At 34.9% G+C, this 72,089-nt stretch overlaps 2 protein-coding genes and 1 pseudogene across 2 annotated transcripts; 1 reads left to right on the plus strand and 2 right to left on the minus strand.

The window, feature by feature from the left end:
* Positions 1-1,127: 1,127 nt before the first annotated feature.
* On the minus strand, positions 1,128-7,343 carry LOC132313475 (LRR receptor-like serine/threonine-protein kinase GHR1). Its single transcript, XM_059812258.1, has 4 exons — positions 6,523-7,343; positions 5,101-6,332; positions 3,300-4,850; positions 1,128-2,096 (listed from the first exon to the last, which is right to left on the minus strand). The coding sequence occupies exons 2-4, from the start codon at positions 6,161-6,163 to the stop codon at positions 1,513-1,515; spliced, it is 3,198 nt and encodes a 1,065-aa protein (XP_059668241.1). The 5' UTR covers positions 6,164-6,332; positions 6,523-7,343; the 3' UTR covers positions 1,128-1,512.
* Positions 7,344-9,839: 2,496 nt separating this feature from the next.
* Positions 9,840-33,549, minus strand: LOC132313512 (obg-like ATPase 1). Its single transcript, XM_059812311.1, has 12 exons — positions 33,371-33,549; positions 32,920-33,087; positions 30,585-30,708; positions 28,634-28,725; positions 24,288-24,386; positions 22,344-22,457; positions 18,820-18,884; positions 16,518-16,634; positions 14,441-14,516; positions 12,001-12,093; positions 11,247-11,297; positions 9,840-10,199 (listed from the first exon to the last, which is right to left on the minus strand). The coding sequence occupies exons 1-12, from the start codon at positions 33,455-33,457 to the stop codon at positions 10,101-10,103; spliced, it is 1,185 nt and encodes a 394-aa protein (XP_059668294.1). The 5' UTR covers positions 33,458-33,549; the 3' UTR covers positions 9,840-10,100.
* Positions 33,550-63,787: 30,238 nt separating this feature from the next.
* LOC132313480 (LRR receptor-like serine/threonine-protein kinase GHR1) overlaps positions 63,788-72,089 on the plus strand; it is an 11,201-nt pseudogene continuing 2,899 nt past the window's right edge.

Raw genomic sequence — 72,089 nt, forward strand, 5'->3', positions numbered from 1 at the left:
ATACTTATCAAGTTAATTTAAACCCGTGACCCACCATTTAACTTAGTTATGGAATGTTTAATTTTACATTGTTTTTTAATATTAAATTATAATTTATAATTATTATTTTAAAATTAAAAAAATATACCTTTATAATCATATTATTTAATGTTAGATGAGTTCTTATCTTACTAGCTAAAATTTGACATTTCACAACTCATTTAACGGTTACGTTAAGAGTTTACGAGATAATTTGATGAGTTTTGTTATTTTAGGACTATTTTAAATTTTATTGGGATTTTATGCATGATTTTAAAAGTAAGGAGGATTTTTATGATTTTTAACTATTATATTTATTTATATATCGTGTTCAATGTTTGGTTCATATTTTCGGTTTGACTAGTTTTGTACGGCTTGGACTTCGGTTGCGCGACATAATAGCTAGAGTCCGATCCAAAATAAATCGGGTTTCTAATTTTCAACCAAGCCTAAACTGAATTGCAATTTACGCCATCCAAAACCAAAACCAAAAATATTATGCGCTCAAGTTGGATTCGCCAGAATTGCAACCCTAACAAAGAGCACCCATGCAATCACATTAAATCAAGAATATAATAACAATGTAAAATTGCTAAATTTTTTTATTTAATAGTATTATAATGTGGCAACCGGATCAAGTATATTGCATCAGCTTTGCATCCTCATAATAACCATGTTGCATTAATGTTGGATCCAAATCCAGTGTCAATACCATTTCCCTTGTTTAGCTATATTTTTTATTTTCTTAATTTTAAGATCCACTTCTATTGATTGTCATGGTGTCATTTGTACAATGTTAAAGAAGGTTCATGTAACATTTTTCTAAGTGGACTGTGTTATTGAAACTCAATCATGTTTCAGAATTTTAAAAATGTAAGGAAAAATATTAGGTTTTTGATCAGTGGTGGTTTTAAAAATAGAGAACGAGGCAGCCATCCTAACAACAATTGAGGAGCCAAAAGTTGGATAATCATGTTGAATATTGGGTGAAATTTCATAGCAACTAAATTAAACTATCATCTTTAATCCTAGAAGATAAATAAAGAATAAACCGAAAAATAAACCGAATTGAGGAGGTGAATAATTTAACAAAAAAATAATAAACAGAATTGAGGAATAATTATTTTTTTAATAAAAAAAAAATAATTAGAAATGAGGAGGTGAATGCTCCCCATCTAGTTGATGAACTGAAGGCTCTGCTAATATGCAACCAATAAGGAATACCAAGAGAATGATATATCTGAAGAAACAACCATTTTCTTGGCCAAGCTCCAAACACAATTTAGACAGTCATAGCCATTTTGAAGCATTGATCAAAGCTTGTCAACAAAGGGTGAAAGTTTGTTTACACTGAAATATGCCCAAACTTTACAACATTGGTTAATAAAATTAGCCCATCAAACTAGATGCTAAACTAAACTACTCTAAAAGGGAGGCCAATGAACTACTTGATTCCCACATAAATCTAAAGCCCAGCAAAATGAAATCAACAAATCATATTGAGGAAAGATCTTCATATATAGTCTTGATACCTGGCCTCTCAGATACACAGCGTATACATCGCAGTGCTATCCCAAGGACCTCCTTCATTCCCTTCTCCGATGCTGGAATCCTCCTCTCTGGGATCAATGCAGCATCAAAACAGTCTGATCCACGACCTTCAGTTACTCTCAACCGCACCCAATCCGCTAAATCTACCACTCCATCTTCACCAGAAACCACATCACCAGCACATTTTCCAGTCAAGAGTTCCAACAGAATTACTCCAAATGCATAAACATCAGACTTGAAGGAGGGCTGTGGCTTCTTGGAAGCAGCCAACTCTGGTGCACGGTAACCTAACACGCCAGTATCAAGGATCTGCTCAATGGTGCCAGCCTGAGTCATTAGGCGATGAAGGCAGTAATCAGCAACACGGGCATTAAGATCAGGGCCATCTAAGAGTATGTTGGTCGCTTTGAGGTTGCCATGTGGAATGGCACGGTCAAAATGGAGATAATTCAGGCCACGTGCAACATCAACTGCTATTTTGAGCCTTTGGGCCCAGAATAATGGTTGACCCTTTCTTCCAGGACGATCTGCAGGAATTGGTTTATCAGATATGCAAATAAAAGCTACCCAGAAACAACTATACTGTAAACTTGGTGGAAAGAATCACCATATGAGCACAAGTATGGATGAATATGGATTTTTACGTCTTCCTATAGTGTTACAAAAGCATGACAAATGCATTGATTAGAGCAAGAAACATGTAAGACCGATAAAGTATTTGCATAGCAATGGACAAGAGAAAAGCAATAATAAAAGCATGAAAATTTATGTTACGCTAATGCATTTTTTAAAAAAATTGCTTGTTGAAGTAAAAAATGGATAGGGAAGGGGGTGGTGTTTCTATCTTTGATCAGGGGATAAAATGGAATTCTTGTGGAAGCTTGTATAGCACCCCATATGATTGCCTTACAAAACAATTGCCTATAAAGCATAATATCTTAGATATCCCACTAAAGAATCATAAAATTTCGACCAGGGCATAAAAGAGCATTACTAGATTTAGTCTACATATTCGCAGCATATATTCAGTCAATTTGTTTGAGCAGAATACCTAATTGTAACTGCTCAATTATATAAAAGGGCAATAATTGATCCGTTACATTCTGTCATTTTATATCACCCAAATGATGATCTTGCATGCCATGATAATAAAAGGCTAGAAGAAATTTTTTCATTGACTGAATGATCCTCCAATTGCAACATAAGATTTTAAAGCCCTACTTCCAGTAGTGTTGACTGGTCATACTATTATGTTTTACCGGAAGTGTCCAAACAGAAAGAAATGGAAAACTCAGCTCCACAGAAAAGATCATGAAGCTAGAACAGCAAATATTATCAATATGATGAGCGTAGTTGACAAAAACACTAATCTGAGGTCCTAATGCAGTTTACCCTAACATTTAGTCAAATTCAAATTACCATCTCGTGAATCTGGCAAACCACAAAACAGATGGAGAATTCAAAATCCAGTTTGTGCCTTCAGGCCAGATAATAGAAAAATAGATGGTACTAAAATCAAATATAAACGTATACGTATCACTGTAATGGTTTAAGATTGAAATTTGTCCAACTCCTAAAGATCTCATTCTACAAGTTCTCCATTTTTTCTGGACATCTTGCAGGACTTTGAATCTATATATTTCTTTACTTTGTTGGGACCCACATTCATCGATTTTTCAGTGTAGAAGCAAAATCGTAGGGTTGAAAGAATGAGAAGGGAAAAATATTACCATAAAGAAAGCTTGCAAGACTTCCGGGTGAGATGTAATCTGAAAGAATGAGCTTCTCATGCTGTGTGGGACCCCAGTAGTACCCTCTCAATCCCACGACATTCGGATGCCTGAGATTTGAAAATTTCTTAGCTTCCTTAGCAAAATCCTTTTTCTGTTTTGCCACCCCTTCTCTCAACCATTTCACAGTCAAGAACATACCATTATCAAGTACAGCCCTGTATGAAGTCCCGTGACTACTTCTCCCCAACACTTCAGCTGGAGCTTTAGATAGTTCGTCAGGTGTAAATGAAAGTGTATCATCAAGAAAATACAGCTCACCAGGCAATTGATCTGGTGACCTGACAACATCCAATCTCGCAAGGTTTTCTGCAGTATAAGACTGCCCAGATTCTGGTGACCAAGAGAATTGACTGTTCTTTGTTGGGGAGAAGCCAGTTATGGATGCCATTTTCTCATCAGGACTTATTATCTCAGATGAAGATCCTTTCCGTGAAGTCATAAGATCCTCAGCGGAAACAACTAAAGCACCAGCACTGTCCCTTCCCCTGAAGACAGAAGGATTTGGTAGGGCCCGCCTGTGTATATCTTTGTTTGAAGCGTGCTCTGGAAGAGATCTCCTTGATATGCGAATGTAATGAATGAAGGTGGCAAGCAGGATCAGAATTAAGATAGCAAGCACACATGCAATTATCACCGCCACTTTGACTATAGTCCTGATTGGTTTCCTCTTGGGAATTCCAGGTGGAGAATGGCTCAGTCCAGGAGGACCATTCGGAAACTGTAATCCAGAATTTCCAGGGTAGAAAGAAGATAGTGGAAACTTTCTTAGATTCTCTGGGACAACCCCAGATAGATCGTTATACGACACATTAAAGCTTTGAATAAGGTTTGAAAAGTTACTTGGTAACGAACTTGTGAAATGATTCAGAGAGATATCTAATGAACTTAGGGAACTCATGTCAGCCATGGAAGTTGGCAGAGAACCAGAGAAATTATTGCCAGCTAGACTGAGCACTTGAAGGTCACTCAATAACCTAAATCCATCCGGAAAATAGCCACTAAGCCTGTTATGAGAAAGATCAAGAACCCGAAGATTGGGTTCAATGGAGGGAGGAGCAGAGAACTCAATACTTCCAATAAGAAAATTGTTTCCGAGGTGAAGTTCTAGCAATGTGGGCGATGTTAGCAGAGTAGTTAAAATAGGTCCATCTAACTGGTTGAAACAGATATCAAGGACTGAAAGTTTAGGAAATTGTGAAATCGCTGTTGGGAGAGTGCTAATAAGGGAATTATGGGAGAGGTTGAGGTAATTTAAACGCAGAAATTGTGAAGTTACCTCAGGAATGGATCCTGTTAAACGGTTCTGGCTGAGATCGAGGAATTCAATGTTACCCCAATCCTTTAACCTGGTTAAATTTCCTCTGAATTGGTTTTTTGACAGATCAAGTACTGCACAGCTTCCAGTCACCAATGGCAATTGACCAGAAAGCCCATTTGAGGAAAGATTAAGGATGTTCAAAGTAGTTGACGTTATCATGCTTATTGGTCCTGAAAGATGAACTAGATGTGAGACGCATAGCAAATCAAACCACACCGGACTAGTTATTGTGGCAGTGGCCAAAGAGCATTATTTCCTATGTAAATGACATTTTCAGTTATATGTTGCAATGTCACAACATTTACCTTTCAAAAATATTATGATACTTCTATGCTAGGTGTAGATAAATGTTAACTGAGAAATTAAATAAATTCAAGAAATACGGGAATTTCTAAAGAGAAATTCTGCTTAAAGAAGTACCTGTAAGGTTGTTTCTGCTCAAATCCAATTCAGTTAGAACCAAAGAATCCCCTTTCAGAAGGCCATTAGGAATCAAACCAGAAAACATGTTGTTACTGAGCTTGAGGACCTGAAGCTCATAGACAAAATTAAATCCAGGTAATTCTCCAGACAGCTGGTTGTAGCTTAAATCCAACACCTTCAAGTTCCCAAATATCTGTTGTTCACCCCCACTCACCAGTGAACCTTTGAGCTGGTTGTGGCTAAGATTTAGATACTTAATAGTCTCTGAAATGCCCGGTAGAAATTTCTGCTGCTGTGATGCAGAATTCAATAGCAAATTCCCACTAAAATCAACATGAATGGCACTTGAAAGAAGCAAGAATTCCACATCTAGATTTCCGTCAAGCATGTTACCGTGCAAGTCAAGCACCTCAAGATTTGTCATCAGCTCAAAGCCTTTTGGGATTTTCTTTGTGAACGCATTAAGAGACAGATTTAGAAATACCAAACTCGTCAACTTAGTCAATGATGATGGCAGTAACCCAGAAAAGGAGTTGCGACTCAAGTCCAAAGACTGGAGAGAGGCAAGCCCTGAAATTGATTCTGGAATAAAGCCAGAGAAGTTGTTTCCGGCCAACGAGAGGTTCTGTAAGCTCCTCAACTTACCAATATCTGATGGTAATGATGAAATGAATAAATTGTCCGAAATATCCAGATACTCAAGGCTTTTGAGGCCACCTACATTGTTGGGAACTTTTCCAGTCAACGAATTGTTGGACATGGAGAGTTTCACAAGCTTTGTGAGGTTCAAAAACACACTCAAATCAGCTTTCCCGGACAAACCCAGATTATTAAGGACAACCCCTGCAACATTTCCACCATTGCACACAATCCCATTCCAAGAGGAGGGGCACCCATTGAAGTCGATGGACTCCTCATTCCAAGAACCAAGCACAAAACCCGTGGGGTCACGCTCGATCCCCTTCTTGAATTCAAGCAGTGCCAAGATGTCCGGTGAAGGAAGCTGTGCAATGGCAGAGACCAAAAAAAGGGATACCACCAAAATCCTAAAGCAATTCATACTAAAACCACCAAAAAATGGCTTCACCCAAATATGATAGAAGCTTAATGTCAAGAACCAAAGTAATCTTTCAAGCCCTCAAATCCCCTATTCAAAGAAACCCAGTTGACTCACACACCATTCAACAGCCACAACAACATTTTCTTCAATAAAATGACCAATGGCAACCCTATAGAATGAACTATAAGAACTAAGATTCACATTTTCAACCAAAAAAAAAAAAAAAAGAAAACTCATTTATTTCAACACATAACACTTGTAACAACACAAACTGAGAGAAAGCAATAAATGAGTGATATAAACTTTACAGTGTGTCACATTCAAAGATCTAACCATGGAAAGTTCAGCATTTTACTTACCACACCATCTCCACATGAACAGAGCGAATCTGGGTAAAATGAGCCTCTCAAAGATCAATCTTTACAGCAAACAAAGCCTCTGTTGCACAAATTAGAAGTTCGAACAATCTGAAAGTACAGATTTGCAGAGCACATGAACTTCATTTTGCAGGTCCTTCTGTGACACAGCTCAAAACCGTTCAGGCATTAAAAAGAAAATGTGCAATGCATTAAATACAATGGACCCAGAAAAGTTTTTGGCTTTGGAAACTTTAATTACAACAATTTAGTTTCCGAAAGACCAAAAACTTCTGGCAGTTACAGTACAAAACCCTAGTCTCTCATGTTAAATAACAAAGGAAACAAACCCAAAAAGGAAATTACTCTCTTCTCTTAACTCGTCCTCTTTCTCTCTCTGGTGATAGAAGACATGAGACCCAACAAACCCTAACTTGTTCTTTTTGTTTGTTTCGATGAACACCTAAAGAAACCCTAATTTTTGTCCATTCTTTTGAGGGTTCTTCATGATTATTTTAAGCAGAGTCTGCAAATAACAGAGAGAAAAAGCGGGAACTAATGTGGTTTTTGCAAGTTTTTGCCGGTAAATGAGCTTTACCCGCCAAAGAAGGGAATTTCATAGTGGACGTGAAATGATTTGTTAAATCTAGGAAAGATTTTTGGGGGGAGTAGTCAGATTTTACAACTCATGAAGTCTGGGCGGACAGGATCAGCCCAGCTTGGAGCGAACCCACATTTGCCCTTTGACTAGTCTTACGTGTTACCATGGTGTGTAATGGGGGTGTATATATATACTCATATATCTAATTGTATAAAATAGGAGGTGAAGTGGGTGAGGGAATAACTGTAGAGTTAGTGGTGGAAGTGTGAACCAATGCATATCTATGCTGAGGATCATCAATTGGAAGATGAGGAGCTATGGTTTAAGTGGTCCATACAGTGTACAACTACAACACATTGTTATCTCTAAGTATATTATGGAGGAAACAACAACTTCCTCTAATTTATTTATTTATTCATGAAAAGAGAGTGCATGGTGGAAAACAAGAAAAAGAAGAAGTGCATTAAGTTTCAGAAAGTTTTTCTTCGATCATCTGTTAAGAGAAAGTGAATTGAGTAATAATTATTTTCCTTTTTAATTTAAGAAAAAGAAAAGGATGGATTTTGAATATTTTTTATTCCCACGTCTTGTCTCCATCCAAACACATTAGTAGCTGCCAATTACCCTAATGGAGTCAAGAAGAAAAATATCCGCTATGGCACACACCCAAACCATGGAAAAACTTGGTCAAAATTTGTTTTTGGATTTTCAATGATTTTTTGTGCGAATGGCTATCCTCACATATATTGCTATTTTCAAATTTTATTAGGTTAGGAAATTTAATTTTTTAGAATTTAGTTTATATATAGACTGGAGTAACATTCTCCAGAATATTTTTAGGTTGCATACTGCTCTCTAAATTACTCTAGCATTATATATATATTTGTTTAACCATTTTAGAACCCAATTCTAAAATAATTTAAACATTTGTGCATATCATAGCCTTTCATCACAAGCCACTTCCTACAAATAAGGATAATACACGCGCTCAAACTCTTTTTCGGGCACTCGTACTTTCTTGTACACCCTCTCTTTCTCTTCTTCAAGTATATATACAATTTTTTCATTCTAAATGTTTTGTTGTTAATCGATTAGATGTTGATGAATAATAATCACAATTGCGACAACCTTCAAATTGTGATTGCTTATAGAAAATATGAAATGAATATATAGAAGTTATGTTTATATCTATGTGAAAATCATCTTCGGGTTTCGATTCTAAATTTTCTGAATAAAATCATAAAATACTTATTTTATAATATCGCATGATTTTCGAATAAAATCGGAAATGATTTTGGTCTAACTTTGACTGTTTTGTAATAACAATGTTGATACACAAACATATTCGCCAGCTTGTATATGGTTAGTTACTCTCATTTTCTCATTCATGTTGCGCTCATAAGGGGATTATGATTTGCAACTTTCTCTAGACCTCCCGTAAAAGCATGAAGGTTAAAAAAAAAAAACGGCTGCAATATTTTTTTTTTTTTATTTTTTTTTTTTTTGGGTAAGTTAAAGTTTATTAAAAGAAAACCAGAAACTAATACAAAAGAAGGGCCATAACCCAGCAAGCCCAAAGGCAAAATACCACCCAAAAGGGCAACACGCAGAACAAAAGAAACCCCACAACATAATGGAATGTTACGATCCTGCATCACAACATAATGAAAGAGACGAACTCTTAGTTCTTCGTCGGTGAAGTTCATGTTCTTCAATTAATCACGTTCACCAAAGTCACATTCATACATTATCTCCTCTAATCGTCTCTTTCCATGGTCAATACAGTGAGTGCACAACACAATAAGCGTATATTGTGTAGAGAGATGAAAAGAGTTCCGGCCACCAATTCCAAAATTCTAATTTCACGCCAAAATTCTAATTTCACGCAAAAGTTGTTGATCAAAGAAACAATGAAGCCTCTCAAAACAGGCGATAATTCAAAACCTCAAAACTCTCCATGTACAAGAGTGTAAATTTTAACTTCCAAAAAACAAAAGTAAATTTCCCACCAAAAAATAAATAATAAATAAATAAAATAACAAGTCTATTAAATTTCAAGAACTCTCTCTATGTGATGATTCGTGTAAATTTCCAATATAAATATATATATATATATATATATATATATAGGTAAGCAACAAGTGTGTCAGTGAACTGTAAATACCACACATTATGCATGAGCTGCTAGGCAAGATAATGCTTGAATTGAGATGGTGATCGGAATCAATGAGGATAATGGAGAAAAGAAAGAAGAAAAGCTGGTTTGACAATAAGATAGAGATTGCGACGAGAGAGATTACATAATACTTGGGATTCTGAGATCGTATATGTTATGTTTGAGAGCACCAAATTGGTGCCTTACATTTAGAACTGAAGGAAGTTTAGTTCAACAATTGTACTAAATTTTCCTTTTTGTTTATCGTCCTTTCATCACACAATCAATCAAAATACAACAATCCTGATATACAGGAAATTGAGCTATAGTAGCAAATTAGAACATGTTGAGGCAGATGTAGCAAATTTAAAAAAGATTCCAAGCTACAAAATACAAGTTGCAGTATCCATTAGACCATCAACTGCAAAAAGACTAGGGCTAGTGAGCAGTGACATCATGATGTCATACTTGTTTCTCTCTCGTGAGTAAGAAAACCAATCTTTTGTTTCCAGGGAAGATGAAAACACCATCAAGTATAAGTTTGTCCAGCAAGTATAAGTTCCATTTTCAAATGGTAAAATACCAGCATAACTTTGTGATCATTCTAGGAAAATGATAAGAGTCATAAATCAATTGGTTTGCAGTTGTTCTCCATTGACATTTAATATAGTTAAGACTCATCAAAACTAATCAACTTAACTAAACTTTATACAACAGAAAAACAAGATACAGATCTTCCCACAAAAAAAATAACAAAACGTTATAATGAACTTCTTAGAATCTCCCCATCAAGAAATTCACCTTAAAACTTATAATGGGAATGGCTCACTTCTTCCCGCCCCCAGAAACATTGAACTTGAAAAATATAACGTCTGCATCTTGCACCACATACGTCTTTCCCTCCTGTCTATACTTACCAGCAGCCTGAGATAAATTCAAGCATATCATATATCAAACTAATGAAAAAAAAAAAAGACGACACCTAATATAGTTTGAGAAAGAAATTAAAAGAAATTTGATTAACAAGATGCCAAAAATGAGGGTAGGGCCACTCAGTAGCGGCACCAAGAGGACCCTCGTGCATCTAACGGACAAAGACCCGTAAATATATTAATCGCCCAAGTCAATGCTTTGTCATCCACCATAAACCAACAAGAGTACAAACAATTGTTGTATTATATAAATATTAACTGCATAAAAATGATACAGAAGGCTAAGTGGCAAAAGAGTAATGTCCATTTTGCACTAAACGTACTAATTTCATCATTTTAAGAAACTAGTAAATACACAATGGCTTTGCAACTGAAAATTATTAAATGAGAGCAACAATTTCTTTCACCATGGATGAAAATCAAATTATTACTCCATAAATATAAAATGAAGTCTCAAGTCTTAGTTTCAATTCTATATTTGGAAGCAGTATCGATATATAGCATGTTTACATCAAATACTCCTTCAAAACATATTATTTTGAGCTGACATTACATTTTATTTTTAAAAAGATCCAGAAGACAAAGATGTTAATCTAGAACGTGTATGGGATTTCCAGACAAAAATGTATGAAAGGAATCAGATTGGCATGAAGATCACTTATATTTTTATTGAATTTTTTTCTTAAGTTAACCTTAATTTAACTTGGAAAATTCAAAACTAGGTAGGAATTTGTTTCCAGATGTATACAAGTTTATTCACACAACGTAATATTGCCGAATAGACAGTTAAAACTACTTACGACTTGCGAAGTTTCTTTCCTCTAGTACGCAAATATAGATTTCTTATAGCAGAAGGAAGGATTTTAATAAAGGCATTATAAAAATTTCGCCATTTGAATTCAAGAAGGTGGAACTCCAATGGCTAATCTAAAGCACCACTATATCTCAAAAGGTGAAACCTGCTAATTCACCTAGTGATAAATTTCGAATGCCATATACAATAATTACCATTTATTGGCAAATCAGATAAAAATCATACCTTAACAGCTGACTCGGTACCAAGTTCCTTCAGATCATCAAATTTCATTACCTGATCATTATCATGACATCCAAGTCAGCACTTTCTGGTTCCATAGAAATAACAGATAAGAAAATGAAAAGTGAAGACAGCACAAATATTAGTTTTATGTATGATACTAAGAACTTAATTTTCTGAGACTGTAAAGTTCTTCATAGTTATGAGCTTGGAAATTACAAGAAATATGACCATTTTAGCTTTCCAGTTGCAGAGTAATAGTAAACAACACGTTTAGTGAGTTGCAGAGTATCAATTTCACTGAAAACAAGAAAACACTACATGCAGTGTGATTTATACAAGTAAAAGTGGCTGTGAAGGCAATGCTGGACAATAGCGATGATTTTTTTTATTGTGAGGTAACATTTGGAATGGTATTGTGACCTATAAACTACAAGAAGATCTACATAACTAGTTCTAAATGAAACTACAAATAACAAAAATAAAGGTGAAATAGGATTATAGGAGTAATGGAGGAGAATATAGATATGAACAAGTTTGATATTACACAACAAGATCTTTTTCTGGGGAAGCTTGAGCTCAAACAGATCCAATTGTAAACAAATTAGAATTTTTATTCAGATAATGAAATAATTATTTTAAAAAATAACAGATTTGCTAGTCAAAATGCCAACACAACTTTAAAATGTTTGGAAAAAGAAACAAATGATAGGCCAAATGAAAGCAATATTAATCAGAAAAATATGCAAGGAATAACCTCAGCACAAATGAACCCTCTTTCAAAATCAGTATGAATAGTTCCTGCAGCTTGAGGAGCCTTTGTCTGCCGTCGGATTTGCCAGCACTTCACCTGCATCAAAAAGACAATATGATCATCAAAATAGAGTTCAGAAACGTGTAAACCATACAAACAAGTTAATCAAAAGGAGGAAGGACATTGAAACGTAAGAAAATAAACACTAGGGGAAAAAAATGGGCACCATCAGTGCAATGAAAGCGCCATAAGCAATTTCAGTCACTCAAGTTCAAGTTAAGTAACAGGTTTGATTTCATCTAAAAAAGAATAAATATCACTCATAGGATAACATTATCTTAGCAACTAAACAATATTCTTGACACGTCTATCCTCAAATTTGTGAACTCTAATCGTTCAGAACCACCTCAAGATCAGAACTTAAAATAATCCCATTTCTCATCAAATCAGATATATATAGGATATGTAATTATACAGCAAGTTTCTAAGTTATCTAACAATACTATGACAGAAAAGGACAATTGCAACCTTAAGAATCCCAGGTCCACTAGAACAAAATAATTAGCACAATTAAAAATTAAAATCATGTGGTAAACTTGAGGAATTCAGAGGATTGTCATCAGGTTTAAAATTTTTCACTACTCAGCTTTAAGAATTACTCCTTCCGTCCCACAAAAAGTGTCCACCTTTCCATTTTTTGCTGTCCCAAATAGTGATCCCAATTCAAAAACCAATGTACTATTTTTTTTGTACTCCTACTTTACCCTCCTTGCCTTGAAGTTATAAAAGCAATTAAAGTTTGAAATATTCTCATGTGGACCCGCCATTGAAGGGTATATTTGGAAATTCATTCCCTACCACTGTAATAAAAAATAAAAATAATAAAAATAATAAAAAACTACACTCTTAAAAAGTTAGGTTACCAAAAAAGGGGCTCTTTTTGTGGGACAGAGGGAGTATATGTTAAAATATCTGATCATGAAATTATTTTATTTTTTCGTTTTTATTCATGATAAAATAAGAAACAACTTTATTAGAAAATGAAGGAATGCAGAGAAGTGTCCTATAGCAGAAAGCTCTGAGAATGAGCAAGACAAGATCACAAGAAAACAAAGAATAAATCATGAAAGATAAAATATTCCACATGGGTCTCTCTTCCAATTTAGCCCGACAATTTGCAAGAAAATGGCTGCAACACTTGTCATCCAGTGCACCCAAGAAAAGTCAACAGAAATCTCTGCCAAGCCCAAAATTTCTTGTCCAGTTTTGCCATATCATCATTTTTGAAGCACCGCGTCAGCATTTCCAAGAGCCATGTCAGTGTTTTGGACTTTTCAAATTTTGGCTAGCGAAGGTGCCACAATGGTGTGCTTTCGCTCTCCAAAAATAATACTCCCTCCGTCCCAATATAAGTGTCTTCATTAGGAACTGTGACTCACAAAATAGTTCCCAATGAAGACACTTATATTGGGACGGAGGGAGTAATTTTTAAAATTAATATTTTTAGGGAAAAGAAATTTGAAAAAAAAAACTTTTTTTTGGCGTCATTAGGCACTGGTTGTGTAACGTCTCTTATTTCAGTCAAGTGCAGGAAAAAAAATTTTAATTTGAAATTTTTTTGGCCAAAAAAAAAGTTTAGGCACTGTTGCCTAACGGCTCTTATTTCAGTCTTGTACAGGGGAAAAAAAAAAAGGCCAAAAAACCAGTTTTCGAGTTTCGATCTGGGCCAAACAAACCCTTAAGACCATTGCCCAATTTAAACTAATTGGACAGTCGAACAAGAACAAAAAAAAGGGGGGGCCCGCGCTCATGGGCCTGCTTTAAAACTTGGCAATCCATTCCACGAGGCACTGTTTTCGGGCCCACTTTCCGCAATTGGGTTGGACCATGCCCGGATCGAGGAAAGTGGACTTTGGGCCCGCGGAAATGGATTAATGGAGACGCTCTTAGCATACCCAACGCCCGTGCTTTTTGTCAATGACCAAATAGATTGCACTCCTTTGAAATGGTGGGTACCATCTCAGGGGGTAAGCAGACTTTCCCGGGTTCTAATTTCCAACCCATCAGGTCAGATTAACAACCCAGCCTTAGTTTACTAGTTCACTGGTTCGAGCGCCAGGGCAGGGGCCAGGTTTAACACTGCATCCAATCAACTTTCAAAGAATAGACAAGATATGGATGATCCATTCAAACAGGTACGGTCACACTTTTTTTTGGAAGGTCTACAAATATAGTTGTGATAGTGAAATTATTATGCCTGTCAAAATTTTGTAATATAAATAAGACACACCACAGTCAAAAACAAGTATACACCACAGAAACATTATCATATTTATGCAAAACATTTTACAGCAGGAAAATCAAAGCAATGCTTGCACAAAGCTTAATAAAATAAGGAAGAAAAAGAGAAAAAAGGAAACAAGGCATCAACTGAAAAAAATACCTCATCAGGGCCTGCAGTGAAAAAGTATATGAGATTAATTGCTGAGAAGCCGGTCTTTATGATCTTCGGAAGGGCACTGTAACGAAGTAAATCTAAATTAGCCTAGCAATTTATTAGCTACACAACTACCTTTCATTCTTTATTGCATGATCGCAGACTCCTGCCATCAGAACTATAACTACAATAAAATCAACTGAAAATAAGCAAATAATTAATAATGCAGTACAAAAATAAAATGGAAATCAGGGGAAAAAATAAAATAAAATAAGAAGCAATCAGACATTGAATGTAGTAATGAATACATATAACGTAACTGCAGCCCTATAAATTATTGATCTAGATGGTGAAGATGCAAAAGAAGTCTTTACTATTTATGAGTCAGCAATTTTCTGTAAAGAGGGAATACAATCATGCACTTAGTTATGTTAAGTGGGTTTTTTTTTAAATAAAACATAAAAAAATTAAATTAAATTAACAAAGTACAATGTTGGACAACACAAGGACATGGGTATGGGATATATGTCTGAAACGTCTGGTTGAACAAATTTGCTACAAGCATGTTTGATAATATAAGTAATTATTTAATTGCACATCAAAAATTCCTAGGGACCATTACTTGGTGTAGTGACTAAATGCTCGGACTGTCAAGCAAGAGAACACAAGTCCAATTTTGAGAGCAGCCAATTTCGCAAATAATGCTAAATGTTAGGTCTGTGTCCAATATGTCCCTCCCAGAAGCCAACTTTACTGGAGACCAAACAAGGTAATGATATAAAACTATCTAACTATGTTGCTTTTGTATTATAGTTTCAAAGCAAGTGAAATGTGTAATTCTGTTTTTCATAAAAGTATAATTTTCCTCTATGAAATAAGACAAAAATATTAATATGAATATTGAGCCATGTACCCAACACCTAGCCTCATAAACCCGACACATACCCAAGTCCATGAAACATAGATTCTGGTGTCTAGGGCTCATAGCCAAAAGAGTATATAAGGAACTTTGGATAGTTTAATAATAATTCTTGATCCCATAACAGTAGCTGTGAATCTGCTCATACATTTAAAATTCATAATAACCAGGCTTCACTAACTGCACCAAAATTTATCACATCATGTCTTATGCTAAAAGATCAACATATTTCATGCATATGCACATTGTGTACATCTAAAAGAATATATAAATACAATATAGACATAGAAATGAACACACACAACCTATGCATGCTGAAACAGAAGCTCGAGGAAAAAGACCTTCCAACTTGGTTGTTCAGTCAACTTCAAATTTTGTTCCTACGAGATGAGTAACAAGCCACACCCTCCTACAAAGTTCTATCGGTATGAACCTTTAAGGTGGTATAGAAAGATGCATAGTTCCTACATATATCAAAAGAGATTTTAAAAGAATTTGATAGTCAAGATGTGGCTTATGATGGGCTCCAGGTAGATATTTATCAGACAATAGAGTTTTCTTCTTAAGGTTTCGAACCAAGATTAAATCAAGAAGCTTTGACTTTTGTGATTATGACGAGGCTATTTCCTACCAAATACATAGAGTTCACCAATTCAACCTACTTTGATACTCCTAGAAACATATAATGTCCTCACCGTATTTTCTGACAATTGGGAAACTGAAAATAAAATCAAAAAAAGAACTAACCATGAAACAAATTATTTTTTTCAATTTTAATTTAAACAATGGTAATACACATAGCTAGATCTCTACCCGGACGGGTAACTTTGAACACGAGTTAAAGAGGAAACAAAGAAACAAAGAAACAAGAAAAACAAGGATACACAAAGAAGAGGCCATATCATTATCAACAGGTTATGGTATAAACGGCATCTCCAATTAAAACATAGGAACATATCAAGCAAAGAACATTTGAATTGAATCTGGACATCTAATACGTAAAATTTCCACCTGCAAATTCCAAGTTTTTTGAAGCTTCCAGAGAAGTAACCACATCAAGAATACTATTATAAACCAATATATCAAAACTTCCATATAGAAAATTTAACTTTCAACCAATCATCAGCTTCCCATTTGTCAGAAATACTAAAAATTTTAACTAACCTTTGTACCTTGTTCTCCTCACAATACTTTGCAGCATCATCTGGCGGCATATCAGCAAGATTTCTCTCTAATGCACAGCTGAAAGGGATAATAGGCTCACCCCCATGCTCCTGCACCCTAGAATATCAAAGAAAAATGATATCAACTTCATTGAAACCCATTACAGTTAGGTGGAACTAATTAGCTATAGTACTTGCTTAATGTCCAATTGAATCAGATACAAAACTTCAGCACTTAAAGCTTTGAGAGAGACAGATCATGTCAAATATGTGAGGACCAACGCAGTTTGAAAAACCTCAGCTGAGAGTCTACAACTTGGAACCTTTTCAATTGATTTGAGGACCCGCAAATTCTAGGATTTGGGTCACACTAAATATATCTCTATATACATACACATATATATACATACATTTTTTTTCCAACTGTTTCTATTTAGCGTCTTGCCATATACACAGCACGTCCCAATAAACAAGATGTGTTATGAACAGAACAGTTTCAGAAGATTCAGACCAGTTGTATACCATAAAAGAAGAAGGGGAGGGGAGGGGAGGGGGGTGGTTCACTTCTATGTCAATGAAGGGTAAAATAATACGTCCCATTAATAAGGGGAAAGGGAAAATGGCAATGCTAAATTGGAATACTAAAGGAAAGAAAAAAAAAAAAAAAAAAAAGATGCTCAAATTATTACTTGCAAAAACAGAATAATCATAAAGCTCATTAAGTTAATAGAACTTAATTGACAAATTTCATTCATAACCTACAGTCAATATGTTTATATTTTAACTTTTAATTAGTTTCCAAAAGGTAGTTAATTAGTTGAGTTACCTCTATCCAAGGGCAAAAGTGGAATTCAAAATATTGAGTAAGGACAAAAATGTAATTACAACTTTCAATCATGCACTCACAAAATTAATGTTGATGATTCATATCTAAATTACATGTTTTGATCAATAAAATTCCTTCTCAAATGTACAAAAGTATTTTTAAAAGTTACTTTTAGAAATCCTATTATATGCAAGATTGGGTAATTCCGATCAATTGCTTGATCAACCGAAGGCCATTGGAATATCTTCAATTGATCGAAATATCGATCAGGCCAAACCTGCAGGAATGAGTTTCAAATAAATTTTAACACTTGCAACCCCGTGCTTTCATACTCTGTATAAGTACCTTATGGTGTCATATAACAAGAGACATTTATTTAAGCATAAATCAAGCATTGACTATATATTCATATTGAGTGCATTCTAGTATCTAATAGCTAGAATTTTTATTTGTTTATGCATCCATCATCATACATCTATCTAGGTGGGGTGTGTGATTTGAGTGTTGAAGTTCGGAGATCCTACTGCTACAAGGACTTTCAACACCAAAAGCAACTTCCACACATCTACATGAAGAACAAATCTTACTATTCATGGAGATCAATGTGCTATAGGAGCGAATCACGTGAGGAGCAGACTCATTGATTGGCATTTAGATTCATTGACTGGCAGCAACAAAATGCAAGAGAACACTAGCATGAGTCTAGTCATAAATAACTAGGGGATTCCTGGGTTAGAGTCTGGTTAACATAGTGTGTAAGCCTTTTCTCATAGTGGATTTAATTTGCCTAAACTAGGTCCCGTGATTTATTCCCAATAGCCACATAAAAATTGTGTATTCATGTGTGTCGATGAGTTACTTTATTCTGCAAACATGAATATTTTTTGCTTACTAGTTAATTGAAATTCAAATTTAGTTAATAGTAGTTCAATTTTGAATTTCTGTTAAGTTTGTTAATTGGTTAGTAATTGGTAGTAGGACCTAAATACTCCCCTCTCTAGATCAGGACAAGACATCAGTGTATGGCATTCTCATACTCTAACTATCAGAGTCAAGGGTTAATCTATAATCCTTCAAAGCCAATTCACATTTTACTATTATAAAATATTTTCTAACAAGTTAACCACTTGTTCAAGAGGAGGACAGTGTCACATTTTCCAATGTTCATCCAATCTGTTAAACTCGCAGAGGCATAAAGAGGAAATCTTATGGGCATATAATTAAATTCTGAAGATGCATAATACCATGTACACAAGTGATCATTAACAAATATATTTTTAGATCAGTTACAGTAAGTACCTTCTTTGACCAATCTGTAATCTGTATAACCATGTCACAAAGATTGTGAATGGCAGTGGAGTCGTATTTTATATGCCACTACTATTTCCTAGATGATAATAAGTATTCCTTTATGGTCTCTCAGAGACGGAGAGAAGAGAGAAACTCAATAACTATGTAAGAAAAATACAGAACATACCAAGCATGAATCTTGGGCAGAAACTTGTTCTTTTTTCTCTGATAATCTTTCTCATTCATGTTAACCTGCACATGAAGAATGTAGATAATTAAAGTCAAAGTCCAACCCACACCACAATCACAATTTTTTTTTTAATAAATATGATGTTTAATTTGAAAGGCAAAGGCAGAAGGAAATCTGACCCAAAAAGCCACTAAAACATACTAGCAACATCCAAAAAGTGAAGAGAAAAATAATGAAATGTGTTTAGTAAACATTGTTGCTTCTTTTTTAAAACAACAAGATGAAGGAAATCTTTCGCTATATCTTCTAATTTTTCAAGTAATATACTCATCAGGGCTGACAAGTTACTTAGTTTTGGAAATTGCTTCTCCGTTCTTGTTTTACTTCATCGATATTTTTCCCTCTGCAAAGCATATAATTCCCCTAAGCTTGTCAATTCATCAAAAACAATGAAGAGCCAAGCCCTTACACTCGAATACTAAAGAAGGCATTGAAATAACATCACATTCTACAATAAAATGCCCTCTAAATTCTATCGCATCAGTGTCATGTCGATATCACACAAGGAGAAGTTAAAAATATATATGGTGGCCAGCTGCCAACATGCACTATAATAGGCATGCAGATTGCAGACTACTATCCTTCTGTAAAAGATTTATATATAAAAAATAAAAATAAAAAATCAAGTTATTCCACCCTTATTTTTATGCACCAATAAATCACTGCAAATATTACATATCTGCATCACCTCTAGACGTCCACATAATTAAGGACAAACATTAGCTCTCTTGATTGGGATATTTCATGCCTATCTGAAATTTTAATAAATATATGAATGACGGCGTTGAGCTTAAAACAAAAGAAAAGAGAGATATATAACGATCACCCTCCAAAACCATCCAATTCATAAAGTTTTTGCAGCAAGTGATTCCCAAAATTTTATGGTGAATTTTGTGAAGTAAAAATTAAGCATATACACACAACACGTCTCCTCAAACCTCAGCATCTATATATCGTGCATCTTTAGCAAGGAACTATCACTTCATTCATAGTTCTATTTCTACGCCAGATTGGCCAGAGGATCATCACCCACTTCTAATCCTTGTTCTGAGGAAGGACTCAAGACAGACCTAACATTTACTATTTCAAAAAGTGGTTGCTCCAAGGATTGAACTTGAGCCAGAGACTCTGATACTAAGCATTTTATCCCTGCACCAAGCAGTGACCCTCATTTGTATGCAATATTGATATCAGTTAAACTGAATTTGCTAGTTTATCGGCATTCAAGTGGAGAATTGTCCACACTCAGATATAAACGAAATATAATTTCTTTCTAAAGGTAATTTAATTTCTATCATTCTTGTTAGAACAGTCAATCCATTTATAAACCCGAGGACCGAGCTCAAGCATATGCAAAATCCTGAGGCCTCCTGGCCAAGGTACTGAATCACATTTTCTTGATCTACTTGCACCAAAATATATTGACATCTCACCCAAATTTATTAACAAAACGAGAGGAAACAGGATACCCTTGCATGATAAACTTACTAAAACAGAATTCGCCATTTCATATTTAATATGAAGTCCAAGAGGAGGACTGTGGATCAAAGAATCTCAATCATGTTATATATCAATCAGATTTAGGGCTCATATTTACTCGGAATGTAAAAAAGAGGCACTGGCTTTGGAGGAGGGAATTTGATAATAATTAATTAACCTGGGGTTCTGTTGTCTTTTAATTTTATTAAAAGTTTCAAGGATAAATTACTCTGACCTCCCTTGAGGTTTGCCCTAACTACCCTCAGCTTAAAGTTTTTGCGAACTAACAATCAACAACCCCTCACCCCCCCCCCCCCCCCCCGGGCTGGCGGTTCAGACAAATGGACTGTTTCTGAAAATGATGTCCAATGATTTGTGTTGGGTAGATGAAATCAATTTCGTTAACTTCGTACCAAAAAATTCCTAGTATATATTTATTCACACATATACACATGTATAAAGGATCACGAAGCCACACAAATCTGTTCTTGTAACTCTTGAATGAAACACCAAAATCAGTAACAAAACTGTACACAAACAAACTCACAGACATCAAAGATACATAGTATAATACAAACATGTATAAAGCTTCAGAAATTTGTTCTTGCGAGTCTTGAATCAACACATTTACAAACAAATCCATAAACATTTAATATACATAGTGTGTGTGTGAATATATAGTCACACACAAATACACATTTATAAAGGATCACGAAGGGTGGGTGTGGCTGATCCAACAACACACAAAATAAAACCCGAAAATCCCTCTTCATTTTAAAAGAGGGTTGGCTTTTATAGTGTTGTGGTGTACATTGATTCACAAACCTTTCTTTGGGGACATGTAGATCTGGAATTCCCCCCTTTTTTTCCAAGTACATGAGTTCTTGAGAGAGAGGAAACCCATTTCTTCACCACTGAAATTCCTTTTTCTTGCAAGTATCTGAGTTGTACACAGAGAGGGGGGAAACCAATTTCCTCACCACTATCCTTTGCTACAGATAGCAGAGGGTAATTTTGGTATTTTTATTTTTTATATTAATTGAATATAACAGATTTGACGGTTAATTAATGGCAGGGTGTTCAGAGTTAGGTCAACCAAACCTCAATGAGGTTGACCACCATATTTTAAAAACTTTAATCTGGAGGTAATCAGGCTAAACTTCAAGGGAGGTCAAAGTAATTTAACCCAGTTTAAAAGAACCATCTCCAGATTTTTGGTAGGTGAAAATGTTTCTACTTACAAGCACACTTTGGACACGCTGAAGCCACAAAAAGAGGGTGAAATTATTTCTACTTACTAGCCACACTTTGGACACGCCGAAGCCACAAAAAGACAATACATTATTTTCAGTAAGCATAACCATGGGCACGTAAAGTGTGCAGGAATCCCAACCAACAAACCCTCAGAGAAAGTCGAATCACCAAAAAATCAACAAAAGGATACAAAGTGCAAATGCCCCAAAGACAAAATGAGAAGTATCAAACTTGGTGTTCTTAATCATGTATAGGCATCTCTAAACACATCCCAAAACATCCCCTAGTCCGCACCCGCCACACACTCCATGATACAAGCAAAACTATAACCAAGACTCTTTCACAAAGAAAGATAAATCACCAAAAAATCAACAAAAGAATACAAAGTACGGGAACACCCCCAAAGACCAAAAATGAGAAGTATCTAACATGGTTTTCTTAAACCTGTGTATAGGCATCTCAATATCCCAAAGATCTCATATTTCGCCCCCGCCACACTCCATGAGACACTACTTGCCAAGCTTCACATGATCTTTCACTAACTTGCCACCAGCCCAGCATCAAATGAGCTCCCACAGGATGCATAACCCACAAATAGCCAATAAATACATTGAGCATATGTAAAGGGCAAAAACAAATGTGACTAAATATAATATATTTAAAACAAGAATGGCCTACCAACAACACAGCGCAGAAGTCTTTTATGCAAGAAAGAAGAGATAACTCACTAAGTAAACAACAGGTTTTGCGGTGAGCAAGTGAAAAGTATTCAGAATCTCAACATCAGCAGCTTTCCAGTCCCCGAGACGGACATCTTTTCCCTCCTCAATCCACTTTTTGACCTGCAGAAACCAACCACCACCACCATTTGAAATTTCAGACCATTTTATTAACTTGATATTATTTTAACCAGATCTGCATAAAATGAACTTTATCCTAGGTTAATACCATCATAATCCGATATGACAAAATTGTCAACACATCAACATTTGTAGACTTCTTTTTTTTGGCATAAGTAACATTTGTAGAATTCTATGATCAGAATAAGCAGGAAATGTGGATGCATACATATAATTCACTACCCAATGTATGTATGTTTCGCCTCACAGGACACTAGGAGGGCAACCTAATCTTCAGCTTTATTTTGCTAAAAGTCACTGCTCTTAAACTTGAAAGCACATTCTCAAGCTTGTCCGAGCTTTCAACATCGGGTCAAGCACTAGCCCCACATGAATATAATTCATGATTAATTAGATAATAGAAAATCATTCCCCTTCAAACATGTGAAGGGAGGCTGTGACCAGCCTTTTTATTCTATGAACAAACACAAGAAAGAAATAAACATAGTTTAAAATGTACAGCTCTTACCATATCTCAAATCAACCAATACTATAATTTTGTTGCTATAATGTAAAGAATGAACAACAAAAAATGATTAATTGAAAATTCCCCCACAGATTATTTATAAATTATTCATTCTTGGTTTTCCATTAAAAGAAAACAAAAAGAAAAATGTAAATTAAGACCATCATAGAAAATTATAAAAGTACCCCTGAGAATCTAGGTGCCAAAGTGCAGAATAGTGAATTGAAAAATGACACGTAGAGTGATAAAAAAAATAAATAAATAAATAAAAATAGCAGGTGGTGTCAGAGGAAAATTTATATAGTATTTGGCCGTAGAAGAATCTATAAAATTAAAAACAAATAATCCAGTCAAGGGGCAGTTAAAAGAATCTTCTCTTATTTCTTGGCCTTATTAAGAGCTTAGGAGAGGTCACCCGTAGACCATAAAATTTCAGCACATGAACAGACCCAATTCTCATTTTAGCTGATCCTAAGTTTTCTTCTGTATCCATCTTGTACCATCTAATTTCAGTAATATTACAGTTAACTTTTCACCAACCAGGGAAAAAATGAGAATAGAGATCAAATGCTCCCCAGGAAATGCTTGGACAGAATTTATGTGCTAGCAGAATAAACAGAAACTTCAATACGCACACACACACAAACCCCCACCCCCAAAAAAACAAAAAAAAAAATCTGCAGCCATTGCCAAGGCAGCACTTGTTGCTGCCAGAGCAAGGGCAGCTGTGGACAGTTGCATTGCTGCTTTCCAGAGTAGTACATTATTGTGGCAGCAGCCACTGCTGCTTTGGCAAAAGAACATGAAAAAGTTCTTTTAACATTACAAACGGAAAACCTGACGAATTATGCAAATATCTAACACTACACTAAAAATACAAGAGAAGAATATAGAACTATAGAAGACATGCATGGACCCATTATCTTTTTAGTCAGACAACTAGATGGCAACCAAATTGTAGTAAATTATTCTAATCAACTACTGATGCTATATACAGATTTTCTAATTATGTCCTGAAATTGATAAACTGTGACGTAATTAAACCACCAAGAATAGAGGCCAACAGGAAAAATCATACAGTTGAGGACAAGAGCAGTTAATAAAAAAATTAAATGTTTGGATAAAGATTAGACACACAATTACACCGTCATTTCACAGTACTGTGAACGTTTCAAATACTTCAGTGCAAAAAACATATCTGTTTGCACATAATGCATGACTAGATTAGATATTCCTCCATACATAAATAACAAATTTTTTTAATGAAATATAAAGAATTTAAATCCCGTACTATATAATAAACAAACCTTCAGACAGCACTCATGCTCTATTTTTAACTGCTTGTCATTGCTCCTCTTCATGCTCTTTTCGAGATCCTCTATCTTCTTTTCCATAAATTCAATGTCCTAAAAAAATACAACATAGTCAATTTAGGACATGCTTTGATAAAATAAATCATAACTCCAAAATAATATTGACAGATGATCTGAATGTCGAAAAATGATATTAAGGATAAAGTTTGGTCTTTTACTTTCTTTTGTTCTTTCTGTGTTTTTCTTCTTTTTCAATGGATGTTAACAGTGACGAGGTGTTAGAAAGAAAAGCGAATTCTGGTTTTTTAGTAATGTTTCACAAAGTTTAATCCGTGAATAATTTACCTAAACCTCAGGGGAGGTCGGAGTAATTTAACCTAAATAATATAGAAGACACAAATTCCATAGTCACTTTTTCTTGCACCAACCAGGTTAAATACCCCTCCAATACTACTTCTCTTCTACTACTGATGACCAAGAAACAAAAACAGTCCACCACGAACAATAATGCCATAGACTAACAACTGTCAACGACAATCACATCTTATTGGAGACTCTTATTTATTGCAGTTCCACCATGGTTGCGGTGGTGGTGGTGGTGGTGGTGGTGGTGGTGGGGGAAGGGGAGAATTAGAAACAACAGCAACAACAAGAAGGATTGAGTGCCTGATTCTTCCAAGCTTTTGTAGATGCCATGTCCAAGCATCCAAGGAGATATATAAATATATACACAGAAATAGAGAGGGGCAAATCCCCATAGATGTTGAAGCTATACTCGGTGATATTTTTGTAATGTCCCGGATTTTTCTTCTTCTTTTTTGAATTATTATTTAGGTGCCTCCTTTTGCGTGCCACGTGGGCTGCATTTTAAGTCATTTCTTGAGCCGAGAGTTTTAGAAGTGCATTTTTAATTATTTTAAGCCAATTGCAAGTGGCGGGATTATTTTTAGAATTTTTCGAAGTCGGGGAGACTTTCAACTTCTCCCGGTTTTCTCATTTTTAAGTGAGGGGCGTTGTTGACTTTTCACATACATATATATATCTATACATTGAGGTAGATATTTTGGGGATTTAGTTGGTAATGTAATAGACGAGTGAGGGCAATGTGGTAACCTTGCTTAAAGTTAGTAAGCCATAAATGGTTGACACTTGGCATGATGTGGACCATGGAGAAAACTGCAAGACAAGGACCAAACCCCCCTCTTCCTCTTCATTTCGGCATTCCCTCTTCTCTCTCTCTCTCTCTCTCTCTCTCTCTCTCTCTCTCTCTCTCTCTATATATATATATATATATATATATACATTATATGTTTTCTATGTTCAAATCAAAAATTGGAAAGGTTAGGATGAGATTTTGCTTAAGCCATAGAAGGAGAAGTTGTTCTACTTGGCAAGAGCTTCCATTTGACACCACTCTTGCTTGCATGGGTTTGGAAGGATTCGAATTTGAGTCCCAAGGGCTTATTTGGTTAGCTTAAGGGATTGTTTGGCTTGTACATTGAGGTAGGGATTTCTAATGCCTCAAACTTTGCCTTTTGTTGAGTATTCATCCTATGATTTTCTATTAACTTCATTCTTGAGTGCTAAAGTATGAATTGACATGATAGTAATATGTTAAAGTGGTGAAAGCATGCTAGTATGTGGACAAAAATGTGTTTAATTTCATGTTAAGTATGTGTATAATATGGCCTTGGTGCAAAGTTGCTTAAATAATGAATACTAGTATGATTTGTGATGATATGAATTCTATGAAGAGCATGCTTGTGATTGGGTTAAATGAGAATGTCATGCTTGTGAATGATTTGTAGAAAATGCCATGTTGTGCTCACTTTGTGGAGAATGCCATGCTTATAGTTGGTTTATGGAGAATGCCATGTTTGTACTTCACTTCTAGAAATGCTATGTTTATGCCATTGTTGCATATGAATGAGATTGAGACCAAATTGATGAAATTGAATTGCATGCATGGCATGGTGGGAAAGTTAAATGAGAAAGGGCATGAAATGGATTTTTATAAAATAAACCAAATTTCGCGAGTCCGGCGCTAATTCGACCTAGAGGGAGCGCGTGCCGGTTTAAGACGTGAAAAATTGATTACTAGGCCGACCAAATAGTTGCCGGATTTGGAACCAGGGATAGTAATTCAATCTCGCCTCAATAAAGTCGGTTAGCAATTTTTTATGTGAGTTATGGTCGGTAGAGACCAAGTTTGGGAAACAGTTGTGCATTGCATTACATTCTATGCAATATTTTGATGGATTGCTTATATTCTATTGATGGAATTGAATTGTGATTTACATGCTATAAAGTTCCCCAATGTATGATCCCAGTTTCTCTTGAATTCTAATGTGTGTTATGTGGCTCAAAGGAGTCTAAAGTTAGCGCCTTAGACATCTTGTACTGAGCCTCCATGCTCACCCCTTCCTTTAACCTTTTTCAAGTCACGGCAAGGAAGTGGTTGATGACTTTCCTCCACAAGTGTAGTCGAAGTTGATAAAACCATCTTTTATAATCTTTTGTAATCAATGCTTAGTTGTGGCGATTATTTTTGTAAAGTGACTATAATTCGTTCATTTTGTGAAAAGCATTGTAATTATGACCTTAAAGGTCTCAAATTTGTAATTATACATATTTTGTATATTTTGGGAGCGTAATTAAATTAAATTAAATCCTCACACATGGATATAGGTTGTGTATTTCATTATTTCATAGCATATGTGAATGGATAGGATTAAAATTACATTAACGTGGTCTTGTTTGAGTGTATAAGAGAAAGGGAATTATATGGGGGTGTTTATGTAAGTGTATATACATAAACGTGAAATGGTGTCTTATTGGTCTTTTAGTGGTGTTTATTGGTAATATTTTGGGGTGGTTGGTGAGATTTGGTTGGACAATAAAAGTAACTGAGTATCATGACAGAGGAGTTTCGGTCTACGTAAAGTTCCCACACGTCGACCGGTATCTCAAGTTTTGGGGCAGTGAGCAATCTCGCTGTATTGGTCAACGTAAAGTACTCATATGTCGACCGAATGACCCAAACCAGTCAACATGTAGTGTCCACACATCGACTGGTTCTTGCTACTTAACGTTTGTGTTTTATTTTCCCCTTTTTATCCTTTATCACCCATTTAATGTTGCTAGCATTTACTATGTGGCCCAATAAAATACATTAATTATATTTTAACCACGGGAATGGCCATATTACCCCCGAACTTCATCCTAAACATTGGATGACCTTATCAAATGACTGTTTTACCCTTTTTGGATCTTAAACCATCATAATTGTGTTAAATGACCATTTTGCCCTTGTTGGGCCTTAAAGTATTAATTTAATGGGAAACGACCATAGTACCCTTGCATGACCTCAGGTTCGAGTAAGGACCCGGTTAGTGATTCGGATACAGCAGATTTTGGTCATTACAATTTTGAACCTAACAGTCGCTCGTAAGAATGTCAATTACTATTGAGTAGGCCACTTTTCAAAAAGCTTCTATCGTTTAAGTTCTACTCACGCACACACACACACAGCGAAGAGGACTAATGGGAAGAAGATGGACTAATCAACCACAAAACAAAAGGAGGACGAGTAACCGACTCAAAAGAAAAGGCTATTAACTAAAAAGTTGGGAAAAAAAATCCTGGATACCAAAAACTACAAAGTCCTAAGGAATAATAAAAAAAAGCAATTATAAGATTGTGACGACTACTTCACGAGCTAAGAAGTTAGCCATATACATATATTTAGCAGACCTCACACGACAAGATTAATTTCTCTCAATGAGTGCCATAATATACAAATACAATCACATGCCATGTAAACCCCAAACAAAAGGTTAATGGAACTGAGGCTTATTACTTTTTAACTAAATGCATAACTCAACAAGAAATTTCCTTACCTGTCCAATATCTAATGAATCAAGATAACCATTTGTTCCGGTATAAATAGTCATTATCTGTTCTTCCACCGTGCGAGGGGCAATTTACTTACAATGCTTAGTTGACATTCATAAAAAGTATCTAATGAATTATGCATTCAATACATCTAGTTTAGCATAAATAAGTCAGCCATATCTTTTTTTTCCATGCTTAAAGCTGAAATGAGTGACACAGAGGCTTAGCACAGTGATGGTGTGGAGCTGTGAATAATGTATTCTAATTTAAATCTGGATAAACGATGTCAATGCTGATGACATCGAAGTCAAATTGCCATCCTCCCTCAAACCAATACTTCCATTCATTTCAAACATAATATATATAAAGTTATGAGCTGCAATATGCTATACGATCATATGCAAATGCCTAATAATAGAAAGGATGGAAGAAATACAAAAGCATACCTTGAGCCGTAATTCTTCACTTATAATCTCTAAATCCCTCACAGGATCCACAATGTCATCAACATGAATGATATCTGGATCTTCAAATGCACCTACAAATATAATACATGGTAATATTAAATTTTCTAGCATATTTGTGTAGATGAGTAAACAAAAAAGAAACTACAGCAGCAGGTACTAAAACATAGTTCGGTCAATAGGGCTTTGATTAGTAACTTTTGTGCAATTAGTAAATTAATATTGAATTTTGGTCTTTTTTATATTTCAAAAGTTAGATAAGTTTGGCAGTACAAGAGCAAAACAGTTAATTTAAAGCTTCAATAAAGGCAAAAAGGTAAATTCACCTCAGTATTGTGTACTTGCCAAATTTGGGTTCATATGGATGCATTCATATAATTAAACATGTTAGGGTCTATAAATTGCATGTTTTGATTTTCAAAATTGTGGTTAGAAATGCATTAAACTATTCTGGACATTAAAAATCCTAGTAGAATTAGGACTGAGAGTTTGATCTATCAAAAGATCATCCGAAACTCACTGGACTAGGTCGACAGATCGAACATATCTTTGATCAATCAAAGATTGAGAAATACCAGATTCCAAATCTGATTCAAAATCTAAAATCACTAAGCTTTTTCAACCTCCAAGGTCTAAAAAAAGACTTAATGCCTTCAAAAAACTACATGAAGCATACTTTTGAGCATCACATATTTTTGTGAGGCAGTCTAAAGTGCATCCCAGAAATCCAATTGCTAGATCTTTTTTTTCACTAATCATTCCCATAGATTACGAGTGTTCACTTGCGTTGAAACATATAAATGTTAGAACTTCAAGGACTTTAACACCATGGCAAATTCCGAACAACAAAACAAACCATCTAACATCACTGGATATGGAGATCAAAGCACAAATTGAAGAGTGGATCACTTCACATGAGCAGGGTTGTTCACTAACACAAGTAGAGTTCTAGAAAAATGTTGTGAGTCTAAATCAGGGGTATTGAGTTTGATAACCTAGTGTCATATACCTTGCTTCTAATACTGGACTTCATTTATCAGGATTAGATTCCGTGATTATTCTCCTATAGGGTTTTCCATATAAAATATGGTGTTTATGTGTATATATAATTTTTTACTTTATATTTTGGCACTGTGCCTGCTTTTTTACATGTTTATTGACAGGTACTTAAATTTCAATTAATTGTAAAAGTTGATATTTGAATTTCGGTCAAAGTTTGTTATTTAGTTTTCAGGACCTATTCATCCCCCTCTAGGTACAGCTCAGGCGTTTGCTACCCTTACTATCCAAGCCAAGGATTATGGTTTAATTCCTCAAAAAGCTTCTATAATTAAGTCCTTACATGATTGTGCCACCAAACATAAAACCTCACACCAAGAAATGTGCAGCAAGATTTGCGTAGGTTAACTTTAAACTACGCCAAGGGGGGCAAATAGCCAAAAGATAAAAATAGCCGCAAGATAAAGGCTGCAGAAACTTCCACATTTCATTGAAGCTCTCCAAATGACTTGCACATTCTTACCCAACATTCTAGTGGAGGTCTAAACTTGCAAAATCTTATCTACAAGTATAGACAATTATAATCATTGACATGACAAAATTACTAATTAGACAATCAATCCTAAATGTTGCCAAAAAAATAAGCAATTCCAAATTTTAGTTTGCTTTAAGGCACATACAAGCCTTACACTACTAAAGCAAGAACACTCCTATAAGCATGTCAATCAGTGCAAACAGAAGAGAATAAAAAATGAATGGACCATAAAATGTATTACCATGTGAATAAAAGATAATAAGAATAGGTCATGATTCCCCCACACGGGTATTACAGTTGCCCAATCAAATTCTGATCACAATGCAATAATAAAAACAATAAAGCTAGAAAATTAGAAAATTTAGGGCATGCACTGCACATAAGAAATAACTATCTTACGTAAAACATGAAAAATGCCGTCAACTGCACGAATGTGAGATAAAAAACTGTTCCCCAATCCTTGCCCTTGATGAGCACCACGAACAAGTCCAGCTATATCATGAATTTCTAAGAAAGCTGATACCTGTTCATAAAAAGAGTGGAATAAGTTAGCGAAGGGGGGAAATGGAAACAATAGCAAGCCACCCAGGAAACTATGGCAAGCAAAGAATGATAGGTTAATTCCAAATTATATATATATATATATTAAAATCGCAAGTTTATTTGACAATTACGAGTAACACGATTTATGGGAACTGAAGCTTCAATAGAACGGAGAAAACATGAGTGAAATTGTAAAAATTGATTCCCAATAGATATCCAAATGTGATATTTTCCTTATTTTGCAATTTTTAATCATAAGAAATGGGAGACTGAGCATGTCATTTCCAGAACAATTGAGCACAATAGATGAAGAAGAGATCAATTTTCAAAGTGTGGCGTCATTGTATAATAGCAAACAACATAAAGGAAATGCCCAATGGAAAACTATTAGCAAGTTCTATAACCAAATGCAGGAAAATCATGAAAGATGCAACATAAAAAGTGTAACTGAAATGAGAATCCAAACGTTGATGAGAGGCAACACATGAAAAGACAAAATAACAAATGAATGAATTGGGTAAAAAACTAGATGATGGGAAATTTGTTGATGATGGCATGTGCCAATGAAGACCATCAAAAGCTCCAGTTAGGAGTAGTTATTTGACCAGAGGAGATGAATGCAAAAAACAGTATGGGTCAAGTCAGTTAAAAGGACATGATGTTCTACAACCTCTCATACGATATTGACCCAATTGGGCTAAATATTGAAAAATAATTTGTACGATCAACCCAAGTTGTAGGAATGTCGAGTTAAAAACCACAACAACTATGATTGATATACCTGATTTATTGTTTTCCTTTTCATGGACAAAAAATGGAACGTGGCATTAGGGCATGTGTGCAGAGGACATCAGTCTCTCCCACAGGGGGGCAACAACCCTCTAGTCACCAAAGTATAATAAATATATTTATTACATTGCACTATTTGTTGCAGATTTTTTACTTTCTACGTAAAAGTCAAAATTATTTAGGATGATACAACAAAAACTTCGATTGCCAGATCAGCCTATTCAATTAGACTACTATAGAAGCCCTAGCTTAGAACATGGTAAAGCACTTCCCTTCTTTCTGCTTCTCCAGGCTACTTATACCTCCAACTCAATCCAAGATCAGCTTTGGCGTCTGAAGAACATGATCTGGGTCATCTGGCTAGGCTGGAGATCTTGCTTTACGCTTCCAATATCTCTGAACGGTAATATGTTTAAAGATAAGTATCAATGGGTATCGAAGTTCTCAATCATCTTGCGGGACATCTTCCAGAGGCGAAAGTGTATGCTTTATTTTCTTTAGTTACAGGTATTTGCTTTCTTTCTTGTCAAATTCCCTCCTCTACTCTGTTATGGACCCTAGATTTTTCTAGTCCCATTCTTGAAAATTTTTGCTTCATTCAGCACGTATTGCTAAGACAATTCTTATAACAGTTTGCAACCTTCGTTTCCTTGGTTTGACAGAGCAATAAAAAACTGATCTGGGGGCTGTGCACTTCTTCCAACAGTTCAAGTCATATGAGAAGAAGAAAGTAGAATACAATGCCAAATATTCTTTCTTGCATAAATTTTAAGATCGAACTAAAGTACATGTCCATTATGGGTTTTCACCAAAACATCTAAAACAAACAAAACTTCATAACTTCTCTAGCCACAAGATTCAATTGTTCATCTCCTTCCAGCAGTATCTATCAATGTCTATGATCTCCTCCACTACCGGGTTATCATAAGCCGAACATAAAAAGGATGACCGATGACCACTTCCTTACAAAGCCCATATCAGACTGGCAACGGTGGTTTATAAAGTAGCATTTCTTGTTCGGCTCAGTTTAGATTCCTATAGGGGAAATTTAAACTAAAGACCTGTCCCATAGCCCAACTCACCATGATGAAGACGGTATTATAAACTCAATTCCTAGCATATTATCTGAAATGAGCCTTAAATAACCAAATAAAGTATAAGTAAAATAAATAATAATAAGAAACAGAAAATTTGCCAGATATAATACGTGTCAGAGCCTTTGATTCAGGAAATAAAAGGAAAACCATGGAAGAATCTAAAATTCTCAGTTGGGCTTCACAAACATAAATACACGTCATTCAATGAACGGGAATAGATATCTACACTACAGTCATGTGAAAATAATGTAAGCAACGGATTCTGAATTTGGACAAAACAACATTAACGAATTTGAGTCGCAAACCTCATTCTTGGGCTTGTACAATTGACAAAGCCATTCAAATCGCTCATCAGGAATATTAACACGGGCCTCATTGGGCTCAATGGTACAAAAAGGGAAGTTCTCCGCCGGTATTGACAACTTTGTAAGCGTGTTAAAAAGAGTCGATTTACCAACATTTGGCAAGCCAACCTGCAAATCAGTTCAAACAAGAAGATCATCATTTACGTTTATTTTTATCAGTAACAGGTTAGAGATGAATAGCAGAAACTTCATTTACCAACTAAGATCACTGTAATACTTTTGAAAAGTGAAGTGAAGGTGCAAGGGTCCTCTAAAAATATAAAGCTACAACTTCAAAAATAAATAATTCATTCATTCATTTTATTTCCCAAGCTTTCTCAGGAGCCAAACAGAAAGTAATCAAAATCAATAAGAAATAAACAAATAAAAGAGAAAGATTTCGGGAAATTACAATTCCAATCTTGAGGTGAGACGAGAATCGGCCAAGAATGGGCCTCTCTGCAGGTGCTTCCTTGGATTTAGCTGCCTTCGGAGGCATTTTTTCAAATATCTGTAGAGAGAGAGAAACCTTGCTGAGATTACTAGGGTTTTTTGGTTAAATCAGTGTGACTGTGCGTCAAGTGTAGCGAACAGGAGTGCCCCAAACCCTCTCATATACCCAACCCTACCATCCATAATGCAACTCCTGCGTTGCCTAAATGCAGGCCCGTAAAATTAGTGCAATGAATTGAAGGCCCATTTGCGATGGCAACTCCAGCGTCGCCTAAACGCAGACTCCTAAGATTGGTGCAATGAATTAAAAGGCCCATTTGCGATGGCAACTCCAGCGTCGCCTAAACGCTGACTCCTAAAATTGGTGCAATGAATTAAAGGCCCATTTGCCCACCTATTACCCAAGTAACCCAACACCTAGTATCACCCAATGGGACCGGGTCTTTTCAAGTTAGAAGAAATAATGAATTCTCCGATTTCTTGAATGACATAATCGATATTTTTGTAAATTAAATATAATGTAAACTCTTTCGATACTAATCGAGCCTTACTCTTACTCTATTTATTTTCTTTTAGTATCCCATCAAAATTTACATTTTTTTTATAAGTTTATTGAAGAAGTTTTATTTACACAATAAATTTCCCTCGAGAAGGAATTTCCTTTGTTTGATAGAGTTGATATAAGAAAAAGAGGAAGGATGTCCTTTACAAATTTTAATCAGCCCAAAAAAGGAATCCTAAAGTATACAAGTTTTAAATTACAATTCTATCCTTTATGAATTAGAACATTATAAATATTATTGGATATAAGAGTAAAAATAATTAAAACTTTATATTTCCCTCTCTTTTAACAAACATAGTAAATTATTAATTTATTCTATTCTCTTCTCTTCTATCCAACAGAACAAAAAGAAGAAAATACACAATTTCTTTCTTAGGGATATCTTACCGAACATAGCATTACTAAAAGAACATCGGATGCAGTATGCACGACCGCTTGTGGGCTTATCCAAGATTCTTTAAAATTGTGTGGAGTTTTCTACACTTGTATATATATTTTCCGATCATTTTTTAATTATTTTAGAACCATGTTCTAGAATTCTCACAACCATTAGAGACACTGGTTAGTTCTTAATCCTATATAATATAGTGGTGAGATTTCATTTGTTTCTCATAATTACCGAACCATTGCAAAAGTTTTTTTTTTTTTTTTTTCTCGAAAAGTGAAGCTAATATATATAAAGGGTAAAGTACAAATAACTCCCATAAACTTTACTCTATTTCTTTAGAAATCCCCCTGAACTTCTATTTTTAAAGTAAACACCCTAAACTATTTTTTTTTGCAAAAAAAAAAAGCCAGGGAACACTGTTCCGGCCTGTGATTATCACATGACGTAAGAAAAAATTTCAATATGACAGAGTTGCCCTTATTGTTAGGAAAATAAATTAATAAAAGCTCCAAATTGTTAATCCTAATTTTTGTTTGCAAATAGTAATCGTAACCCACTCATTCTCTGCAACCCATTCAAAATTGAGAAGAACTCGAGCAACAGACAAAACAATCAAGCTCAAGCTCGCAGGCATCAATGTCGCCTTCTTCAACACCGACCAAGCCCACCGCTCTGCCACACCCACATTCACTCCCATTTTCAAACTGTTTCTAATGGACTCTTAAAAGACCCTTCGGCGATCGATTTTGTAATACCCCTAATTTAAAAGGGATAAAAATTGGAATTTAAATGTTAGTTTATGTGCATTTTTATTTTATTTTATTTTATTTATTTATTTTGTGGCTAAGTGTTCATGTGTCAAATTATTTATTTGTGTTATTATTTGATTTATTTGAATTATTTGCATTAATTGAATTGATTGCATTACAGTGATTTAATTGAAATTGTTTGTTTGCATTTATTGACTTATTGGAATTCTTATGTGAATTAAACTATGTGAGTTTTTAAATATATTAAGTTATTTTTACTTACAAGTTTTGGGACGTCATCTGGTGTAGCCGACATAAAATTTAATCGTAGGCTTTATTATGGGCCGACTAGGATTAAGTTTAGGGCTTTGTCTCTATTATGACAAGGATTAGGGTTTTGGTATTAAGCCTATAAATATACCATTATGCTTTAAGCTTAGGGTTTACGATATATCACATAGCATACACGTAGAGTTGTTCTGTAAAAACAGAGGGTAGAGGAACAGAGCATTGTAAGGATTGTCAAGGAAGAAATCAGAGAGGACCAAGGGAGAGTTATGGTGGATTAAAACAAAACCATGGGAGGCTTGAAGGTGGTCAGTGTTTGCCGGAAATTAGGAAGACGGCGACAAAGTTTTGAGACCAAAACTGTAGGCAAATTCTTCTCTTTCTCCTTCCCTTTGGCTTGTGTTCTGTGCACCTAGATAGTCTCTAGGGTTTAATTGAACGTTAATTGGAAATTATATGTTTAGTACATGTTATATCAATGATCTGTAGGTGTTGATATCAATTCTGTAAAACAAAATTTATGCATGCTTTCGTTTCAGCATTCTGTTCTTAAAGTGTGTTAAGTTAGTTGCAATTTTAGCCTCTGTAATTGTTTCCAACCACTGTAGATAGGCCATTGGAATGATACTAGGTATTTATAAGACTAGTAAGTTCAGTATTTAAGAGAAACAGAGGAACTGGAATGACCGGAGGTGGAGCAGATAGGCTGAAACGGAGCAAAACGGGGACGGAGGCTCTCAAAGGAGGTGAGAGCTGGCTCCATGGATGTGGGAGCCGGCTCCCACGCTTAAAGAGCCGTCTCTAAGAACTATAGAGCCGGCTCCAGGCTCAAAAGAGCCTGCTCTTTAAAACTTAGAGCAGGCTCTCTTCAATAGTGAATGTTCTGTAAACTTTTCTACGAACTGTTTGTTACTTTGGAGCATGGGAATGTTTCTGTTGATTCTGGGGTTTCACAGAAGGATTAGAAGGCTGATTTTGGGTGTTATTAAGACCTTGAATTAATTAAATTTGATAAGGCTCCTAAGTTCAGTAGAATTGTTGTTGAAAAATAGTTTTAGTTTTGTTCTTAACACATGTTAATTCGGTAGCGACTTTAATTTCTGTAGTTGATTTTAATTGTTGTTTTCAAATCATTGGGATGCTCTTTGGTATTAATAAGACCTTTAGGATCAGTTTTTGAAATCAATTGAATGGTGGAAAAAGGCCGGAGAAGAAGCAGAACGGTTGGAAACGGATAAGTAATTGAACTGAGGCTCATAGGGGAAGAGAGACGGCTCTATGGAGGGAGGAGCCGCCTCTCCCATGAGTAGAGCGTGCTCTAGAGGAAGTAGAGCAGGCTCTACCTTTAAAAGAGGCTGCTCTACCTCTAAAAGAGCCTGCTCTTTTAGGATTAGAGCAGGCTCCCTTCATTTTGCACATTCAGTTAATGTTTTTTCGAACTTTTTGCTACTGTTTGGGCACTTGGGGTTCTTGAAAAAATTCTAGAACTTTAATGGGGGTTTAAATAATTAATTTAACATGTAATTAAGATCTTAAATTGCATAAACTACCCTCGTTGTAATAATGGAATTAACAGTGCGCTATTTAACAATTTTGCGTACGGTTAACGGCTGGAAGGAAATAAATTGTTTAATTTTAATTTGACAATTTAAGGTGTTATATATGTTTCTAAATTAAATTTTAGATGCGTGAGGGAGTCTTTTAATTAATAAATTGGACTCGTAGCATAGTTTGTGGCTGGGTGCTTAAACAACAAAACAATATACAAGTATGCAACCTAGCTTGCTATTGACGGATAAAAGGAACTGAATTGCTAAAATTAATTTTTAGCAAATTCTTGAATAATATAATGATTTTAAATCTTATTTGAATGCATGATAGAATAGTTGATTTATTAAAACTAATTTATTCATGCTTTGGGTGCTTGTTGATGAACCGTTAAATAATACATGGTTTAACTCTTGGATTTAAATTGCTGAAATAATAAATATTCTTTTGCAATTGTTTGGAATGGTTTCGGATTGTAAATTACTAACATGTATTTATACGTTGTAATTTACATGGTTTTGGATTTTAAATTGCTAAAACTTAAAACACTTTTCTGCAAGGATATGGATATTTGGTTTTGGACTGTAAATTACGTGCTTAGTATTTATATGTTATAATTTATATGGATATGGAGGATTATATGCACCGGTATGGGACGGTGGCATACTAGGTATGGTTTAGCTCAAAACGCTGATTTCTACCTTATGGATTTTAATTGGTGAACAGTTTTATCTGTTTTATCAACTATATAGATTTTGTGGATTGTATGCACCGGTATGGGACGGTGTCATACTAGAGACAGACTGATTCAAAATACTCAGTCCTACCTATTTTGGAATAAGGGTACGAATTATAAAAAACTTAATTCTCCTTATATTTAAGTCTGTGCAGTTGAATAAGCTGAACGACTTACTGGATCTCTTATATAAGTCTGTGCGGCTGAATAAGCTGAACGACTTATTGGATTTCTTATGGATGGATATGAACGGATTTTAAATATATGGTTATGATATCACGAGATGAGCTTGAGTCTCAGACTCGTCAGTTAGGGTGCGTATATGCAGTGGATGCGTCGCTGGCTATAGTAGGTTGAGGTGTACCCTGTTAGGTCTAGGTACTCATGCCCACCTTTGGGTGCGTTTTCGCATGTTACCTTCTATTCAGGTTAAGACCCCTATTGTAGTTCAGTGAATGTCCCTTAGTGTGGATATATATATATATATATGTATGGACTAGATAGCTATTGTTGAGATATCTAGGGTGTATCTGCATATCAGGTCACTGTTTGGATTACAGTTAGAGAAGAATTTGCATGTGGGCCTGACCCACTCTTATTTTTACAGGTGTTCGTTACTTCCAGTCTTAGAGCTGGATCGTGCTGAGCAGATACAGTCATTCACTCCACCGATGATGTAGGATTTTGTTTCATGTTTTAGGCTTTGGTTTTTTTTCCAGTCATTTAAGTTCAGTGGGATATTTTAGGGGTCCACTAGATGGATTCTCGAGTTGTATAATTTGGAGAACGATTTGTATTCGTGAAGGATCAGTTGTAACAGAATAGTTTTATTTATCAATAAAATTTTATTCTGAGGTTTCAGTTTTTGGATTATCATTGTAGTTTCTTTTCCGTAATTTATTTATTCCTGCTTTCTTAATTATATTCTGTGTTCGTTAATTGCTAATTGGTTTGATATCCTCGGGTAATCGGGCGTGGGCCTGGCCAACCCGCATCCGGAGATCCGGGGGTATCACAGTTGGTATCAGAGCACTCCAGGTTCTAGTGTCCTTAGAAGTGTCTTTCGTTATAGGACTTCCGCGTTGCGTCTCTCTAAAACTTAGAGCCATAATAGGAATCGGTGTACTCTATTTACGGTTCGTTAGGAGGAGCTGATGTCAATTATATTCTGTAGATACAGAATGGTTGACACTAGGAGGGAGGATTGGGTCCAAGGCGAAAGCGATAGAGACCCAAAGGAGTAAAGGAGTGTGTGATCGAGTTATTTGCCAGATATAGAACTTGGGATCAAAGTTTTAATTCTGGGGTTGGCATTACTTAGAAAGTATGAGCCAAGAGAGGATTAAGGTGTATGTGTTGGGTCGCCGCCTATCGGGATCAACACGACTTCAGTTGATCTCAACTAGGAGATAAGTGGGGAGTAGGAGTCCGAAGAGGATCCTAAGGGTGGAGATTTCAGGGTATCCAAGGGAAATGATACTAAATCTTCGGGATGAAGGATTACACGAGGATGATTTTGATTCACTTATAGTGGAATGAAGGATACAAGTAGAATTGGTGTGAACCAATTTACATATAGTCAAATTTACATAGCATCTCTAAGAGAAATATGAATGAGATACTCTTTAGGAGTTTAGGGATCGGATGGAGTTCTTCGTAGAACGAAATACCAGATTATATATCACATTTTAGAGAGTATGGGGATTGTTGTAACATTCTAAGTTGCTTATTAAAGCCACGTTAGACGGTTTGTTCTTCGTATATAAGGAAGATAAGAGTTAAGCTCTTTGGTTACTGCTTAGGCGACTGATGGTTGCTTTTAAGTTATGTTTAACGGATAGGTTTCGAGGTTGGATGATTACCTACGAAACTAGAAAAGGAAATAGCGAACCCAATTTGGTAAGGTTGGGTCCAAAAGAGACTTACTTTTCTGGAAGGAACGAAGTTTTAAGTAGAATTATATTTTTGTTTTAGGTTGTGTGTCTTATGTATTTCATTTTTGTCAATTTCTGAAGCGACCACCAAGTCGGAAGGAGGAGTTCGTGTTGGTGGGTATTTATTTGAATGTCGTCAAGAGAGAAGGGTGGACTGATTAAATTTTTATCAGTCTATTCGTAATTAAGACACAATTCACGAGAGTGTCATTTGGAGGGGTTGCTGGTGTTGCACTTAGAGGAGGAATCTAAGTTTCTACACTGAGAATAAAATGCGAAAATTTTTAGGGTCCTAATTTGCAACAATTTGTTGTTCCTCGGACATTAATGATTATATGGAGAATGGGAAAAGTTCCATATTTGTTTGGAACGAAACAAGGAGTCAAATTGACACTACTTATATTAAGCAAGTAGGGTGTGTCGAAGATAGGATGGTGAAACCGATCACCTATCATAAGGAAGCGGTGCACGGTGTGTGTGAAAAAGGTCATAGTAAGTTGACTTTCGATGACTGGAATTTCTGATTGATTTTATGATCAATAAGTTTATCACTAATTGTTACTGCATTGGTTCAGCTGTAGGGTTAGCTTTTGATGATACTCCAAATTAAGTATTGGATGCAGATGGAAGCTGGTGGTACCAGACTAATGGTACTTTTGGTAGACGAAAAAGAGAGTAGGCCTAGTTAGGGGTGGATAATTGGTTGAGATCATCAAAATTTATTGGAAGTTTAATTTCCTACGGATTAAGAGTGGTGGATTGAGCAATTTTGTTGCTCGCCCAAATTCTAGTAATGTTCACTTTTGGACTTCGCAATAGGTCCTCATTGCATTGCTAACAAAGGTATAATTGTGTTGCATATCTCTCGATGGAGGATTGGATCGACAGGGTACATTTGATCATGAAATAGATACTTGGGATAGATATCATAGGTTTTTATGGGAAGTTGGAAGTGTTTACTTCATTTCTTATAGTGATGGCACCGGAAGGTTTGTGTGACCACGTTTGGGGTTTTATATATTAATAGAGTAGACCTCTTACTTGTTGGTTTGGAATGGCAGCATGGGTTGTATAATCAGACCCTAGCTTCCTTAAAAGATACATCGGGGAGAAATACTCCCCTTTATAATGGATTGCGTGTGGTTAGGCGGTGGCAGTACGATTTTGTAAATCGGTACACTTTTACACTAGCGTTCTCAATTAAGAGACCATTGATTAGGGATATCTTCCGTATCAGAAGCAAAGTGTGTATTTCAGGAAGGTCAATTTTTATGTCTTAAATTGACTTTTCGTGGACGATGGTTCTCCTTTTAAGCGATAGCTTATCGATTGGTGTTTTTAAAACATTGGGATAGGATGCATAGAAGTTTTACACATTTATGCTATGGAATTTGGAAGAATGTGAATTTTTTATAAACAAATTTGGGTAAGGATGAGTAGTTGCTAAATACAACTCACGTGCTGGACGTGACCTGCTGCACCGATCCAAAATTTTTGATGTGGTGCAATGTTTTTGTTCTGAAAATGTCAGAAGGTTGCACCGCAGTAAAATTTTTAGAACAAAAGATCATAGCAACAAAAACATTGCACCACATCAAAATTTTCAGAACAAAAGATCATGACAACAAAAACATTGCATCACAGCAACCCACAATAACCTAAATATTGCATCAGAGTAACCAAAAAATGTGACTACCAACCAACAACTTCCATTATCACTAAGCAGCTGTTGGGATTTATATGCCCCAGCATAACAAATTCCTTTTTGGATTAAAGTGACATATGTTCTTGACGTATCTGAAATATTTATGCTTTATATAATTGGTGAATTCAATGTATTATGTTTCGATTCATTATGGAATTGATAGTGTCCACTTCATCGCAAGAGATATTTATATATATATGTGTGTAATGGCAATCAATACATGAATATAAATAGTAATCATAAATAATTCATAGTCGGTAATTATGGATGGACTCATTATTAACTAAAACTTGAACTGGATCCGCGTTAGGTTAAGATATATTGCGAGAGCTGTCGTATGCAATTGCTCCCTGTCACAGTCATGGCATTTGACTCTTAAGCATGAGAGGAGTATAAACTCTTTTTTTAATTAGTAATTATTTTGATTTGTTCGGCAGAATCTTCGGAATCTTTAGACTGACATTTTGGGAAATTATGTAACTAATAGTTATATTTTCAATATTTGCATCATTATTACTTGTATTTATTTTGTATTGATTATGGTTGATCATAAAATAAATTCGAAAGCCTTCGTGTCTTTTTAGACAAAATAATTTATTATATATTTATTTATTTAAATTATTATTTTTTGTCAAATAAATGTTTTATTGTGATTGAGCCAGAAATAATCAAAAGTACTAAAATAAATATATTAATTAAGTAGTCGGATTGATGGCTTTATTTATCCGATAACTAATTATGCATAGAGGAGTCAAAGTGCAACATTGACTTAGAGGTTATTTATTATTTAATTAGAATTCAATTAATTTCTTTTAGTGCAGTAGAAATTAATTAATGAATTAATTTAATTGGGTTCATGGACTGGGCCGATTATTAATTCATTGTAGCCAAGAAAATAATAAGCCCAATAGGATTCTCACTCATAGCCCAACTTAATATTGGAATCCTATTAGATTTGAGATGTGTGAATTAGAGATGAAGAAGGATTTGTTGTTTCATTTTCTTATTTTTATGTTGCCTATATATACACGGGTTCATGTATATTTTTGGAGAGACTTTTGGAATAAAAGAAATGATATGTTTTCTCTCTCTAGATTTTAAGGTTTGCGTTCTCATCTAATGGAGGCTCCCACAAGCCTAGTTTTCCAAGGTCATTCATGGAGGCTTATGGGTAATTCTTAAAGGCAAGACCATTACCAAAAAGATGGAGATCCAAGGATAAGGCATCTAGTAAAGGGATCTACAATAAGTGAGAACATTCACTTTAGATGAGAGATCTAAGGTTTACTTAAACCTTTTATGTAACTATTCAATCTATTAATTGAATGACACATCATATTTTATTTTTGCATAAAACTTGTCTCTATGTGATGAATCAAGATCTATGTATGAAAATCCCTCTAAAAGTTTTTAAAACTTGCACGTTTTCCAATAGCAGCATAATCACTTGCATCATCATCCATCAATGACCTGCAAAGATATAAATAATATTATTTTTCTCATATTATCAATGCATGTTTAAATAGGAAATAGAAACTAAGATAGTCACTATACTTTGATGATGATGCCTGTGTGTTAAGCAACTGATATAATGGAATGTTACGAACCTGCAAAGACAAATAAAAGTCTAAGTTGAAATTCTATTTCTTTTAACTACTCTCTTTAATTGTGTTATTTTTATAGATTTTTCAAAATATTATAGAGCAAACAGAGGGCATACCCCCTAAATAAATAGATACCATTTATAATGCAGAGCTATGTCAGGCTAATAAACCATCAAATACAAAATTAGAGAAAAATTCATCATTTACATTATTTATCTCTTGAGACTACCTTGCCTGCACTGAATTCCCACCCCATAGCTGCATTGTCTGCCCACCATCACCACCCCTTGGCCATATTACATTACAACCCCTTCCCTGCACAACTAAACCACCAACTGCATTGAACCTGAACTGCTGAACCAGTACATCTTTCCTGCACTGCTAAACCAGCACCTTTTCTATGCACTGAAACACCACCTCTAGACTATATTGATGCCTGTGAATCACCATACTAAGAAAAACAAATGTTTGTAACTTGCTAAAACAGATTGTTATATATTGTTAGCACTAAAGAATAGTTAATTCAACTAGAAAAATGAAAATAGCTAATTCTAGGTTTACATTAAGCAAGATATTTACCTCTTGAGATTGACTTTGATGCACCTAATGTGCATTTGAACCACCCGTAGCACCCCTTGCACCCGTTCCACCCCTTGCACCCCTTCCACTTCTGCCATATGCCCTTCCAGCCCCTCCTCTATTAGTTAATGGTGGTCTTCCTCCCCTTCTTGGCGGAAGTTTCTCAACCATTATTGGTTCCAAGGCTGTGCATGTTCTTGTGTTGTGCCCATAATTATTGCATCTTGAACATTGCAAAGCTGGTCTTGACTTGCTTAATGTTGTTAAACTACTTGCCTTATCAATTTTTTTGTTCTTTGGCTCATCATTTTTTTTTTTTTTTTTTTTTGTTATTTGCCTTGTCATTTTTTTTTGCGTCCTTATCAATTTTTTTGTTCTTTGGCTCATCAATTTTTTTTTTTTTTTTGTTATTTGCCTTGTCATTTTTTTTTGTTCCTCGCCTTCTTTGGTTTACCAGCTGGTTTCCTATAGATTAGAGGTTGCAATGGGTCTATAGGTTCTAAATTTAATATCCTACTCATATTAATGGGATAAATCAAGTTTGCATAGGCCTTCAAATAAGTGTCTGTATGATAATATGGATCAACATATATCTCTGGCAGCTCCTTCCTTGCAAATATGCATGTTATAGCATGGTTGCAAGGGATACCACTAACTTCCCATATTCTACAAGTGCAAGTGTTCTGCCAAATGTCCACTGCCTCACTAATTCTTTTGCATTCCACCTCATATTTTTCCTCACCGGCATAATGAACTTTGCAAAATCTTGCACTATTTTTCCTCTTGGTCATCTCCTTCTGAATGTTTGGACATAAACAACCCACTCTTTGAATTCATGAACACCCTCTTACTTTGAAACCTTAACATGAGATCCTTTCTAATCCATTCCAACATGTACAAAATAGGCTTGTCTCTTGCCGGAAGAATGACTGCATTCCAGGATTCAAGCATGTTGTTTATCACTAAGACAATTTTTGACTGATAACCAAAACTGGACCTTGTCCATATCCTTGGTGGCACTTTGCTCAGCCACTAACAAGCTTTAGCATCCATCTGTTTGATATTGTTCATAAACAATTGAAAATCAGTTTCTGTGTGGGATTGAGTTGCTTCCCAAACCTCATTTTTCAGATTTTGTCCCCTATATTTTAGTTTGAAATTTTCATAGAGGTGTCCGACACAAAATCTATGTTCAACCCCATACAGAATGGTATCAAAACTATCAACCAATCCCTGAAATAAAATGAAAATTACAAATTAAATGTAACTACAAATTAATACAAAGGAATTGACCGATAAAGTGCAAAATCGAACATAAATACAACTACTAACTTACAAAACTGAAATTAAAGTAATTATAAAACGAAAATGAAATAAAACTATTTATTTGTACTGCTTAAAAAACTAAAATTTAATTAAATTTCAAATCTAAATGAATTAAAACACTGAAAGGAACTAGTAAATTATAAAAGTAAACATAAATAAAACTATTGATTAGAAGTGAAACTCAAGTAAATTGTAAAACAAAAATGAAATAAAATTAGTTACTTGTATTGACTTAAACATCTAAAATTTAAGTAAATTGTAAATCTGAAATGAATTAAAACTACTAATTTAAAACACTGAAAGGAACCAGTAAAGGAGAAAAGTAAAGATAAATAAAACTATTAAATAAAGGAACTGAAATTGAAGTAAAGTGTAAAATGGAAATGAAATAAAATTATACAGATACTTACTTTCTGTCTATCTGACATGAGGTGATGTCAAAGTGAGGTCCCATAACCTTCATTAACTCTCTCGTGAACCAAGCCTATGAGTCTTTTGTTTCAGCCTCAACAACAGCAAATGCAACAGGGTACATTTGGTCATTCCTATCACATGCCACAGCAGACAGAAGGTGACCACCATATGCTCTCTTTAGAAAGCATCCATCAACTCCAACGAATGGCCTATAACCGTCTCTAAATCTCTTCTTTGTTGCAGCATAACAAATAAAAATCCTTTGAAAGGTTTTTATTTCATTATCATAAGACATGGGATCAACACCAATTGTCGCACGACTTCTTGGATTGGTGCTTTGAATATTGTTGAGCCTCATCTCCCTCAATAATGCCTAATGCCATTTTCTTTGCCCTGCACGCTTTATATATAGACACATCAAGATCTAACTCAGTTGCAATAGTACTTTGAAGTGCCACATGGCCCATGGTTGGGTTTAATCTCACTTGCTCAAAGTACTTGTTTGCTAGTTAAGAAAATGTGGTTTACTTATTATTATGAGTCTACAAGCAATTGTTATGCTTTATGGTGAATGTCTTGATTCTTAAACACTACTCATTACTTGGTTTACTTGCATATATCCTCCAGCCACAACCTTGCTTGCACACTGCAGTCACTCTATCACCATCATTTCTTATTAATTTAACATCCAACTTTTCCTTGGTTACATAATCCCTAAGTGCAAGCCTAAAATCTGCAGCTGATGCAAACCTCATGCCAATTTCAATTTGTTTAATACCCAAATCCCTTGAAGGCAGGAATTATTGGTTATTAGGGATAGGTTGAACTACACTATTATTATTCTCATCATCATCTGAACCAGGCAAGCTTCTCAACTCATCACTAGGACCATATGTAGACTCCACTTCAGTAAAGTCCAAATATGTTTCATCTAACTCATCATCAGACTCCACTTCAGCAAAATCCATATATGTTTCATCAATTTGATCATCATTAATTGTAGACTTAATAGCCTTCTCTTTTCCTTTACCTACATGGTTCTCATTTGTTTCTTCAAAAGGCTCGTCAAGGTATATATCGTCTACAATAATACATGATTTAAGTAATGATTAAAAAGTTAAATATGGTGGTAGTGTCAAGCTAAAGTGATAAACAATAGGAATAATGCACATTCAAACAATAGAAAAAATGCATAATTTTCATGTTTTAATATAAAATAAGAGAGAGAGAGAGCGCGGGAGAGAATATGTTCAGTATTCATGCTTGTCAACCAAACACATACAAAAAAGGACCTTTTCTACAACATAATCAATAAAAAAGGGACCACTCAACAAAAACAAACACATAGAAAAAGGGTTTTTTTTTTCCTAGAATATAATCAATAAAAAAAATGATAACTCAACAACCAATTTCAATGGACAAAGACTCTGCAATAATAGATTGAACATTACTTTGATCTTTGAATAGCAGAAAGAACCACAAACATTCACAGTCAACAAAGTCTAACATATCCAGACAAAAACATTGTTATCAGAGACAAGAAACAATATTAATATTCCCTATCAAAGGGACAACACATTAGCACACACTGACATCTACTACTTTTTACTTACAAACAAAACTACAACAGCATAAAATGCTCGTCACAACTACTGTGAACCACATATCTTCATATCATTACCATAAAGAAATTAGAGAAAGTTAGAGAAAGATTTAGTGAACAAACTCACAAACAAAACTACAAAAACCAACATCTGAACCATATTTATTTCAACACAAAAATTGTAACGACCCAAAATAAAAATACAAAAAATAATATATATGAAAAAAATAAATAAATAAAAATAAAAATTTCGGCATGACCTCTACATGAAAAGGTCCTACTACGACCTGCTGAAATACATATAAAATGCAATGGCTTCACTTGGCCTCAAAACTAATTTATCCTGTCCCAACGCACAATGCAATAATATACATCATTCCCAAAATCAACACATACATAATAAAATGTCCCGTTCCTCTATCTCCTCCAAACAAGGAATCACTTTAATTACATTAAGTTACAGTACATGATATATATTTATTTACACAAATTCTACCATTACAACACTATACAAGTTACACTTAATTTTTTTTTTTTTTTTTATAAAAGGTACGTGATCATGTTTTTATATAAAAGACAACAAAATAAGAGTTCTAGTCCAGTTTTAATTTGCAATGGGTTGTCGCCCACCCCTTCTTTCCCCAAACCTGAAAAATGTTAAATAATGGGGTGAGCTAAAAGCTCAGTAGGAGGTGCCTAAGGCACACTTCTTGAGACCCCATGAATCCATACAATGAATAGAAATGAAGGCTATGGGATAATGCTACGCCGGGGAAGAATACCACAACAATTTCAAATCCAAAGTAAATAACGTCGTGCCATGAGATGCAATACCATGCTATGTCAGTCCCCATTCTCAAAACCTTTTTCCCAAAATTATTATTATTATTATTATTATTTTCAAAAAAACCCATTTTTTTTTTTCAAAACCAATTTCCATTTCCTTTCCCAATGCTATGCATGAATGTCTCATATATTTTAATATTGTGTGAATGGAGGAATTTCATGGCGTCCAAATCAAATAATCATCAGTGTACGAGCTAAACAAAAATCTCTAAGTTTAACTCATGCTTTTAAATCATAAGAATTCATCACTTATAACACAATAGCCATGAAATCATCATCATTTAAACATAATTCTTCATCACATACCAACTAGCACATAAACACTTCTCATATACAACACATAATAAAGTTCGCATGGAATCTAAACAATATAATCAAGTATTAGCATAACTTATGAGGGAATGACTTACAAAAATCTAAGAAACTTGTGAATTAGGAACCCCTACCTCACAAAGATGCAAAACCCCGAATTTGCTCAAATCCAAGCCCTAGAATTCAAAATTATAGGCTGCACCAAAACCACTTTTGCTCCGATCAAATCAAAAATCTAGGCAAGCTCTTTGTTTTGCCACAAACGGCACTTAAAAACTCCAAATTGATAGAGAGATATCAAGGCTTAAAGGTGGATGAAGAAAAAAGAAAAAGAGAATCCTAAGGTGAGAGAGAGAACCACGCAGGAAGGGAGAGAAATAATATCTGCTTAGTGACCATTTGGTCACTTAAAAATAAATATGTCAATGGTGGGTTCCACGGGCTAAAAAATCTATTTTGTCTCCTTTGTATATATATACATATATACATGTCACACCACTCATTTAAGCAAAATTGGTAACATTACAAAAATCAAACATCTGACTATTAACAATCTTCTCTGAACCGAATATTCAATGTAAGAAGTAAAATATCAAATCTTTTGTAGAGAGAGCTTCGATTGCATACCACACAAACAATATTACAATTATTTAGTTCTTTAAGATTTACCTTGGTATAAGAAAGCCCGATTTATGTCTGTACAGTTGGTATGTTGCAATGGAACTACCTAGGGTTTCAAAGCTTCTAGTTTGAGTGATTTAGCACTGACATAGTGGAGGGATTTTGGACCTAAAATCAGGCATATGCACTTTACCCATATATAAATGGACAAAAAGATACAGAAAAAGCCTTCGGCCCAAACAAAACCCAACACAGATGGGGAGTATGAGCCTAACCTAAGCTCAAAACAAGCCTAAAACATAAGCCCAATACAAACATCCAAAGGAACAACGAGGCAATGGCCCTAAATTTAAAACAAATAAATCCATCAGTGACAGTTATGAAGCTATTACAGGAAGATTTCAAGAGCAATTTCGGTGACTGGGACTGCGATGGCAAGGAAAACCCTCGCCTTCAAGACTTAATCCGGTGGCCTCGGCGGGGGACGGCAACATGAAGGAGAGAGATCCCAGTCCTTTAGGATGAGATGAGCAGCTATAAAGCTTCTAAGAACTCCCAATTTTAGAATTGAAGTAATGCTGTTAAAAACCTTTGTCAGAAGCGAGTTTTGGGATAACTTTGTACCTTTGAAGATGCGAGTATCCTTTCCTCCCAAATATGGTACACTAAAGCAGCAGATAGACATAGCTTTCTCAGTTATCTACTAGCGATGAGTGTCTATAAATTTATATTAAGGGTGGTGGTTTGTCGCACACCGACCCAAAGTTCGTGCACCAAAAGATAATGGTGTAGAGCCATGATGAATGTGGCCAAGTTTTACATTTAGAAATTGCCACTATTACCTTTCACTAAAAATATAGTTAGGGCAAGTAGTGATTGTCTCAAGGGATTGTGGGTCGTACTAGGTTAGGGAATTAAGATTAGGGTTAGTAGGTCGAGTGATCAAAAGATTAGTTGGTGGTTAAATTACACTAAAATGCAATTTAAACTAAAGTAGGCAATAAAATGTAAATGAGAGAAAATAAAATAGAGATCTTGGGATTTAGAGATCACCACTAAGCATACTTTTCTACACCCTTAATGAATGATTAATGAGGGGGAAAAACATGTATTGCAACATAGTGTGTGTGTGTGGTTGTTTCAACAAGCATGGATGACAAATTAAGCATATATTGTCTAAGCAACATGGTGGATAGCACAACATATCAAATTAAGCCATTAATCATTTCTTTAAGCTCACAACCAAACACATCACAAGGTTAGAGATATGTGCTACTTGCTTTCGTAAGTATGGAACATCAATAACAAGCATGGATTGTCCTCCCATTTATCATCTAAACTACAACTACACTACAATTAAGCTAATGACATGAAATTAAACTAATTAAACTAAGGGAGAGGTACAATCCATCAATAAATGAGTATGAACCATCAAATAAACCACAAAAACATTCCATTAAGCACTATATCTTGACAATCTCTAGATCCATAGCATTAATACACATAGACATGTATCAACAATACAAGAAATAGAGACAAACACATGAATATCTATTTTAGCATACATAGACATATGGATAGAATGAAATGATCAATTAGAAGCATTAAACCATATAAATCATTGAATAAATAAGATCTATACATATAAAAGTGTCAAAATATGTATCACAATACAAAACTCCTTAAAAATACATAAATCAAGATGTAGAAAGTATGCTTAGGGCTAACTCAGCCCCAAGAGGATGTCTAGTCACTCATAGATGGTGTCCTCCAACCCTCAAGGGCTAACTCTATGGTAGAGATTGCTCATCTTCTTAGTTGATGGAAGAACTTCAAGCTTGTGTCTCTAACCTCCTCCTCTCCTTTCTTCCTTGCTAAGATATAAAAATTGTGCCTCTCAAGTCTATCCAAAATCTCTAATTCTCTCTCTCTAAGTATATCTCAAAAGTGGCTCATATTCCTTATATAGGTAGGTCAAAAATCACCCCAAATGAGCTAGGCTCGTACACCAAATATTCCTCCAATGATTGGATATGAGACAACTTTTAATGACCTGGAATTTGAATTTTCTCAGAATTTGGGATGTTTGATCGATCAAACTTGTGGTAAGATCTATCGAACATGGCTGAGATCTATCGAATTGAAGCTGGATCGATCCTCTATGGCGGCGCCTTTTTGGATAAAAACAAATCTAAGATATTTTGAATATATTTTTGAGAAAAAAACAAAAGTGGTTGGTAGGGTGGTACAGCTGGATAAGATCAATCATTTAGATAAGGACAAGATGGTTCGATCGATCAGAGAATGAAGTTGGATCGATCGAACTTTGAGATCTTTGAATAGGGAAAAATATGGCTCAGATCCATCTTGAAGTACTGAGATCAATGAAAGTTGGATCGATCGAACTTTTCTTGAGATCGATCGAAGTTACTGAAATTCCACCCTTTGCTTCCTTTTGCTCCACTTTGCTCATTTCTTTGATTCATCTTAGAATTGTTTCATTTTTGCTTTTATTTGGCTGAGTTAGCTTATTTTTGGGATAAGTACATGAAAATGGAAATAATACGAAATCAATCTAAAGTGAAAAAATAAGATAGATAAAGGTCCTAGAATACCTTAACTTAAGGCGTTTAAATACACACTTTTCAGCGCTCATCAAAGGGTATCCATACGGGTGATTGAGAGTATCTATCAATTTTACAAATTTAACCTATAGTTAAATAATAAAAAAAGTAGTGTACTCCTGTTTGCTAGACTTGACACAGTCACACACTGATTTAACCAGAAAAAAACCTAGTAATCTCACCAAGGTTTCTCTTTCTTTCTCTCGACAGATATTTGAAAAATGTGGTAAGAAAATTGACTTTTTTTCTTCTTTTTATTTTTTTATTTTTTTTTTTTCCCTTAAAGTTACCCCCAAATATTAATGTCAGTGTTTAATAAAATAAAATAAGAAATATGACTTACCAAAATATATCTATCTATATCTATCTATACATTACTATTATAAAAGTATAAAGAAATTTTTAACATTTTTTTATTTATTATTTTTTTTCATGATATACTGAGTAATGAGTATATAGTTTAATTTATTGCTTTCAGTAATATACATGCATACAATAATTAGCATTCATAACTCCTACTTTAATTTATTGCTTTCATTAATATACACGCATACAATAATTAGATGGTTCATATTCATAACTCCTATCTCTTCATTTAGGGGCAGAACAAAAAATTAAATTTAGGAGGCACAGTGTAAAGCTAAATAAAAAATTTAATAATCACGATAATAAATATAGATTCTATAAATCAAAATATAAAAAGTAAAATTACTCAAAATAATATTTCAATCAATAAGTAATTTAAGAAAGATAAATAGTTAAAAAAAAATTTAAAAAGAAAGAAAAATGAGAGAATTTTGAAAGGAAAAAAATTGGAGTTTGATTTAAAAAGGAAAATTTGACTTTTTTTAAAGGAAATTAAATGAATTTAAAGACTAAAAAATAAAAGAAATACAAAATTTAAGAGATAATTTTAGAAAATAAAAATTTTATTTTAAGGGGGGCATTGTATGATTTTTTTTTTCATATATACATGTAAAAATATACTCCCTCCGTCCCAAAATAGTTGTCCATCTTTTCATTTTGGGATGTCCCAAAAAATATGTCCAATTCCAAATTTGAATGTACTATTTTTTATAACATTCCCAAACTATCCTTTTAATTAAATAATTGCACTAATTATGGAGCACTATTTTATCTTTTAGTAAGGACATATTTGAAAATTCACTCTTATTAATATAATAAAAAGTTGGATTCCCCATACGGGACATATCTTGTGGGACGAAGGGAGTATAAATTTAGTATATGTATTATAGTAAGCGGGGACAGGCCAGGAGGGGCACGTGCCCCATGGGGCATACACTGGCTCCCCTGTCTCCATTACTAAAATTTCATTATTAATAAAACAGTAAACATTTGGTAACTAATCTTACATTTTTTAAAATATTTATATTTATTTTATGTTTGACTCATAATAGAAAGAAAAAGGAAATTTGATGAAGAAAATAGGACGCCTTCTACTTCAATCGGGGATGGCTTTTTTTTCTATGTAATTTTGATTTTTTTTTTGACTCATAATAGAAAGGAAAAAGAAAAAAGAAAATTGATCAAGAAAATCATAATTTCTTCTTAAACAGAGAAGAATTTAGGTGAGCCTAATCCAAAGGATGAATAATTCAATCATGGAAAGATTGAAAGTCTTATTTGGAATTATGTTTTTCTTGAAATATTCTTTTATCTTATTATGAGGGCAAGTTTTACTTTTATTTAGCTTAAGTTTATTTCTTGAAATTTTTATTTTTTATTAATCTTTGAAGCAGTTTATTTTTTAAAGGAAAAGAAAAAATGATGAAATAGGGACAGTTTTACAGAGGCAATTTTGTATTAAATAATTTGATAGTATATTATACTAAAGATTATTTTGTTGCATAAAAGGCAAGGGGATTAACATAAAAATAGAATTTGATTTTTTTGATTTTTTGTTGTTGAATTTCTGTTATGATTGTTCTAATGTTTAAGAATATCTTATTTGTTTTTATTATTACTCTTTTTTCTTTCTTTTTTTTCCTCCGTGTTCGTTGTGTACATGATGATTATGATGTAATTCCACTTACCAATACAAGTGAGTGGTTACGAAAAATGTAATCATCTCCATTATCTCTATGCTTGGATCAAGTTACTCCGGTGGCGCTACAACCAGCGACTGATGCCCCACCACCACCACCACAATTTTCACTTGTCGTAAAATGCAAATGAGGATTGTAGTGATAAATTAGAGAATCATACCTAATCGAGCATCAAAATTAGCCTTTGTAACGACCCAAATTCGGGAGATCCAGATCTCTAGCCGAGTCTTCGCCCAAACCCGATGACACACAATGGTACTATTGCCATTTCGCCTTAAAATAATAGTTTAACACCCATTAAGGGTAAAATAGTCATTTATCTCACTTATAGAACTTCAAGACCCAAAAAGTGTAGAATGGTCATTTACCAAGGTCACCTAATGATTAATATAAAGTCTAGGGGTAATAAGGTCATTTCTCAACATCACAGTGGGTCTAGAACTCATAAGGGCCAAACGGTCATTTGGCATAGTCAAATAAAGCCTTAAAACCCAAAAAAGGTAAAATAGTCCTTTACCATGGTCATTTAAGGATTTAAATTCCAAAGGGGTAAAATGGACATATGTTACATAAAGTATAGCTTCTAAACCTTCCAGGGGTAAAACTATCATTTTTTTTTGTTAAAATATAACATTTGTACCCTTCAGGGGTATTTCTGTCAATTTTCTAAGGTCATTCTGTACTTTGGTTGAAGTTTTGGGGGTAATTGTGTAATTATTCTAAAAATCTAGGGTCAAATGGTGAATATTGGACCATCTGTGTGCACAGATGGTCCATCTAGTCGATCAGATGGTCAATCCAATGAGTGAACCAAACTAAAGGACCATCTAACTGGTTAGATGGTGAAAACAATTCACAAATATCCCATGCGAGAACCATCTAACCGGTTAGATAAAGGCATATAACTGATTAGATCAGATCTAGATGACCTCATCTAAACGGTTATATGATATTAACATCAATGTGATCAATTAGATCACTTCCCAAATCGCCTATATGCATCCCAAACTCATACAACATGAATACTTAAGTCCGCAAACATCAAAATATGCAAGATTAACGTATAAACATTCATTCATCAAGCCGTTTACACGCCATTTAAAGATCAAATTATACAAATATCTTTTTATACGTACTCTAAAGAATCAAGATACAAAAATGAAGCCGTCATGGCTAAAATTACATAGTTATAACAAGAATGAATATCCTAACTACATCAATATCCACGGATGCATATCATTCACCGGCTCATTTTCCAAATTCTTGAAAAATGTTAATAATAATAGGATGAGCTCAACAGCTAAGTAGAAAATGTTTCAAATACATTCCTAAAAATCCCGTGAGCCACAACCAAATAAGATGAGATGAAAGAAGGGGATCATGGAAATATAAGCCATATCATCATACATGAATTTCACAAATTCACAAACCATTTATTTACACATAAATGCAAATGCCCTATTATTTCCTTTCAACCCAACCTCACCAAATCCTTCACAACCATCATCTCACTTACACTACAACTCATTTCTCAATCTTCTTTCCCATTATACCTTCAAATTCTCAACTCACCCCCATGCCAAGAATATGCATATCATACAACCATTCCCTAACATACAAATCATGATATACATCATAATCACCACATCATAGCATATAACACTTGAATTTAACCATATAAGTCATACATTAACATTTCATCATATAACAATCTCATGTTTTGTAAGAATAGCATAAACCATTTTATATAAATTACAAATCAAGTAGATTAAGAACATCTCACGCTTAAACATTACAACCAAAACATTACAAGCTAAACATACTTCACATCATCAAGATTCCATGTAAGAAATACATAGAATACTCACTAAAACCGTAGGAATTGTAGTTTAGACTTCTCTTACCTCAAGATAGCAAACCAAGACTCCAAACTCCAAACTCAAATCTCACCAGAAGCTTGCAAAACCGGCACCAAAACGAAGCCCTTGCAACGATCTACAACTTTGTTAACTTCGGCATGAACCCAATTGTCCTCTAACTTGGAGAAATTATGAGAGAAGAAAGAAATATAGAAAGAGAAAGAGAAGTGTGGAGTGATGGAAAGAGTGGTCCGAAAAATTAGGGGAGAGAATGAGTGGACCAAAAAAATGAAGCCAAGTCTTTGGCTTCTAGCACATTCTAAAGTCAATGGTCCAAGAAACCTAAATGACAACAATGCCCATCAAATTTCTTTATGACCTCAACAATGCTACAAAATATCTCTCTCCACTTAATCACACTAATACAACGTATATACATGTAAATATATAATCACCCACTAACAACCATATATACAAATGTGCACATTACCACCCCATAATATCTTCTCATCCACTTAACTACACCAATAACCACATATACACTCATATAACTATACATGTGCACCACATAAATAAAATTCCCCAAGATAAATAAATGGGTAAATGGAATAACGCCAAGGAAAAATATTAGGACCTACACGGTGCGCAAATCAGGACGCATCAAAATAATAAAATAAAATAATGGAAAAAAAATTCAAAAAAAATACGAGACGTTACAACCTCGATTTCTTCCTTCGATGCTCGCCCTATCTCCAGAACTATTAATTGAATTATCAATAGTTGCAGTTTCTCCAAAACTTTTTGTTGAAAGATCCATCAAAGATGAGTCATGTGTAATCTTTTTAACAACATAAATTCCTTGACCCACACCACAAAGCTCTTCAAGTAATTAATGTGTAAGCTTTAAAAACCTCAAACCCTTGAGAATCGAAGCATAACTGGTGAACGGCACGAGAGGAACCAAGTTTCTTAACACATCATTCGAAGTCGAACCGCCACCACTACGTACCACCAATAATGCCCGAAACAATATACCCACCGCCACCAAAAACTACCACCTTGTCATGACTAAAACTTGAGGACTGATCGTATCTTTATAGATTCAATTCCAGCGGAAGATTATAGTGATTGTGATATGAAGACATAGACAAAGACAACACTTGCCCATTGGTGTTATTAGCCTGATCATGACGGGCCATCTGTAATGACTGGTTCTTTTCCCTTTTTTTTCGGATTTTTTTTTTCTGCGTAAAATTTTATTTATTTATTTGTCGTTTCCTTTCGTGTAACCTTAGGGTTTATGCTCGGATTCGACTCCGGCTTTGCATGCGTCCTATTGATTTTATTTCCATGAAATGTGTAGTTTTACTTTTTTGTAAAAAAAAATATGTTACTTGTTTACTTTTTCGAAAAGGGCATTGATGCATAGTTTTTTCGGAAACATTCTTTGTTTTGGGGGTTTTGTGTAATTAAAAATTGTAATTACTTTTTATCTTAGGGACCATTTTGTAATTTAATTTGCAAGATATTTGGTGGAGGGATCTTTTTGCAAATATTTTGGAATTATTTTGGAATTATTTTGGGGAAAATGGGTTATTGTGTAATTACCTAGAGTTGTGTGTGAGAGATGTTGCGCTAGATCACCTAGTGAGTGGAGGAATACATAATCCTCCACTCACTTTGTCTATCTTATCTCTTTCCTCTCTTTTCTCTCTAAACCCTAGCTTGCCTCCATTGAAGGATAGTTTAAACTAGACCTACCACCACCATTTTGGTCCCATTCCACTCACCGTATAGCTAAAAGTTTGAAATACTTTAACTTCCCATCACCCTCCTCTACAAAACCCTTAAAGGACTTCTTGGAATTCCTCTGCTTTCTTTGGATTCTAGAGGAACAATCTTCTAGTGAGGTAGGGGATGTCCTATGTTTATACTTTTAATGTTTTATGGCTTAATTTGACGTTTAATATATGTTGTATGCATGCTTACACTTCTAAAATTTCATATAACTTGTTTAGTATATGACGGACTTAGGGTTTCATGTTGATTTTAGCTTGTATGCAACCTATATATTATGTATGTGTTGTTTCCTTTGAAGTAATCTAGAATATAGAGACTTTCGTGTATTGTAGTTGCATGAAATTAGAGATTTCCTATGTGTATAAATTACTTAATTTATGTATAAAACATGCCTATGAATTGTGGTATATTCGGTGCTTGGTTGGTGTTTAGATGAAGACTTGAAACCTTGCTTCATAATTAAATTAATGTATATCATAAGTTGACTTCTTCTTCTTCTTCTTCTTTTTTTTTTTTTTGTGACTTAGAGATTTACATTATAACTCGTAGATATGTAGTGTTTACGTGGAAATCATGTTGTGTGTGTCATTTGGGCTTTAAGAGCATTATGGTCACATTTGATTCATAAACATGCATTTGATTTTAGGTTGTGTGTGCACGGCATACATAACAAGTTTGAAGGATGGATGCCATCCGAATCTTGAAAAAAGTGGACATCACGTCTAGTGGGTTGGAAGTCCTGCAATACACTTGGCCAGTGGGGTGTGGAAGTGCACCAATCTCGTTTTTCAGGGATTTGATTTCGGCACCATTTTCATTATTTTGTGTCATGGAGTTGCATACGTAAGTTGCATATAGTGGAGTCTATGTGCGATTTATTTGGTAACTCTTGGTGTGTTGTATATTTTGTTTCCCTACTAGCTTTGTGGTAGTTGTAATCTTAAATATATACCTTGTGTTTGATTTTATTCCATTTACAAGTCGACTATGCCTTGTTGTCTTGTCATTCTACTATCTTCGTGGTAGTTATTTGTACAAGTATATATTTTGTGTTGATTTCATCTTTAGTTTACAATTTGGCATTGCCTTTTGAAGTTGTAATTTGTTGAATTCAATTTTGGTGAACGGTTTATAACATGTTCATTTGTAGCTTTAGGGTGTGTTATGGTTTCCCCTTTGAACATAGACGTTAGGTAGCATGTTCCTATGTGGATACGGTCTATATTAAACTTGCAAATTTGTTAAAAATTTAGGTTATACGAATATGTTTTTCCTACGAGTAATGCTAGCTACTCACCCCCATTGAATGCGATTTATTTTAGGCAAGAAGACATGGTTTTGGGATCCACAACATCCCTAGATTGATTTAGTTATATTGATGTTCTTTGTGCAATTTCACATGCATGCAAGTGTTAGCATGTTATGCTTTCTTATGAAATTGTAATATAAGGCTTAGTTTCATCACGCCGTTTTTACTTTGGAACATGCAATGAGTACCTAAGTGTACTCTTTAGATCACATTTTATATGTATGAGGTGTGGCCGAGGGCCAAACACCATTTTATTTACATCTATGTGCTTTGGTTTCGTAGTTTGCTTTTGAAAGCAATATTATGAAATTAGAGGTTTTAACACGTCGTTTTTAATTCGAGATATGTAAAGTGTGCATAAGCACACTCGTTATGACTCTTTTAATATGTATGATGTGTGGCTAAGGGCTAAAGCATCTTTTACTTACACTTATATTCTTTTGGTTTTATGTTTTGCTTATTAAGCAATTTTATGCAAATTTGAGGTTTGACGTGTCATATTTTGCATTGAGCGTATTTTTAGGTCGTAGGCTATTATAGCGCGCTTAAATATACATATTGCGTTTGCGTACATGTTCACTTTTACACACGACATCATGTATGATGAAATTAGCACCTTGAGTCCATGCATTTTGACATATTCGCCAAATATGGTTTAAGGGTTTTTTTGGGTATTTCTTTTGAAAAATTAGCTTCAACCTTGATATGGTCACCTAGAAAATATGATTTTAGGGGGGTTTCTTCACAACATTTTTTCAAAAAATGTCGTCTCGGTCTCGAAAATCCTACGTCAAATATGAAAGTATAGTGTATGACATTTTCAGGTTTTCTTAAAAAAAAAAAAAGTCTGGTTTTAAGGGCATTTTGGAGATTTCACGTAAAAAATAAAGATTTCTCTTGGCACGATCATGTAGAAAATCACTTCACACATTTTTTTCCAAAATATGTCATTTAAGCCCTCAAAATTCCATTTGAATTCTCAAATTCTGAGTAGGCCCCTTGTGCTGCTGTCAGGTGTGCTAGCGTACGCCCAGGGCGTGCACATGTGGGCGCCCATGGTGCCTACGTTGGCAGCCTTGACACCCCGTTTTCAACTAATCATAACTTATTTGTCCGAACTCCGAATCAGGCGATTCTTGAGTCTAACTTTGTTGATTTTTCGCCGTCTTTCCAATGGTGTGCACAGTAGCACCAAATTCTGTGTAAAATAACCTTTTGGCCCCTAGGGTTAAAACTTAACCGTTTTCAAAACTTCATTTCCGCACTTTGTCTCTTTGAGTCCGTGGCTTCATGGGAAGTCGCGTTTGTGTCTTATGGATGACGTACATCTCTAGAGACTTTGTTTCTGGGTGAAAATACCATTTTGCCCTCGATGTCATACTTGGTTTATTTTCAACCATAGATTCCATTTTCGTTTTTTTTGAGTTCTGTGATCTCATGAAAGGTCACTTTGACGTCTTAAAGATGTGTTATATCTTTAGAGACCTAGGTTTTGTCTTTCGCTTCCGCATTCGAATCCATTTTCGGATCAACCTTTGGGTCATCACATGATGCACTATCTTGTAAAACTAGGGCCGTCACACCATCGATTAGGGTCTGGTTTAAACACCATACCATCGCTACTGGCGGCGGGGTAGCAGTACCATCCCTATTCCCGTAACCGCCACTATTATCCCCACCCCTACAACACCCAGCGGTGACACCCCACCACCACCACCACCACTAGTTTCACCCCCACAACCACCACCACCATCCCCACTCCCACAATTGCCACTCCCACTATGTTCTCGTGCTCGATGATGCCGATCTATTGACCTATAGAACTATGCAACGAATGCCTACCATGGTGATTCGATTTGGGGATTAAGGTTTTGCGCATGAAGAGAAATTGGTGAATTCATTGATGGAGACTTGTAGAAAGACATTAAAAATGAATTGAGGACATTCATGCTTATCAGCAGCCAATCATTCTCGGAGCCAGCTGGCAAGATCATTCTCGCATGGCGGTGGCGGCAGCGTGTGTGTGTATATATATATATATATATATATAAGGTTTATTTATAAACAAAGGATTACAACAGTCAAATTGAAGGGCAAATATGGAATTATAAAAAAATACAACTCACTTGTTGCAACTGTTGGCCGGAAAACTACTAGAAGAGACAGGAGAGCAATTTGCACGTTTTTTTATAGTTATAGTACTGACTTGCTCACTGTTGTAGTTGAGGGGATAAAATACTAATTTTTTTATAATTTTTTTTTTTCCTGTACATTAAATACAAGTATACACACTGTGACACATACATCCAAGGGTAACCCTATTTAAAGGGCAAATGTGGGTCCGATCTAACCTGGGGTCGATCATTTCCGCCAATGACTTCATAGATAGTAACATTTTAATACTTTTCCAAATCTCAACTAGATTTAACAAATCATTTTCACATCCAGGTCCACAATGAGATTCTATTCGTTTGGCGGGTAAAGCTCATTTACTGGCAAAAACTAGCTTGCAAAAAAAAACACAAACTATTTCCCGCTATTTCTCCCTATCATTTGCAGACTCTGCTTAAAAAAATCAAGGTAAAGTGAAAAAAACTTGAACTATGACTAAATTTGTAAATAACTCCCTGAATTATTTTTGGTGCATAAAACTCCCTGAACTATCACATTTAGTTACAAAATGCCTCATTGTCTTTACTATTTTCATTAAATGATCATAGTACACTTTCTTATTGAATTATACTTTATCTATTTTTCTCATTGAAATAAATTATGATAAAAATTTATACTAATTTGATTAAATATTCTTCATTAAATTTGTATAAGTTCGTCTTTAATTTTTAAAAATAATTATTTAAATAAGAATCTCAAGTAGAAAATTTTAAAATAATTTAAGTACTTTCTTAAATTTTCATGAATATATTATATAAAAAATAAGATATTTTATTTTTATGTAAATTATTAATTTTTTCATGAATATTATATGAAAAAGAATGTATATTTTTACACTAAATTTGTTTAAAGTGAGTATATTAAGTTTTATTATAATAAGTTAATTATTTTAAAAAATGGTAATTATAAATTTATTTTTTTCTCGATTTTTATGACAAATTGATGCTAATTTTTAAATTAAGGTAAATGGTATAATTAGTATTTAAATAAGAGAAAATAAAACAAAAAAATAATTCAATAAGAAATGATAAATTTAATGAGAAACTGTAAAATAATATTTTGTGATGTGCTTGTTCTTAATGGTAAGTTGGTAATAAATCAATGGTTTAGGAGCAATCTTTACTTCAGGGATTATTTATAAAAGGGGAATAGTTGAGTAGGATTTTTTGTTTTTTTTGTGGGTAACCCAAATAAAAAAAAAGGGGTTAATTACAGTCACATTTTTTGAGGTTTGCTCTATTGACACTCAAACAAAAGTTAGTTCCATTTTGAACAATTACATCTCCTCAGTTTTGATAAAGTCCACAAAGCACCCCAATAATCATTTGCCCACAGTGAATTGACATTGTTGCCCTTGACTTGTGAGTTGACCATTTTAAATAATTAAATTACATTCTTAACCTTTATTGGACCAAAGTACCCTTTCTCTCATCCACCTGTCGTCACCATCTCCCTCTACCCTACCTCCGCCATGATCAATTACCCCTTCTTCATTATCTCCCCCCTCTCTTTTTCCCTTCTTAATTATCTTCTTGTGAACAAATCAATATTCATTTCAATGACCTTAAATAATTTATTATATAATATTTATTTTAATTCTGATTTTAGAGTTAATGTTTTTTTTTTTTTGAAAAATAAAAAAAAAAAGAAAAAAGAAAAAAGAAAAAAGGGAAGCACTAGCACCACCACCACTCCATAACTAACCACCAGCACTACCAACCAAGTTCAAAATTGCCACCAACCCAACACCCTTCACTGTCATCCTCACCCTCCTCGCTCAATCTATGAAAACTAGAGGAAAGTTACAAAAAAGATAGCATCATCAGACCGAAACCTAAAAATAAAGGACACTGTGAACATGCAACCAGTGGGTCATTGTCTCTCCGGCTAGAGCTCAACGGCCTTCCTATTCCTATTTCAAATTCAAATCTAACCCCAACCCAACAACAACAAAATGAATGGATTATTCAGCAAATTTAACAATTGGGTTTAAAAAATTACTCTGTCATGATTATGAGAGAGGGAGGGTTTAACTTATTACTGCAATTGACATTAAAGAATAGAACTCAATAGCATCTATATGGATATCAGGATTCTGAACCATATAAGAATTGTGACTAAAAATAAATAGAAATACAGTAATTGAAGAACACAAAACCAACCCGAAATATAATTAACGAATTGGGTCAATATATTTAAATTTCGTAAGCAAAAAATTAGAAGAAATCAAGATAGGTAGTGCCCATGGCGATTGATATGAATGTGTCAAATCTGAACTTTTTTTCAACAAATTACAATCAGAGAATGAATGAATATATGATTTATATATATATATATATATACACACATCTTGATGGTTTACATATATATTTACAAGCATGTTTTACGTCTGTATGTGTGTGTAAACAGACTTGATCTAAAAGAAAAATTATGTTTTACTAATAATGGCTTAGTGGATGGTAGAGAGACAGAGTTGAAGATTATGGGTTTTTGGAGAGAAACGTATGGTTAATAATGTTTAAGGGTAATTTTGTTATTTGAATATTTTAATTTTCTTTAGATAAAAGTTAAAATTTTCTTGAAGAATTATCTCGTCTTTTTATAATTTTTAAAGGTTTGTTTGAATCAACTTTTTAACGGGGTGTCAGTGCTAAAAAATAAACCCAGATAAATCTCATAGAGTTTGACTGTAATTAACCCCAAAAAAAAATTATGAACGGCCCTCAAAAGAATGGACAAAAACTAGGGTTTCTTTGGTGTTCATCGAAACAAACAAAAAGAACAAGTTAGGATTTGTTGGTCTCATGTCCTCTATCTAGAGAGAGAAAGAGGATGAGTTGAGAGTAATTTCCTTTTTGGGTTTGTTTCCTACTTTCCTTCGTTATATAACATGAGACACTAGGGTTTTTGTACTGTAACTGCCAAACTTTTGGAAACTAAAAATTTTCTGGGTCCATTGTATTTAATGCATTACACATTTTCTTTTTAATGCCTGAACGGTTTTGAGCTGTGTCACAGAAGGGCCTGCAAAATGAAGTTTATGTGCTCAGCAAATCTGTACTTTCAGATTGTTTCTAGTTATAATCTGTGCAACCGAGGCTTTGTTTGCTGTAAAGTTTTATCTTTGAGAGGCTCACTTTACCCTGAGCCGTTTTGTTCATGTGGAAATGATGTGGTAAGAAAAATGCTGAACTTTCCATGGTTGGATCTTTGAATATGACTCGCTCGTTATTTCACTCATTTATTGCTTTTTGTGTTAGAAGTTTTCTTTGTTGAAAAGCTGTTTTCTACTAGTACCTTGTTATACCTTTTTTTTTTTTTTTTTTTTTTTTTTTTTTTTTTTTTCTTTGGTTGAAAATGTGAATCTTATTTCTTTTAGTTCATTCTATATGGGTTTCCGTTGCTCAAATTATTGAAGAAAATGTTGTTGTGGCTGTTGAATGGTGTGTGAGTCAATTGGGTTTCTTTGAATAGGGGATCTGAGAGCTTGAAATATTACTTTGGTTCTTGACATTAAGCTTCTATCTTATTTGGGTGAAGCCATTTTTGGGGGGTTTTAGTATGAAGCACTTCAGGATTTTGGTGGTGTCCCTTTTTTTGGTCTCTGCCATTGCACAGCTTACTTCACCGGACATCTTGGCACTGCTTGAATTCAAGAAGGGGATCGAGCGTGACCCCACGGGTTTTGTTCTCTGTTCATGGAATGAGGAGTCCATCGACTTCAATGGCTGCCCTTCCTTTTGGAATGGGATCGTGTGCAATGGTGGCAATGTTGCAGGGGTTGTCCTTAACAATCTGGGTATGTCCGGGAAAGCTGATTCGAGTGTGTTTTTGAACCTCACAAAGCTTGTGAAACTCAATGCCAAACAATTCGTTGACTGGAAAGGTTCCCAACAATGTGGGTGACCTCAAAAGCCCTGAGTATCTGGATATTTCGGACAATCAATTCATTACATCGTTACCGTCAGATATTGGTAAATTGAGGAGCTTACAGAACCTCTCGTTGGCCGGAAACTACTTCTCTGGCTTTATTCCTGAGTCCATTTCAGGGCTCACTTCTCTCCAGTCTTTGGACTCGAGTCATAATTTTTTTTTTTTTTTTTTTTTCTGGGTTACTGCCATCATCATTGACAAAGTTGACGAATTTGGTATCTCTAAATTTGTCTCTTAATGGGTTCACAAAAAAAAAAAAATCCCCAAAGGATTTGAGAGGTGCTTGACTTGCATGGTAACATGCTTGATGGACATCTAGATGTGGAATTCTTGCTTCTTTCATGTTGATTTTATTGGTAATTTGCCAGTGAATTCTGCATTGCAGCAGCAGAAATTTCTGCCGGGCATTTCAGAGACTATTAAGTACCTAAATCTTAGCCACAACCAGCTCAAAGGTTCACTGGTGAGTGGGGTGAACCACAGATATTTGGGAACTTGAAGGTGTTGGATTTAAGCTACAACCAGCTGTCTGGAGAATTACCTGGATTTGATTTTGTCTATGAGCTTCAGGTCCTCAAGCTCAGCAACAACGGATTTTCTGGTCTGATTCCTAATGGCCTTCTGAAAGGGGAATCTTTGATTATAACTGAATTGGGTTTGAGCAGCAACAATCTCACGGGTACTTCTTTAAGTAGAATTTCTCTGTAGAAATTCCTCTATTTCTTGGATTTATTTAACATCTCAGTTGACATTTTATCTGCACCTAGCATAGAAGTGTCATAATATTTTTGAAAGGTGAATGTCGTGGCATTGCAAAAGATAACTGAAAATTTCATTTACGTAGGAAATAATGCTTTTTGGCCACTGCCACAATAACCGGTGCAGTGTGGTATGATTTGCTATGCGTCTCACATCTAGTTCATCTTTCAGGACCGATAATCATGATAACGTCAACTACTTTGAGCATCCTTAATCTTTCCTCAAATGGGCATTCTGATCAATTGCCATTCTGTGCAGTACTTGATCTGTCGAAAAACCAAGTCAGAGGAAATTTAACCAGGTTAAAGAATTGGGGAAACATTGAATTCTTCAACCTCAGCCAGAAACGTTTGACAGGATCCATTCCTGAGGTAACTTAACAATTTCTGCATTTAAATTATCTCAACCTCTCCCATAATTCCCTTACTAGCACTCTCCCAAGAGTGATTACACAATTTCCTAAACTTTCAGTCCTTGATATCAGTTCAACCAGTTAGATGGACCTATTTTAATTACTCTGCTAACATCGCCCACATTACGAGAACTTCACCTTGGAAACAATTTTCTTATTGGAATTATTGAGTTCTCTGCTCCTTCATCTACTGAACCCAATCTTCGGGTTCTTTATCTTTCTCATAGCAGGCTTAGTGGCTGTTTTCCAAATGGATTTAGGTTATTGAGTGGCCTTCAAGTGGTCAATCTTGCGGGCAATAATTTCTCTAGTTCTATGCCAACTTCTATGGTTGACATGAGTTTCCTAAGTTCTTTAGATCTCTCTCAGAATCATTTCACAAGTTCGTTGCCAGGTAACTTTTGAAACAGTATTGACAGCCTAAATGTTTCATATAACGATCTATCTGGGGTTGTCCCAGAGAATCTAAGAAAGTTTCCACTATCTTCTTTCTACCCTGGAAATTCTGGATTACAATTTCCAGATGGTCCTCCTGGATTGAGTCATTCTCCACCTGGAATTCCCAAGAGGAAACCAATCAGGACTATAGTCGAAGTGGTGGTGATAATTGCATGTGTGCTTGCTATCTTTATTCTGATCCTGCTTGCCATCTTCATACATTACATCCACATATCAAGGAGATCTCTTCCTGAACATGCTACAAACAAATTTTTATCAGCAGGCAGGCTCCACCAAATCCTTCTGCCTTCAGGGGAAGGGTTGGTGCTGGTGCTTTAGTTGTTTCAGCTGAGGATCTTATGACTTCACGGAAAGGATCTTCATCTGAGATAATTAGTCCTGATGAGAAAATGGCAAACATAACTGGCTTCTTCCCAACAAAGGACAGTCAATTTTCTTAATCACCAGAATCTGGGGAGTCTTATACTGCATAAAACCTTGTGAGATTGGATGTTGTCAGGTCATCGGATCAATTGCCTGGTGAGCTGTATTTTCTTGATGATACAATTTCATTTACACCTGAGGAACTATCTAAAGCTCCAGCTGAAGTGTTGGGGAGAAGTAGCCACGGGACTTCATACAGGGCTGTCTTGACTGTGAAATGGTTGAAAGAAGGGGTGGCAAAACAGAAAAAGGATTTTGCTAAGGAAGCTAAAAAAATTGCAAATATCAGGCATCCAAATGTTGTGGGATTGAGAGGGTACTACTGGGGGTCCACACAGCATGAGAAGCTCATTCTTTCAGATTACATCTCACCCGGAAGTCTTGCAAGCTTTCTCTATGGTAATATCTTTTCCTTCCCATTTCTTTCACTACTCTGATTTTGCTTCTACAACTGGAAAAGAGGGAACCAAAATGAATTACCTTGATAAAGTCCATATAAGTTGTGTTAGGAATATAACATTGATCTAACAAATGCGGTGCTTGAAATTTGTTATGCACTTCTTTCAATGCTTGAGTAATAATCAGAGCTGGTTTAGTATAAGGGGTGCTCTCAAATGTGTACCACAACCTCTCCCAAGAACCTGCATTTATTTGGCGTGGCTGCCTATTACCAGCAGCCACACCAGACAAATTTGTGTGGACCTTGCATTAGTACCACAGCTGAAATTTATGTTTAGATCCTTCAAGCTTAGTTATGGGGGCTGGTCAGATTGATGAATGTGGGTCCCAACAAAGTAAAGAAATATATAGATTCAAAGCCATGCAAAATGTCCAGAAGAAATGGAGAGCTTGTAGAATGAGCATTTCCTAATTGAATGTTTTATGGGTATGGTTCTCTATTTTTACACTAAGTAATGAAGAGAAATGCATATTATTGACTGCCCTGTATTTTGTTTCTTCTTTTATTGGTTTTTGGGGGTATGTTTACGGTATGCTCACTGCACTTTTTGATCTTTCCTCTTTGTCCTTTTTTGCTGTGTATATTGTACGAGTACATGAGTGGTTTATGCACTCTTGGCTCTTATAATTTATTGCTTTTATCTACTGAAAATTTAAAGTACGAAGAAAAAATCTGGAGTTTATTAACTTGGGGCTTCCTTCTTAATGGACAAACCTCACTCAAATTTTAAGGTGAGGGGAATGGACATTTTTCTTCACTAATTCATGAAGATAAATGGGTAATACTTCTATACAGCAGATCGTCTTTAATTTAGAACAAATAACTTAGGAGTTAGACAAATTTCAATATTAAACCATTCAGTGATATGTACAAGTAATATACTTGATTTTAGTACCATTTAGTTTTCTATTATCTGGCCTGAAGGCACAAACTATGTTTTTTAATTCTCCATCCATTTTGTGGTATGCCATAATCACGAGATGGTAATTTGAACTTGACTAAATGGTTGAGTAACCTGCATTAGGACGTTAGATTAGCGTTTTTTTTAAACTACACTCATCATATTGATAACTTTTGCTGTTCTAGCTTCATTATCTGTTCTGTGGAATTGAGTTTTTCATTTCTTTCTATTTGGACACTTCTGGTAAAACATAATATTATGAATAGTCAACACTACGGATAGTAAGGCTTTAAAATCTTGTACTGCAATTGGATGACCATTCAATCAATGAAACAGTTTCTTCTAGCCTTTTATTAGTATCATGGCCTGCAAGATCATCATCATTTGGGTGATATAAAATGATAGAATGTAACTGATCAATTTTGCTCTTTTATAATGCATGGGTTAAAATCATAAAACCCACCTGCTGTTTACAAAAACGACATATAACCCCCTCAGTTATTAAAATACCCCCTGAACTAACAAAAACTATCACGTTACCCCTTTCCGTGACGGAACCGTTAAGTTATTGTGAAATGACAATAATCCCCTTGATAGTATATTAATATTTTATTAAACTGAAATTGTTGATTTTAAATGACAATTATGCCCTCCATGTCTCACACTCGCACACGTGTCAGCAGCCTATTGGCTGCTGACTTCAACTTTTTTTCTTTCTTTTATTTTTCAATTAGGCTTTCTTCCTCTGAGATCCCTTCATAGTCGTCACCTCTTGATTGCGATTAGATGGCTACAAATTACGAAATAACAAGTACCATATGTTAGGCTTTCTCTCTCTAACAGTAATGAAGCCTCTGGGCTACAGATTTAACAACTGAAAATTCCAACGTGAAATTCCAACAGAAAAATTCATTCACAAGTGAACTTTTATGTGAATTCACTTGACATACATACAGAATTGGAGTTTTCATTCTCTGGATATTTCAATGGAAATTATAACTTGAAATTCTAATTTGGATTGTGCTTTTGATGTAGTGGCTGATTCTAATGCTTGTGATGCTTTGACCGTGCACTTCGCTAATTGATAATTTCCTTGGTAGATCTAGGGCTTTGTTTGTTTGTTTTGCTCCACTGTTTTGATCCCTTCTGGTCTTATTAAATCCACTCATTGATCTCTTGGCCCCAACCATTTTATCTCGTTAAAATCTTTCTAAGCTTTATGACCATTGTGTTTTTTACGAAATTGGAATTTCATGTCGTTTTGTGTCAAATTGAAATTGCATGTTGTTCTCTGTCAAATTGAAATTGGAATTTCATGTTCTTATAAATTATAATCTTTAAATGATGTGTATCCCCCATATTCAGAAGTTTAATCTAATTGTTTTAAACATTTTATTAATTATGAAATCCGAATCTCTCTCTCTCTCTCTCTATATATATATATATGTATGTATATTTATATATATGTGTTGAGAGGTTTTCATTTATAATATGATTGGACATGCTCTTGTGCCTTTTCTTGTTGTTTCACCCCCTCACCTCAGTATTCCATCACATTCTTTTGAAGGTTTGAAACAAAAGCCACAAGTTTTGTGCATATATTGAGCGATATAGGGAGAGAAAGAGAAGAAATAGTTTTATTTTTTTTTTAAATTCCAAAAAAAAAATTCTTAAACAAAGAATAAAATTATATTAATTTACACAATAACACACTCAATTATATGTCCCCATCACCAGTTTGCTCATCAATAGACTCACCAGCACCAGTTGAAGAGCTTCTGATGAAGAAGATCCAAGAGTTCGAAGCCGGATATGCCCTCAAACAAGAGATTTCGAAGCTCATGACTTCCAATGATAAAAAATCGGACCAAATTCAACAGCAGCAACACAAACACATGACAAGTCACTCTTGGAATCAATAGACGCTATGGTCATTGGAATCCATGGAGCCTTGAGATAAACACAACAGTGGAGAAGAAGAGAGAGACTGAGGGCACGTGTAAGTATACGAAAGGGTAGTTTGGTCATTACATCATTACAAGGGTATTCACGTGATTTGCTCTATTAGTTTTTGACGGAAAACTAACGGGAGAGGGTGATATGATAGACTTTTAAAAATATCAAGGAGTAATCTGATAGTTTCTTTAGTTGAGGGGGTTAGTTGATAGTTTTTGTAAACAACAAGGGGGTTTTATGATTTTAACCCTTTATATAATGGAGCAGTTACAATTTTGTATTCTGCTCAAACAAATTGACTGAATAGATAATGTGAATATGTAGACTTAATATAGTAATGCCTCTTTTAGGGCCTTATGATTCATTAGTGAGATATCTAAGATGTTATGCTTTATAGGCAACTGTTCTGTTAGGCAATCATATGGGGTGCTATACAAGCTTCCACAAGAATTCCATTTCATCTCTGATCAAAGATAGAAACACCCCACGGTCCCCCCCCTTCGTCTCCCTTTTTTTTTTTTTACTTCAACAACTAATTTTTGAAAGAAAAACAAAAGCATTAACATAACATCATTTTTCATGTTTTTTTTATTATTGCCTTTTCTGGTCCATTGCTATGCAAATACTTTATTGGTCTTGCATGTTTCTTGCTCTAATCAACACGTTCGGGTTTGTCATGCTTTTGTAAGACAAAAAAAATCCATATTCATCCATACTCATGCTCATATGATGATTCTTTCCGCCTTGTTTACAGTATAGTTGTTTCTGGGTAGCTTTTATTTGCATATCTGATAAGCCACAATCTGCAGATCGACCCGGGAGAAAGGGTCCACCATTATCCTGGGCCCAAAGGCTCAAAATAGCAGTTGATGTTGCATGTGGCCTGAATTATCTCCATTTTGACCGTGCCATTGCACATGGCAACCTCAAAGCAACCAACATACTCTTAGATGGCCCTGATCTTAATGCCTGTGTTGCTGATTACTGCCTTCATCACCTAATGACTCAGGCTGGCACCATTGAGCAGATCCTTGATACTGGGGTGTTAGGTTACCGTGCACTAGAGTTGGTTGCTTCCAAGAAGCCACAGCCCTCCTTCAAGTCTGATGTTTATGCATTTGGAGTAATTCTGTTGGAACTATTAACTGGAAAATGTGCTGGTGATGTGGTTTCTGGTGAAGATGGAGTGGTAGATTTAGCGGATTGGGTGAGGTTGAGGGTAGCTGAAGGTCGTGGCTTAGATTTTTTTGATGCTGCATTGATCCCAGAGGGGGATTCCAGCATCAGGGAAGGGAATGGAGGAGGTCCTTGGGATAGCACTATGACGTATACCCTCTGTGTCTGAGAGGCCAGGTATGAAGACTATATATGAAGATCTTTCTTCTATATGATGATTTTTTGATTAATTTTGCTGGGCTTTAGATTTATGTGGGAATCAAGTAGTTCATTGGCCTTCCTTGTTGAGTAGTTTAGTTTAGCATCATAGTTTTATGGGCTAATTTTATTAACCAATGTTGTAAAGTTTGGGCATATTTCAGTGTAAACAAACTTTCACTCATTGTTGACAAGCTTTGATCACTGCTTCGAAATGGCTACGCTGTCTAAATTGTGTTCAGGGCTTGGCCAAGAAAATGGTTAAGAAAAAAGTGGTTGTGAATGATGTATTTTTTGTGCTCGGTATCTTCAGGGATATCATTCTCTTGGGCTTCAATTTCATCAGTGTATGCTTGGTCGCCATTCCTTTGTGCATATAGTTTTTAATATTATTATATGAGAAAGTGCTTGTGTTAATTTTTGCTGCTGTCTTGTTGGCTGTATTGATGACGAAACTTGATAAGCTCCTATATAAAATCTGTATTATAGTTTAGAGCTGCTAAGTAGGACTTCAACGTGAGTATATATGTGGATTTCAAGTTTTTGTTTGTTTGTTTGTTTATTATTGTTATTATATTGATGCTGCCAAAATCTATGCATAAATTTGGATGTAGACAGTTCTAAGATGGAAAATACCAATGTATTGAAAGCAATACCGAAGAGAAGTTGGGATGCAGTTAATAGATTCTTCGCGCTTCTAACATTACGCAAGTTTAATATACTTTTTGTTCAATCAAGGTTTAGTATCTTAATTGCACGAGAGTATTTTCTCTAGTTGAATACTGCAACGAAGAGAATGCTAAGTGACTGTCGTGACTGAACAAGCACAGTCACAAATTTGCTTAGCACAGCTCTTGTAACAATAATGTTTGCATACCCACTAGCTGAACTTGACAGCAATAATCCGCAGTGTGTGTAAGACTGTCCCAGGTCACATGCAAAAGCGACAAGGAAGC

Source organism: Cornus florida, unplaced genomic scaffold (assembly GCF_030987335.1).
Source record: "Cornus florida cultivar Cherokee Brave unplaced genomic scaffold, ASM3098733v1 CherokeeBrave_3.0.0_Hap2_Chr01, whole genome shotgun sequence".
Classification (NCBI taxonomy): Eukaryota; Viridiplantae; Streptophyta; class Magnoliopsida; order Cornales; family Cornaceae; genus Cornus; species Cornus florida.

Coding starts and splice junctions, on each gene's coding strand:
- LOC132313475 (XM_059812258.1), bottom strand. CDS start 6,163: ATGAATTGCTTTAGGATTTTGGTGGTATCCCTTTTTTTGGTCTCTGCC. Junction 4,851..5,100: donor GAGCAGAAACAACCTTACAG/GTACTTCTTTAA, acceptor TTCATCTTTCAG/GACCAATAAGCATGATAACG. Junction 2,097..3,299: donor TCTTGCAAGCTTTCTTTATG/GTAATATTTTTC, acceptor CAATTCCTGCAG/ATCGTCCTGGAAGAAAGGGT.
- LOC132313512 (XM_059812311.1), bottom strand. CDS start 33,457: ATGCCTCCGAAGGCAGCTAAATCCAAGGAAGCACCTGCAGAGAGGCCC. Junction 14,517..16,517: donor GAGGAGAACAAGGTACAAAG/GTTAGTTAAAAT, acceptor ACTTCGTTACAG/TGCCCTTCCGAAGATCATAA. Junction 11,298..12,000: donor GAGGGTTCATTTGTGCTGAG/GTTATTCCTTGC, acceptor GATAATGATCAG/GTAATGAAATTTGATGATCT.